At 37.5% G+C, this 72,089-nt stretch overlaps 1 protein-coding gene across 1 annotated transcript; it reads right to left on the minus strand.

Moving 5' to 3' along the window:
* Positions 1 to 3,628: 3,628 nt before the first annotated feature.
* On the minus strand, positions 3,629 to 36,050 carry LOC129283511 (ankyrin-1-like). The gene is made up of 12 exons (XM_064101089.1): positions 35,731 to 36,050; positions 26,761 to 27,641; positions 26,264 to 26,443; positions 23,293 to 23,450; positions 19,546 to 19,580; positions 18,531 to 18,655; positions 17,570 to 17,753; positions 16,088 to 16,317; positions 15,468 to 15,602; positions 8,413 to 8,554; positions 6,246 to 6,261; positions 3,629 to 4,034 (listed from the first exon to the last, which is right to left on the minus strand). Exons 2-12 carry the CDS (start codon positions 27,637 to 27,639, stop codon positions 3,728 to 3,730), a joined length of 2,391 nt encoding a protein of 796 aa, XP_063957159.1. The 5' UTR covers positions 27,640 to 27,641; positions 35,731 to 36,050; the 3' UTR covers positions 3,629 to 3,727.
* Positions 36,051 to 72,089: the final 36,039 nt, after the last annotated feature.

Raw genomic sequence — 72,089 nt, forward strand, 5'->3', positions numbered from 1 at the left:
AATACTCCAATTATGAGGTTTCTACCCAGGTTAGGAATTTCAATAAAGCAACTTTCACATGTATCACAAAAAATATTAAGATCACATCTGTTTACAAAATCAATACTATTTTTTATACCAAAGCCAACACCACCGCCATGTCTTTTATGACGGCCTAATCCGACATATCTATAATCTTTAAAAATATATTCTGGTGCAGTGTTCTCTTTTATCCAGGTTTCAGAAAAAGCAATTCTCGCTACCCCAAATAGCGATTTCGCCGAGATCCGGGAAAATCCCTGTAACGCGCATTGCATTATGGGATAGCTTTTTCGGTATTACAACTTCCTGTTCGGAAGTACAATGCACTGTTTTGCCATTCAGTTCAACAGTGCCGTCATGCACAACAACACAACGTCGCTTTCGCTCGGAAAGTTCGTCATCACAACCCTCTCTTTCACGAAACAGTTTAACGGCCTTTTCTGCTAAAGTCACTAATTCTGCCCGACGCTTTCCATTGCACGGTATTCCTCTGTCAGTTAAGATTTTTTTAAGTTCCGAAACTTATTTTTTTATCCATTTTGTGGTCGACTAAAAATTGAACGGAGTGAATGCTGTATATATTTAGCGTCCAGTCTAGTCCGATTGTGATGTCAGGCCGGTCGCTAAATGCAAAATATTAAGATATTCATTTTTTGTTTACTTTTTTTATAACCAAATAAAAACATGAATAAAAATTATTTTCACGTGAAATATATTTTTTATTTTTATTTATAATTCAAATGGAATCAAAACTGACCAAATTTAATAAAAAGTATTATAATCTGTACATATTACGCTGATTGGCATCGATTTCAGCGTGGTGGAAAACTCAGTATCGCGAACCTCGCGCGAGCATGACTCTGAACCGGAAGTGGTGATGACGACCCGACGGAGTGAAAATTATCTCGTCTCGCGCATTATGAGATTTTTGTTCCTATTTGGGGTAGCGAGAATTACATCAAATTAATAATGTAATGAATACAATAAAGTCTCTATTTCAGAATAATTTCTATTCAAGCTTCTACAGTTAAGGTGCATAATAGAAAATTTATTTTGAGAAAACATAGCAAGCTCAGTCCTGAGCTGCTCAGGGGTTAATTGACACTCACACTCACTTGTCATCATTTCCATTAGAATATTACCTCAGAAGAAGAGAAAAAAAAGGAAGTCAAGAAGGTAAAAATACATGCAAGTAATTAAATCAAAATATGATGGATATATACATATGTACAAACATAAAAATTGCAAAAGCAATGAAAGTTCAAAAGTAGGAGCACTAAATTCCAATAGTCCAGGAACCACAATTACATTAAATTAGACCAGATCATAGTAAAATTCCGCCCAATAGGCTTTGGTTGGTAAGTATGGGAAGAAGTCGTCATCTATGCCTGGGCAAGTTGGAGAGGTCACTGTCACTTGATATGAGTTTTGTCACTTTCTTTCCATTTTGAGCTTTGATCAGAGCAATGACTTTTCCATCTGTTGTCCATGCTTGTTCTACAGCTTCACATCTAAAAGTTGCTTTCAAGAGATCAAGTTTGCTTTTGATGAGGTCCTCCATGATGCTCATTCCTGTGTTTTTCAGTAGTTTTTTATTCTTCATAAGCACTTGTCGCGATCGATAGCTCGTGAACTTCACGAGAATGGGACGTGCATGAGCCTTCTTCCTGTCAGGAGGCTTGTTTGTAGACTTCTGCTGTTGTTGAGTCTCCTCTTGGACTGATGGGGGTTTACCAGTACGATGAGACCGATCTATTTCATTTATGGATAGAGGTATACCCATACGCTTTGCAACATCAAGAACAAGCTGGTCTGTGTTTTCTCCTTTGTTTTCTTTGATGCCAAATATCCTTAGACTGTTTCGGCGACTATATTGATGAAGTTCCTCATATTTCATTTGATTTGCTACAGCTTGATCACTTGTTGACTTGAGTTTTTTCTTGAGACTCACAATTTCTTCATCCTTCTTTTGGAGCTTTGATTCTAACTCCAGAATTTTGCCTTCATTTTCATCTATCCTCTCTTGCAGTTGAACCAGCTTATTAGAGATTGATTCAGAGACGATGTTTTCAATAAAGTTCAGGAATTTTCTGTCACTAATGATGCCATAATTTGTAATTGCTTAAACTTTTAAACAACTTGCTTAAAACGTTTAAACAGTTGTTTAAAAAGCTTAAACAGTTGCTTAAAAACAATAGTCGTTAGACTGAAGGGCTTAAAACAACTTGTATATAGTGTAATACATTAGCGTTGTACATATCCATAAACAATGATCCATTGCTTAATTCGTTTCAAGTTATTTGATGCATGCACGTTCATTGGATATACAGGCGTAAAAAGAACCCAGTAGGATCATGTTGATAGTTTTAGTATAGAAAGCCATTCACCTTTCTTCTATGGAATACCGACTATTTACATTTGAAATCTTCTATCCACCGTAACCGAATATTTCATATATTTTCAATGACTACATTTTCATTGGATATTGTAAATAGCTTTTTGTACGAGATGGTTTATATGAGAAAAGTGCTTACCGACCTGTTGTTCTTGTGTTAATATATAATTCAAATATTGATATATCTACGAATTGAACAGAAATATACGATGCATAAGTAATAGCAACACCTACCATTTTTACGATAGATTTAATACGTAGGTGGTTCTGCACGTGCTTATATAATTTCTAGAATTGATAATTCCGAAACCCAGTATTGCGTGAAATAGGCATTCAGAATTATAAACATGTTTCAAGATATTCACACATTGCAGGCTCAGATCTCGGGCGGTGGGGTGGGGGGGGGGGGAAAGAATCAATGACCTTATAATTAGGTGACAACCTTGTCAATTTCTCAACGGGTTAGCCTTTGGAAATTTGACAAGCAAAAACAAAAAAAAGAAGAAAAAGAAAATCTGGTTATCGTCCCTAATTTTTTAAGGTCATTTTGACAAAAATAAATTTGACAAGCAAGGTCATCTCATCCTAATTACATGCTTTATTTCGATTTTGAAAGATTTGTATTTTTCCATCATAAAATACCAAACATAGTAGGGGACATTTGAAATTATGTCCCCCAACTATTTTGGGTAGGGGGACGCGTCTCCCCCCCCCCCTGTCCCCCTGAGATTTTCGCCCATGAACATGTAAAATGTGCCACCCCTTTTTAAAAATCCTGGATCCTGAAGCACCCCGTAAAATTTCAACTCTGGATCCGCGCCTGCATTGCGTAAAATGTTTACAGTGTTCAACGACACACAAATGAAAACGGGTCCCCGTTATTTACAAAATGAATAATATTCATTTAAAATACACATTGCGGAATGAGTCTGTTTGTGTCAAAGAGAGACAGAGAGGGGGCAGGGGATTTATATTATCTTTCTCTGACTGGAGGAATACAAAAACATATCAAATTGAGAACTAAAACCTAAATACATAGGCCTATAACAGCGCAGTAAATGATCACTTTATATTTCCATTTCCATTTCTGCACTGTTAACTTTTAAAATACGTGTATAGAAAATGTAGACAAACTAAAATGTTACAAAACGAGAAACCAGAAAAAAGACTGGCTTAATCATGTCCATACAATTTACGTACAATTTTGCCAGTGTTTTTTTCCCGTCAATACAATATCATAAAAATATGATACACATTAATAAATTTGCAGTGGTCATTTCTCTGACCATATACTAGTAGTGTATTCAATATTCAGGTGATTTCAAGGGAGAAGAATCTATCCCTTAGATCCAATAATTTGGCATCGGTGAGGGCTCCCTTCAGCCTGTCATGTTGCTCTACAACTGCCGTTTCGGCTCTCCAGTCCATTAGCATTCTGTGGGTTCCTCTGGCGGTAACCTGGCCTTCTAGTCTGTTGAGATCGTGACACCGTTGCTGGGCCCCTGAGGCGACTTTCAGAGCTTGCATCAGCCTATCAAGATGGTCATCGTTTTCGATTTCGTTGGCGAGATCGTAGAGAACCTTGTCATCCAGCCTTTTTGAACAGGTTGATGACGACCTTGTGTGAACATTGAATAGAGCGGGGGGGGAAAATGCAAAAAAAATGTTCCACTTTTTTTATCACGATTATAAAAACACCATACGAGATAGTTTACAATGTGAATGTATGCTTGTGCTAGTGTGTTTGTTATGGTTAGGTGTGTGAGGGTTTGTGTCCGTTTGTAAGATTATATATATATATATATATATATATATATATATATATATATATACATATATATATATATATATATAATCTTACAAATATATATATATATATATATATATATATATATATATTTATATTCATACCTTGGTCAGTTCGGTCTACTACCATCGGTTTCACGCTTTCGGCGATCTTCAGGCAGACTGATGATTTGAGTTGGTTGTGTCTGTGTGCTGCGATGGGTCGTCACACCTGATTGGTTTTCTGGGGGGTCTTTGCCGATGTCTGTGGCGGCACTTTGAGATTATTTATGACCTTTTGTTGAGGCACTATTTGTTGTTGGTGATAATTATATACTTCTCTTCTAGGCAGAGATTGCAGAGCCCACTCTTTTTTAGGTTAGTGTTCGACTTCTTCTCTATCCCCCACGTTAATTCAAATTTGGTGTTTGCTTCCTTTAGTTTCCATATATAATTAGAGAGTTGAGTTTCATTTTTGTATTATTCATGCTTCATTGGTTTGATGTGATTCCTGTATCTGTCCTTGAAAGTACCCCCCCCCCCCCCGCAAGACCATAATAGCATTTTTCCTCGTTTTCGTGTCGGATGTTGGCTTTGTAGACGAGGGCCGTTTCTAAACATCTTCCTTGCAGTGGGCACTGCGTTTTCATACGACAGTTACATTTCCGCCTCGGCTCCTCCTCTTTAGTCTTGGCTTGTGTGATGACTCTCTGGTTGTGTGATTTCATTACTGCATCCTGTTTCTCATGCAGCTGTAGCTTACTTTAAATGTATTTTTATTAAACATTTGGTGCAGTTTGTTACCCTTCGGGAAGTGTTTGTTTATTAACTTCAGGAATTTGCCACCCACGTTTGTCTTGACCTCTGCGTTGTAGGGGGGATTGAACCACGTGATTTTCCTTTTCCTATTTACTCTGCTTCGACTAGGCCCCCTTCTCTTCGTTTGCATTTGTGTTTTTCATACTGAATTTTCGTATCAAAGCCGCTATTTTTCAGGACTTTGTCGTATGGGGGCGCTGCTTCTTTAAAGATGCATTCATTTGACGATAGACTCGATATTCTTTTTTCTACAGCTAATGGTATCTTCTTGAGTATAGGAGGGGTTGGTTTGAGTTCTTGTGTATGTATAGGGGCATGTTGTTTGGTTTCCTGTAGGGCTGGAATGTACTGTTGTTGAGGTCAAGGGTTACGCCCAGGTAGTCGACGGTCTTAAGGTTGGTCTGGACCGTAATGCGTAAGCCCATCTGGTTGAATAAATTAATTAGGTCTTTCCGTGACCTATCGGCTCTACTGCCCGAGGCTCTCCCGAGTACGACGAGGCCGTCATCCCGATAAAGGCCTACACTGTGGGTTTTATTTTTTTTTCATTTTTGTCAGCGCGTAGAGCGCTACGAGTTCGCATACCTCGGCTCCATTGTGCGCCCCCATCATCTATTCATCATCTTCATCTATTTCGAGAACATTCGTGTCTTGCATGGCCGAATGCAGACCTTTTGGGGTTTTTGAAGGGGGGTGGGGCAAGTTTCATAAAATTTTGCCTGGAATAAAAATGGAGCAAAGTGACCAAGCTTGTCATGGATTAAAAAAAATGAAATTGAATATTTATTTAGTACACACGTTAGTGTTTTTTTCTTTTAAATACTTCTTAATATTTCCTTTAACGTAGATACGGCTATATAATCTAGAAAATAGGGCTTACATACTACATACTTTTGCATACGTCATCAAACGAATTACAACTAGAAACATTTAAGCAAAAAAAAGTAAGTGAATATGATTATCGACATGACGTTTATATGATGTTTTTTTACATCATATTCAGTATTAATTCATCAAAGTAAAACCCGAAATACAATTTCATAAAGATAAATTATCGTTAATCTGTGTCAAAATAATTAAGCAACATTGTATTTGTTCTCGAAGTGTTTCACGCACTACTTCTAGGTCCAGGAGATACAATGTACATTATGGATGAGTTGATTTAAGTAGAATGAAAATAGAGGTTATTTTATTAAGTTTCATATTTTACAATATTAATACTTACGCGTCAGTTATGTCACCTGCAACATAAAAAATACAATGAATGAAATGATAATAATAGAAAGCAGTTAAGAGACGCTGATCACTACGACTTTAGTTCCAGTGTAATAATTATATCACATATATATATATATATATATATATATATATATACATATATACATATATATATATAGTATATATATATGTATATGGAGAGCTTGATTCCAAAAGGAATTTTTTTTAACAAACTTATGTATCTTAGACTTGGGAATCATATGAAATATATCGCATTTGAAAAAAATGGAAAGGTTGGTAAAAATTAATTGCAAATTTTGCATATTATCTTGATCTCGTTAAGGAAAACAAAGTTTTTGTCTTCATTAATCGCTTCTGATTCAGCGTATTAAAACAATAATAGGGTAGATGACGAACTCGATGTATTTTTTTGGGGGGAGGGGTTACATGGCTGGGGCTGGGGTGTGGGAATAATGTAGTTGCCATAGTGTGCTGGTGTGTGTATGGCTTTCAATCTTTGATATTAAGTAGATATGATGACTTAAATTCATGATTTGTTGCAGTCAACTATTAAAGTGATCATTCCTCCGCAACGATATTCACAATTTATTTACCTCTTATAATGATGATGATAATAGTGGTCATGATAATAATAAAAAATAATAATTAGAAGGGCTTATTAGAATCACTCGCGTCGTGTTCGAAATCACTCGGGTTTTGGATTTTTTGCATTTTTTTTTTGAGTGCGATCTTTTTTTCTAACGGTATCTGCAATGGGACAATCACGCTGGGAAAATAAAATGAAATTGAAATTCGAGTTTCGTTTTAAGCTGGAAAGTGCCTTATAAAATGTACTCGACTTCTGTTTTAACATAACAAAAAAGCAATAGTCCTCCTTTAGGGCTCCGTCTATGGGATTTTAATGTTTAATTTAAATTTTTGTAATACAGGGAAAGCCGTAAAGGAGGAGAAAATAACAGGGATTAACAAGGCGATTTCGTCGCTAGCCAACTGTCTTTAAAACTGTTTGAGCTTTTAAAATTAATTTAAGATACGATTTTAAAATCGATTTAAAATTATAAGTGTCTAAAAGTGGCAGAGTGGTTTTGAAGAGGAGGGAAAAGAGGAGTTGATTGAATAATTAGGACAGGATAAATACGATTTTGAAATTGATTTTGAAATCGATTTTAAAATCAATTTCAAAGTCGATTTAAGTTCAATATTAGATCAGTTTTAGTATCAGTTTTAAAAATCCCATTCACATTTTTACTGATGCTGATGAGAAATTAGTTTGGTTGTCAGAACTTTATTTGTCCTGCGTCTAAACTGTGTCCGAGGGACTATTTTAATTTCGGAAGGTAGGAGAGGCAAAGAAAAAATAAGACAAATTTTATTAGAAAGTGACAATTTTAAGAGCAACATTTTAAAACGCCGATCGAAAAGATCGTCTTCACAGCTCATTACGTATATGCATTAAATCACGGATGGCTATGCATACCGCTGAAGAAAATACTTTCGGACGGGCTGCGGACTGGCTGGCACTGTAAAACATACGTTGGATCTACCACGGCTCGACTCACGTTAGCTTGCTCCATGCTACCGATGCACGTCGTGTCCGACCGCGGCCGGGTCCCGCCTTGGGGCCATTGCATGCAGGCATGTCCGCATATGGGAATATCGATGTGGCAGATATGGCAAGTTCCGACTCGGAGTCATCGTTTAAGACACAGTAGAAGTCCGGATATATTCTAAGTTAGTTGAGCCACATGGCTGATTTGCTTGTTTGTTATGTTAAAACAGTAGTCGCGTACATTTTATTTAAGGCACTTGCCGGCTTAAAACGAAACTCGAATTGATCAATTTCATTTTATTTACCAGCGTGTTTGTACCATTGAAGACACCGTTAGAAAAAAAAATCGCACCGATTAAAAAAAACACGACAAAAATCCAATACCCGAGTGATTTTGAACGTGACGCGGCGCGAGTGATTATAATAAGCCATTATTAGAAGAGTGATGATGAAAATTATAAAATAATAATAATTTTAAGAGTAATAACTACACTACTGATGACAATACTACAACAACTAAAACTATATGTACTACTACTAATAATAATAATGATAATAATGATGATAAAATGATAGTGACTAGAGTAGAAATCGAGTTGCTTACCGAATTTAGCATTGAAGACATGGCCATCGTCACAATGCGGCCGGAAATGGAAACTAAAATAAACATCAGAGTTACCGGTCGCTTTCACTAAGAAATTGACGACATTTCTATCCAGCCTGTAGATTTCGTCTAGTGACACAGCCTTCGTTCATGTATAGAAGCAGAAAGAAATTCAAGTACAAAGGTGCTATGAGCCTAATTACATCAGCAGGGCTTAACATATTTGTTCGACCCAACCCATTCGATTTTTTTTCAATTTGATATTGGTGATTGACAAAAGTGTATGAATATGATTCAAAATCTCACACTGATTCTAGAAATGGTAACTACTGAACTTCCTTTGCCCAAATTGGGGATATATCAATGATTTGGAACTATTTTTTGACTGGCGGAAGAATTGAGGCTATTTTACTGTTTCAGTTGATGAATTTGATCCCATCATAGTTATCTTCATAAATGGCGATTTATTTTTAAAATGAAGTGGCTACGATACCCTTCTCTGGTCAGATATGGAATGTCAGATATATATCCTATCCAAAGGTAGTAAACATTCGACCCTCTAATTTCACATTTATTTTTTTTAATTAATTTTTCTTAAGTGCCATTTTAACATACAGGTCTATGGGGAATGTTTTACGCGCGTGACACTGATAGTTAATACAGGCGAATTCCCTATAGTGGATGGAATACCTGCCCAAACTCCTTAGTAGCAAATAATTTCTAACTGACATCAATATGTTTAGTCATCAAGTGGAGAAAAATTGATTTAATGGATTAGCAAGGCTATATCACGTAAAGTTAGTAGGTATGTGTATGTAAGCCTAGGAATGCATATAGACTGGTCGAGTCAAGGCCTCTTTATGTTCTGATTTATCATTGATTTGTGCTAGTGTATGATCACCTACTTAATATTAGAAAGACCTTTACAAATTGCTCATGTTAAACCTGTTCTTTGGAATGGGGTAGAGAGGAGATAGAACTTTGTGAACTTTACTGAAGAGAAGAGTGGTGCCTTCAAGAAGGTATTTAGTAAGGTTAGGTATCTAATAGTGCTCAACTAAAGAGGGAGGGGGTGGATGTGTGCTCCAATCTTAGTCTAGCCCCCCCCCCCCCCTCTCTGTAAGCCATGCCATCTATAAAATTATCTTTCTTTCTTTCTTTCTCTCTCTCCCCCCTCTCTCTCTCTCCCTTTCTCTCTCTCTTTCTATCTATTTATGTATCTCTTCCTTCTTACATTTGATAGGCAATAGGCCTAGGAAGATTTTGATATAACAGTTCAATGCAAATGTACTAAAGTAATATGTTCTCATTTTTTTATTGTTTCCTCATGCAATCTCATGTATATCTGGTAATTATGTTTGGGGCAGTTCTGGTATCCTGATATATACATCCATATTGTGAATATAACATGTATGAGTAACACATTAAAATGGGTCATTGCATAGAAAATAGGCATTTTCAATGCATTTCTTTGTGCTAGTGTGAGTGTACAGACATAAAAGAACAGCAGAGTAGCTATTAAAAAAAAATCATAGGTCATATAATATAGGTGCCATGATAGTCCAGGAAAAATAACTGATTTTGGGGGTCAACCGCAAACAAATTGCAATAGAATTCTTTTTACCACAATGCATTTTCCTAAAGTTCCCAAAATGACATACTAAAAGTCCAGAAAAATCCCAGTAGTGGAAAGACGCATAAATCCAAAATGGCCGCCAGATTTTCAGAAAAATTGAATTTTCATAAATAGATTTTGACATGAACATTTAATTGCCATAAAATTAGTGTCATATGAAAGAGAAATAAATTTCCTATGATTTGTTACTATTTATAGGGGATAAATAAATAGTTTGGCTGAGACTTTTTAGTAGAAAAAATGCATTTTTGTCATTTTTTCACCAAAAAATTTGAAATACATGTACATGATTTTACATAAATCTAAGGAAAATGGAGCAATTACCTTTAAAGGCTCCAGAAAATTTTATTGATATACTATTATCATGTGGATGAAATTCTAAATTGATATCATTCTTTTTAAAAAAAATGTATAAGGTATCAAAGTTGACTACTTAAATTTCACAAATGTCGCGTTTTGTATGCATTTTTATAGACGAACATGTATAACGTATTTAGTGTATACAGTACAGTAGTTAAAATTGTATGCGTTTATCTACGTTTTTTTAACCACTTAGTTGAGAATAGGCTTTTCTCTAACAGCTACATAAAAAGGGCTGGCACATTGACGCCTACCCCTCTCAGGGAGCTGTCAAAGTCACGCCCTCTGGCTATATCATGTTGTACAGTGTGTATCAGAATTAACTCAACCACATATCATTTCAAATTTGTGAAATTTATTAGCTTTATAGTCGAGGAAAAATTACGGATTTAGGGGGTCAACCACAAACAAATTACAAAACAATTTTTTTACCGCAATGCATTTCCTTGAAGTCCCCCAAATTTAATAAATATCATTTATTAATCCAAAATGGCGGCCATTGTAAGAATTTTCAGTAAAGATTACTTATAGTAGTACAAACACTTGTCTGATCAAAGCACTTAAAAAAAATTATGATCAAAGCATTTACCTTTCACCAGTGTTATATCTTACCATAGGCTTCGTCTTAAAATCAGGATGCAAGTCAAATTTGGCCTCTGCTGACCTCTAGAGGTCAACGACCTCAAAATATCAGATATTATGGATCCTCACTTTCCCCCTTCACTCTTAATGTGACTAATCAAGGGTGACACCAAGATATATTGCATGGTCGCAGTGCTGGAATGGAATTAAAACCATAGGTTGTTTTGAGTTTCCTCAAAGCATGAGAATTGTGGGGATGAAACAAGCTAACCTTGGTCTTTGGGTTTGAAGACTGGACTCAAGCAAGAACACTACCCTGAGAGAGTTAGTTCTTTTGAATTCTTTACCTGCTGGTCTTCATGTTGAAAATGTTGAAATTTACACCCGTTAGTTAGTTACCGTGTTAAGTCGGAAGTCCTCAGTGAATAGCCTGTATATTATTTCCAAAGTTAAAAACCAGCCTGGCTAGGAATATATGTTGTTCTATAATGGGACCATCTTTTTGTATAGGATGAGATGCTCAAGTAGCTTGTAGAGATATCAGAATAGGGTGATTTGCCTGTAGCTTTTATGCACATTTGGATCTTTCCCAAGTTTGAGGTATTACTTTAGCCTTCTTCAAAATTTATTTGAGATGGGACTGTGTAGCACATTGTTAAACAGGCTGACAAGCCATTCTTAAGTATGGAAGCTTAAGGTGTTCATATAATAATCTCGTCATGTCTACATCTCTCAAGGAAAAAAAGATAAGAAAAAGAAATCTCGGATCTCGTCATGTCTTCATCCTGTGGGATAGATGGTCCAAGATCTTGTCTTGTATACATCCTGTATGAGACGATCAGATGACAAGATATGTGATCTAATCATGTCAACATCTTTTTGAAGAGATGATCAGATCTGTTATCTCGTCATGTCTACATCTTTTAGAAGAGATGATCAGATGGCAAGATCATGGATCTCGTCATGTCCACATCATGTAAGAGAGATGATCAGATGACAAGATCTGGGATCTCGTCATGTCTACATCTCTTAGGGAAAAAGATAAGATGACAATATCTTAGATCTGATCATCTTTCCCACAGCATGTAAAAAATGGTGAGATCCAAGATCTTGCCATCTGATCATCTCCCACACAGGATGTAGACATGACAAGATCTAAGATATTTTCATCTTATCCTTTTCTCTAAGGGATGTAGACATGACGAGATGATTACATCTGGGTGGCAGATCAAAATGTTTCATTTACTCAAAGGGGTGTCAGCGAAGCGTACTGCCTTTCCCTTCTCTGTTCCTTCGATTTCATTATCCAGGTGAAGTCTCCATTGGACTGGTCCAATGGAAGATATCCACTTTGGTGTAGATTGTACTGGGTTGTTCTATTCAGCAGAAGCTGGATAGTAAACTAGTTACATTTAATATTCTAAATACAGTGACCTTTGAAAGTTTCAGGTTTAAAGATCACAACTTTTAATATTCGCAAATTTTCTCATGTATCAAGGGACCTTAAAAGTTAAAATTAACTATTCTCACAATCTAACAATGTTTATAACGAATTATTATTATTAATCCTTAAGGTCATTGCCTCTAGAGTTCAGCACAGGTCAAATCAGAATTGCAACCGATTTTTAAAATGAAACCTATGATAAAATATAACAGTGATAAATGTTTAATGCTTTAATCATATTCTTAGTGTTATGATCAGACCAGTGTTCGTACTACTACGATTAATCATTTTGGATCACGTTTGATGCAAATTAAACGCTTTTCCAGCACTTGGATCTTTCTGGACTTTGGTATGTCATTTTGGAGAGTTCATGGAGATGCAATGTGTTGAAAGAAATAGTATTGCAATTTTCACACCTTGAGGCCTGTATATCATAAAAAAGTGATGCTTAGCGTCAATGTTCCAAAATATTAAGGTCATTGACCATTTCTAGCTCTCCAGTGTTCAAAGGTCAAAGTTTATAATCCACCAAATTCTTTCTAAAATATCAGGATACCTCGGAAGTTAATATTGAATAATTTTGTTTTCATTATTACTATTTGTGTCATGAGCTAATGATGCAAAGCATCAATTTTCTGATATTTTGAGGTCATTGACCTTAAGGTATTTGACCTCTAGAGTCAGCGGAGGTCAAATCGGACTTGCATTATAATATTGAAATGAAGCATATGGTAAGATATAACACTGATAAAGTTCAATGCTTCAATAATAATTTTTTAAAGTGCTATGATCAGACCAGTGCTTGTACTAATAATCATTAAAAGTTTTCATGATGGTCGCCATTTTAGATTTATGCAAATTAGACGTCTTTCCACTACATGGATTTTTCTGGACTTTTAGTATGTCATTTTGGTGACTTCATGAAAATGCATTATGCTGAAATAAAAAGTATTGCAATTTTTCACGAGATGCCTGTTTATCATAAACCACTGAGGCTAAGTATCAATATTGTAATATGTTAAGGTTATTGACCTTTGCCAGTGCTCCAGGGTCAAAAGTCAACATTTATAATACACAAAATTCTTTCTAAAATATCAAGATACCTTGAAAGTCAATATTGAATAATTTTGTTTTCATTATAACCATATTTATTATGTACTAATAATAAAAAAAAAATCACTTTTCTGATGACCTCTAGAGGTCAGCGGAGGTCAAATTTGACTTGCGTCTTGATTTTAAAATGAAGCCTATGGTAAGATATAACACTGGTGGAAGTTTCATGCTTTTATCATAATTTGTGAAAGTGCTATGTTCAGAACAATGTTTGTACTACTATCAATAATCATCAAACATTCTTACGGTAGCCGCCATCTTTGGATTAATGCAAATTAGACATCTTTGCACTAAATGGCTTTTTCTGGACTTTTAGTATGTCATTTTGGGGACTTCGTGGAAATGCAATGCAATTTTGTTTGCGGTCAAACCTTATTTTTCCTGGACTATGAGCCTAATTACATCAGGAGGGCTAAATATATTCGTTCGACCCAACCCGTTCGATTTTTTTTCAATTTGATATTGGTGATTGACAAAAGTGTATGAATATGATTCAAAATCTCACACTGATTCTAGAAATGGTAACTACTGAACTTCCTTTGCCCAAATTGGGAAGATATATCAATGATTTGGAACTATTTTTTGACTGGCGGAAGAATTGAGGCTATTTTACTGTTTCAGTTGATGAGTTTGATCTCATCATAGTTATCTTCATAAATGACGATTTATTTTTAAAATGAACTGGCTACGATACCCTTCTCTGGTCAGATATGGAATGCCAGATATATATCCTATCCACAGGTAGTAACCATTCGACCCTCTAATTTCACATTTATTTTTTTATTAATTTTTCTTAAGTGCCATTTTAACATACAGGTCTATGGGGAATGTTTTACGCGCGTGACACCCAAAAAATACTAATGTCCAACGAACATAGAGGGCAGCAACACACAGCAGTGCTGCTGGTGTGTGTCGCTGCCCTCTCTGTTCGTTGATAATACCCTAGTCACATCAACATCAACGAAACTACATCCGAACTGACCGATTGTGTGTCATCGAAAAAAAACGTAATAGCTTTGATTGTTGCAGTAGTCGGCTCCAACGGTTTGACTTTTGAATTAATTCTATATAATTTTTATATGTTATACGCAGATACATTCTAGTCTGCAGGCACAGACCCTGATTGGAACTTTGATCAACAAGTGTGCCCCCACGCAAAGACTAGCACATACAAAACTTGCTGTTCCAATACCTGAGCGAGAGGGCCTTCAGTACACAATGAGTAGGCTGCAATTCAGAGCCTTTACTCGAGTGAAGGGTTTGCCCAGCAGACTAGATATATTTTTAGCATACAAACTACCCTTCTCCCACAAAGGTGACAAAGCACAATGCAGCAACAACAAAAAAGGAAACAAATTCAAAGCAAAACAAAAGAATACAGTACTGGGTTTGATTCCCAACCATGCATGGCTTGTTTTCCTTCAGCAAGAAATTTACCTGCATTGTGCTGCACTCAACCCAGGTCAAGTAAAAGGGTACCGTCAAGAAGTAATTCATCAAAAAAACTGTGAGGATCGGAATCGGTAGACTGGCTTAGCCGGGGTGATAAAAACGCATTTCGACCTAACAAGGTTGATAGGTGCGCTATACATCCTTTATTATCATTATTATTTTTTTATTTATTACAATATTGTTATGATTGACATTGAACTTTTAGATATTAGACCATGAAGGCCTATCACTACTTTGATGATATTTTGTAAACATAAAAAATGTATAAATCACAAATATTCACTGCGCAAAATACAAGAATGAATATGTGCATTACACTTTGTAGTCATTCACCTATACTTGGTGATTTGAAGTTCTTGTTATTTGGTTTAAAATGAGGAGTATGTTATCAGCCAGTGATGAAATCCTAAGAATGATATGATTTATGACGCAGCAGATTTTTTTTCGTTGATTTTCAATTCCATTTACCTTTTCACTTTCAGTCACGTGACCACTGTTTACATCACATTTGATCTTGAGTTCTCCCTTCTCCCAGAGGACGAATATTTTCTTGGTCGGTGCCATTTTGACGTAACCAAGCTTTTCTTCTTCAGTACCAATTATCTGTTTATCAAAGAAGAAATAGAAGAAGAAGAAAAGAAGGTGATGATGACGAAGAAGAATAATTCACATTGCCCAAAGGTCTAATAAATATTTTTTAGATTATGTTCTTCAAACTTTTCTAGCTTATCTAACTTTTGATTTACATTAACTCAAGATTAAGACAGTTTTGAAAAAAATGACCGTCAACGCAAGTAAAAAAGCAAAAAATCAACTCTTTAATGTTTTCAACTTAATATTTTTTTCTGAAAGATAAATACATAAATGAAAAAGTAATTAAATAAATAAATGAATAAATAAATAAATAAATGAATAAGTAAACAAATAAAGAAGTAAATAGATGAATGAATGAATAAATAAATAAGACAAAATAAAAACTCCAACCATACATTTTGACAATAACATGATAACATTAAAACATAAATTCATAACATTGAGCTAGCACAAATATGATAGTTTTTATAATGATTTTGATGATAATATCTCACGTCTTCAAGGCCTGGGGTGTCATTGTACAAACGTAGGTGGCAGCATTGCGGTTGTAGACGGCTGAGTGATTTGGGAAGGTAGGGCGTCGAAGCGACTTGCTTTCCCAGGAAATAATCCGAAATTACCATGAACAGTTCATAGATTGAGAAGTGGTTGATATACACTTCAATTATGTCTTGCCTGACAACGCACCGGGGCATCCCAGTTGGTGATAGCTCTTCCTTGGTGACTAGAATCATGGAAAATTGATTCATTTGAAATTATCTTGATTTTCATCTTCATCTTGATTTACTGGTTAAGTTATACATGAAAAAATATTGTCTCTATAATAATGGCTGTATGATGATTATGATGATGCCGATTATATGTCAAAACAAATGTTATGCATTAGGGTAACAGTAACATTAACAGTGTTTTGTTAATGCCTTTTAGCCTTTATTCAGATAATATCACATTTTTTTAACATACAAGGGTAATAAATAAAATATACGCAATAAAGTGAAGTACATGTATACAGCAATATAACAAATGAAAATGTATACATTATACATTATGATGATGGGTGACGTCCCCATGTTCAATATAACGCCCTCATCTGGTCGTATTCTTTGAGGTAAGGTCAAAACCCACAATGCAATGAATGTGATCCTTGTGGCTAGCTATAATCACGTGATGGCATTTTTACCAATCACCGATTTAATCTCTACAACCCGTGTACTATCAAGTTTTATTTACCTTTATTATTGAAAAAAAAAAAGATTCATTTGAAATTATTTTATTTTCATCTTCATCACTGGTTAAATCATACATAATAGATATTTGTTGTCTATAATAATAGCTGCATAATGATTATGATGATGGCGATTATATGAATTTAACTATGTGTCAAAACAAATGTTATGAATTAGGTTAACAGTAACATTAACAGTGGATGACGTCTCCATGTTCAATATAACGCCCTCATCTGACCGAAATATTTGAGGTAACGTCAAAACCTACAATGCAATGAATGTGATCCTTGCGGCTAGACACGAGCACGTGATGGCATTTTGACCAATCACTGATCCAATCTCTAGAAGCTGTGTACTATTAAGTTTTATTTACCTTTATTATTGGACAAAAAATTGATTCATTCGATTTTTTTTTCATCTTCATCACCGTTAGGTTTATGCATAATAATTATTGTCTCTTTAATAATGGCTGTATACTGATTATGATGATGGCGATTATGTGAATTAGAAACTATATTTTAAACAAATGTTGTGAATTAGGGTAACAGTAACATCAACAGTTGGTGACGTCTGAATGGCCAATATAACGCCTTCATCTGATCGTATTCTTCGAGGTAACGTCAAAACCTACATTGCAATGAATGTGATCCTTGCGGCTTGATCCTTGCGGCTAACTATGATCACGTGATGGAATTTTGACCAATCACTGATCCAATCTCTAGAAGCTGTGTACTATTAAGTTTTATTCACCTTTATCGCCCTGCGTGACGTGCATGTTGACCATGACCATAGAGGGATCTGTTAATATTGCGCAATGGGGGACCACCAACCTCAATGGGGTATCAAAAATGGTCCCCGATGGCTCGAAGATCACACCCGGTGACACAAGTGCCTCATCCTCTGTGATAAGGGGACTCGATGGCTGTGGTAGAACCTAAAAGAGAGAGAGAGGGGGGATAGAGAATGCTGGCTTTAGGGATCTTAAATAACAGCACCAAATCATTACGGAATCTTTATGCAGACTTTTACCGACAAAAAGAGTCTTGTATTCCTAATATGTAATATTTCCTTATTCGCCCTACAAAATCTTGAATGAACCTGTTATCTCTTACGTAACATGCAATCGGAAAATAATAAATTGATACATCCAGTAGTTATTATACTCAGGTTGATAATCACTCTACAACAAAAAAGGGCTTAAAACGAGGGCTATAGAAATTGGGAAGGGGCAGGGGTCCGGTCATTTGTTTGACAAACGTACAAAAAACGTAAAAATGATAATCTGATTGTGAATTTTCGCATGATCAGCCCCTCCCCTACTTTCCGCCTACGCCCCAAATTTCAAAATTCGTTCCATTGCCCATTGATAAAGTCAGTAAGGAGTGTCGCACTGCGATGAAGAACGCATCGTAGAACACAGGTAATGTATTGTCAAAAGGACAAATGTCAAATGCTCTTCATGACAAAGCACAACCAAAAGTCTTTAGTCGCTTTGAACTTACGAACAGCTTTATGAAACACCCACCAGAGGTCATAGGGGCAGATTTAGAATGGTAACAGAGTTTTTGGTTCAGAATAATGTTAAAGTAATGATTAGGGTTACTTTATTTAGTTTTGGAGGTTAGAATCTATAATTGGCTCAACGTGCCTATTTTCCATCGGATCAATTATCGCAAGAGCAAATGTCATGGAACATAATCACCCAGCCTACCTTCATCGTGATTTTGCATTCCTTTCGTAAAGCAAGGGCTGGGATAAAGAGACTAATACCATGAGCAGGTAGCACAATTGTACCTCCTCGAGATGGATGGATCATTTGACTAGACATGTCTGGATCTGATAATAAAAGGAATAATTAATGGCCTGTTCATGATCAAGGTTTGTTATTCAATTTACCTTTAATTTCAAGGATATTTCTGGAATAAAAACAAAATATTTTCTTTTTTTGACAAAAGACAAAAGTTTTGACACATGTAGGTTGAAATCAATAAGGTATAGCATATTGTACAGTAAAACCCAACACAAAAGCAACAATTATCACATAGCATAAGATGAACGATTACAGAACATTGACCATACGACACGACGTCAGCGACCACAATAAAAGAAAATAGCATTTAAAAATCCGCTAATATATAAACTACAAAGTTTTAGAATCAATAGGATTCATAAGTAGTCAGACACATGAATTATGCAAAAAAACCAATGTTAAATTCAGAATATTGATTTCCAGATCGTTAAAAATTATTAAGAATAGGAATGAATGGAAGGTGAGGCAGAAGGTGGAGTTGATAGGAATATGGGAAAAAGATAAAGGAAATGCATTGAGAGATTCAATATAAAATTACATAAGAGGTAAATAATTATGATAAATGTATAGAAAGAACAACGAGAGCAAGAAGAAGAATACGAACGAAAGGAGAAGAAGTGGAAGGGCAAGAAGAATCAAAAGTGGAAGGGCAAGAAGAATCAAAAGTGGAAGAACAATACCATATTAAACGAGAGGAAACAAGTAATTGAATGAAAAGACAGCTATAATGGGAAAAAAATAAAAAGTAAATATACATATAGTTAGAGTGTAAGAACAACCCTCTTGTTCCTAAAGTTGACAAGTGGAATGTTTTTCCATGACCGGTCAGTCAGTCAATAATTTATATATTAACGTGCAGTCATGTGCGACGACTTCGGCGACGAGTTCGTGTTTCATATTTCTGGAATGCTCTTACCTCTATTAGACTGTACATCATCAAAGGAAGGTAATCTGCAGTAAGCAATTAATACAAAATTATTTAACTTCTAATATCTTGAATTATATTTACCACATCAACTGCATTAAAATCATTTAGAATATTTAAAAGAAAACCTAATTTTTTGATGGACTTCTGATGATAATACATAAGTGAAAAGTATTCACAAATTGTGTGCCATTTTAAATTGCAAACTATGTTTTTTTTAAGCTACTCGAACTAATTAAACCCAGAGAATATTGAAAGGACAATTCCATCACAACAGAAAATTGGTTTGAATGATAACATATACTCCACACTAGCATAACACTGAATATTTAATCAAAATCGGGATTGAAATAAGGTTTTTTCTTTTAAATTTTCGCTCGATTAAAAAATAACATTTGTACAATATGCACATACTGGTCGGTATGCAAAAGAGTGGACAGATGATGTCACCCAATTGCTGTTTCCTTTGTATTTCACTATACAGTGCGTCCCAGAAAAAACGAAACCGAGATTTAGCGATGATTTATCATAACTTAATCATAAATAAAATAGACAAATGACCTACCAATGTAAAGCTTAGAATCTCCTCTTTCATCTGGTATTACTTAGATTATTCCTCATTCACGCATGATTGAGCAAAAACAATTCGAAGAAAGGATGCCAAAAACTCATTTGGCGGGGGTATCTGAATTTCAAAAAGAAAATCACATGACTAAAAAGTTCAATATCTTCTCTTTTCTTTGATACCTAAATCACAAAAAATGGTCAAGTAGTAAAAAAGTTATGATCCCTCGAAACAATGCTTGTAATTCCATAATTTCATTAAAGTTGAATTAAGAAGGGGGAGAGTTTCCATAAATATAGGTTCTACATACAATATATAGTATATATAAGTTGTTCAAACACATAGCATGTCACAATAATCCTCTGCCTTCTCGATATTTTGCTTTGAAAGTCTATGAAATTAGCCACCTGTCAGAGCCCGAGAGACGAGTGTACAGAAAAGTCACTCGGAGTGTGACGTCACCGGGGGGAATTTAGTATAAGAGGTGCCTGAATGTCATACAGAAATGCTATGCAGAGAGAGAAAGATATTTTACAATTTTTTTTCAAAGCAACTCAAATCAAACAAATAGGACTGATATGTACAAATCTTTACTTTCCCTGTATAAAAAACAGTATGAATAACCACCATGAACTCTTCAATCATGATGTAAGATAGCAAACAGTGAGTTATTGAATGATATTTTCACTATTTCTCATTTATTTATTACGATGTTCAATCAAGTGAGTAGCTGGAAAGTAATTCTGGCGGCTAGCTCAGCGCGCGCTGAACGCATAATACTAGTACACACAACACCCAGGCATTGAGTGTACTGTTATGGTCTGGTATGTCGACTTAGTTCATGGCCGTGCAGCGATCCCCTGGCGTTTTTTCTTCTTTTCTTTTGTCTTTGACTCCACTTTTATATCCTCTGGATCATTTCCACTCACAGCTCATTCCACAGAACAATCTTGAACCAAACGTATAGTATTCTTTCTCGGCCTTCTGAGTTGTTTTCTATATTTAATTACGCTAGGGGTCACCGTCACACATACAAACGCAATTCGGAAGTGAGTTGAAGACAGAAAGATATATAGTAATTAGTATACATCTCTATGGTTGAAGACAACAAGAACGGTACGGTAGCTCGACAGCTAGCTGCGCCGGAGCGGGCGGCCGGTCGGCACAAAGCAATTCCGCAACCAACTGTGTTTTTTTGCAAGAGCCGCGTCACACGCGGATAAATATGTCATAATAACACGTCTGCTACGTTATCGACTGGTGAGAAGATCTCGATCAAATTTCATATTATTCACCTTGAAATTATTCCTTTAGGGTCTATGGTATCATTCTGAGGGAATTGACATATTTGGAATAATAGTACGGCCACAAATATTTTAATCATTTCCTCTTTGCAAGTTCTATGGCTCGCAGATACAACTTCAACTGCAGTTATTCCATATGAAGGAGTACGTGCATAGTACACAAAACGGCACTGCCTTGTTTACTACACCGGGACCGAATACCCCCCGGTGACGTCACACTCAAAGAACACCCGTCTCGGTAGGCATTGCAGGAGCGAACTCAGGGAAAATGGGTAGGGATAAATCGTTCAAATTCACTATTTTGAAAAAGAAAATGGGGGGTCGAATCACCTATTAGTGTTTGGGGGGTTGTAAGGTTGCTATTAATGTAAATATCTCAATATTTGGAATCGTCTTCTTAATTCAACTTTAAAGGAGAATGAAACTCTTGGAGCAAGTTAGCTTTTGTGAAAGCAGAAAAATCAAAGAATAAGATCAACAAAAGTTTGAGTAAAATAGGACTAGCAATAGAAGAGTTATGAGCATTTGAATGTCGAGATCACTAATGCTATGGAGATCCTCCCATTGGCAATGCGACCAAGATCTATGATGTCACAGATGAACAACTCTCCCCTTTTGGACACTGAAAATATACCCCAAAATATCTCGTTTTGCTCATTCTAACCATATGACAAACGATTCATCAATTATATAATGTTGTGAAACCTCTGAACTTGTCCTCTCATAAAGAGAACACCTCACCTTGTGATAGACTCTATAAAAGTGAGAATATAAGTGAAATAAGTACTAAAATAATGAGGGAGTTGTACGTGTGTGACATCACAGATCTTGGTCACATTGCCAATGGGAGGATCTACATGGCATTAGTGATCTCAATATTCAAATGCTCATAACTTTCTTATTATTCATTCAATCTTCCTCAAACTTTCAACAATATGTTTCTTTGATTTATCTCTTTGATATGGATTCAGCTGGTTTCAAGGGTTTCATTCTCCTTTAAATAAACGTGTTTTCACCGGTTTCCCGCTGAAGCTATCGCACGGTAACAAAAGACTTAATGCATGGCTGAGCGTCAACAAAACGGAGTGTCGAGTGAGTTTGAACGCTTGCCTGTAAAACCTCTTCATTTTATGAAATTATTGAAATTCAAGCCTTATTTCAAATAACCAGAACTTTGTTATTTCTTGACCATTTTCTGTAATTGAGGTATCAAATTAAAGAACAGATATTGAACTTTTTAAAAATGTGGTTTTCTTTTTAAAACCCAGATACGGCCCGCCAAGTGACTTTTTGGTATCCCCTTTTCAAATTATTTTTGTTCACTCATGCGTGAATGAGAAATAATCTAAGCAATTTCAGATGAAAGAGGATATTCTAAGCTTTAAAATGGTAGGTCATTTGTCTATTGTATTTGCGATTAAGTTATGATAAATCATCGATAAATCTCGGTTTCGTTTTTTGTGGGACGCACTGTATAAAGGTTTCATTCCACACTGAGCATGTGGTATTACCATTGCTTTAACGATTTTATGGTTCAGTCAAGATGGTCCTCTTTATTAAATCTGTACGATTGAAATATCACACATTTCAAACAATAAAAATATAAAAGGAAGCGTTAGGGACATCATCGACTCTTTTAGTTACATGTCACTGATTTGTGCGTGTAACCTTTTTATGAAAAATAAGCGAAACATCAAAACATCATATAATTTTACATTCGATTGTGATGAAATTTCCAATGTTGTGCTTGTTTGATTTTCCTCTATTGACGTTTTCTTTCTGGGGTGGACTTGATCTTTGAATTGAAAATACATGTACATCAGAACCCGTTTGTACCGGAAATTTAGTTTTAAGAAAGTATTTGTTCACCTTGCCAATATCATCTGTCTGATCATTTCATCTTTTGCATAGTGGATTGGTAGGCAACCTGCTTCATCCTTAATATCAATCCTGGCTCCATGTTCTAAGAGATAGAACACCAATGCCTTCTCAGGAGATAACCTGCCACTGTAGTATTCTTCGGATACCTGCAACGGATAACCAGCTAAGTTTATGGATAATTATACATACAACCTTCAAATTCCACGTGGTCGTTTTATTATTTAAAGTAGAACTATATTGAAAATCGTAAAAATGGAGAATCATATATCAAATTAAAGGAGAAAATAAGGAGAACACGATGGTGTAAATCATTTATCATGGAGACCGATGGAACTCAGTTAATTGATAGTTTAAAGTTCTCTCTCTGAATGCTTCAAACACGCAGAATTACGTCCGCGAAATTGGGGATTTTTTATGACGTCACTTTCTGTACGAGAGGCGTGATTGGCTCTCCAACGTGAAGCTCCACTTGCATGCAAAACCTGTTGCGAGGGTACGTTTTCTCCACATTGTCACTGAATACTTCGATCCCGAAATGAAAGAAAACCCAGAATTTTATCTAGATTTGGATTTTCAAATTGATGATTATGAAGATGAAGAGAATGATGATGAAGTTTCTAGCTCTAGAAAAACAAAGTGACGTGGATAGAGGTATACATTAGGGGAATTACGCCGGTGATTATGAGTCGGACAATTCAACTTGCATGCCGATTCGCTACCAACACATGCAGCTGATAGCTGCTCGATCCGCGGGTCAAATCCATGAAAATGAATTCCATCACGACCATATCCAGACAGAGTCTCTTTCTTCTATCAAACAACATAATGAGAATGAAAATAATGATATAACTGTACTTACAAACAAGTGAATATATCCGAACCTAGGCTGAAGGTAAATCAACTCAAGAAATAACAGCAGACGATATGCACCGACGATGAATTTCACGTGGCTGGGAGATTGTCACTCGTTCTGTTAGATAAAATTTCTATCTCATTATTTTGACTAAATTACGAAACTCGGAGAATTAGTATTCTACATAAAAATTAAGTAACACCTGGTACTATTTTTTGAATTACGATAAAACCTTTTTGAAGCAAAGAAAATGAGGTAAATTAAAATTAGATATAAAAGATCATCCGCCTAGCTCGCATTCGATTGTAAACAATCAGCAAGGCGAGCACATAGAGTTGGATAAAGCTACGCTCCAACTCTATGGGCGAGCAAGCCACTGAACTGAAAATACGTATTTTCAGTTCAGTGGAGCAAGCTGGCCATGTGCTTTTGATTGTTTGTTTACAATCGCATGCGGCTAAGTGGATGATCCTTTATATCTTATTTTAATTTACCTCAATTTCTTTGCTTCAAAAATATTTTATCGTAATTCAAAAAATAGTACCAGGTGTTACTTAATTTTTATGTAGAATACTAATTCTCCGAGTTTCGTAATTTAGTCAAAATAATGAGATAGAAATTTTATCTAACAGAACGAGTGACAATCTATTCCAGCCACGTGAAATTCATCGTCGGTGCATATCGTCTGCTGCTATTCCTTGAGTTGATTTACCTTCAGCCTAGGTTCGGATATATTCACTTATTTGTAAGTACAGTTATTTTATTATTTTCCTTCTCATTATGTTGTTGATAGAGGAAAGAGACTCTGTCTGGATGTGGTCATGCTGCATGGAATTCATTTTCATGGATTTGACCCGCGGTGCAGCTAGCATGCAGCTGCATGCGTTGGTAGCGAATCGGCTTGCAAGTTGAATTGTCTTACTCATCATCACCGGCGTAATTCCCTTAATTTACCACCATCCACGTCACTTTGTTTTTCTAGAGTTAGAAACTTTATCATCATTCTCTTCGTCTTCATAATCATCAATTTGAAAATCCAAATCTAGATAAATTTCTGGGTTTTCTTTCATTTCATGATCGAAGTATTCAGTGTCAGTGTGGAGAAAACGTACCCTCGCAACAGGTTTTGCATGCAAGTGGAGCTTGACGTGGGAGAGCCAATCACGCCTCTCGTACAGACAGTGACGTCATCAAATTCGAGTCAATTCAGAGACCGATGCGAGGCATATTTCGGAGAGGCATTTTAGCGCTTTTTAATTGGCGATTTCCACCTTATGTATTATTTTCATTATTTTTGAATGACCTAATGGTAATCCTCACATCATTACCTTTCCACTGATATATAATAAGGCCATATTCATAATCAATATATTTCTCCTTTAAAAAGAAGCATGATAGTATTTAAACCTTATTATTTCTTAAAGTGTTTGGTGTCATGAATGTTTTTGAAAGGCTCAACGACAAATCATGGTATGAATGAAATATTAACTTTCTCACAAATTTAATAAAGTTGAAATAGTCTTATATACTTTTTTGTTATATCTTATTTGAATGTAACTTTGCATCGTATTGTAATTAAGAGTGGATGCAGGGAATGCAATGATGATCGTACTCAGTAGACTTCATGCAATATTCTAAAGTCCTAGCGTACCACTGGAGTAAATGTGGTCTGAGCATAGGGGAGATCAAAGCAACCTGAAAATAAAAATTTGGGGACACCCCACACCTAAGGCGATGTATACGGGGTACATAACCGTGTACATAACCCTTTTATCTTTCAGTTAAAGGCCTCTAAGGATATTTTTTCGATGGCTATAATAATGAATTTGTTGTGTCATAAAGTACTGAATTACAGATGACATCCAAATGCGACCGCGCGAGAAATATTGATTTTTTTTTAATGCAGAACTAAGCCAATTCAAGCACTTTGACTGCATTTAAAGATAAATCCAGACATTAACAGTAGTATTACCCATTTGATGATATAAGAAAATATCTTGAAAAGTCCGAAAAAGTGGCGGGGGATGTATCCCCCACCCCCCCTGGGATTTGAGCCCATGTAGTGTACACTGAAAACTGAAGCAAATGCGTCTTTCCAAGACTAACCTTTCTGAGTGTTTCGGTGTATTCAACATTCTGTTTCTTGTGGTAGCATGATCTGATAGCTTTATGAAGACATGTTTGACCGTCACTAGACTGTACATTGAGATCAAATCCTCTAGCAATCAACTTCTCAATAATGGATGTATATCCGTGTTTCAAAACAAGATGGAAGACTGTCGAATTCTAGATTGACGGAATATGTAACATAGTAGGACAATCATTATTTTATAAAATGGTATCAAAAGCAGCATCAGTGAAATCTTCATTGTATATCAAACTGAAACAATTAACTTTTGAATGGTAATCAAAGTACTCTTTTGTCTGTTCTACTGTTTTCCGATTTTTGCGGAACAAACATGTTCGCATATATACATCAATATCTGTACAGATTAAAAAAAGTTCCTTCATTGTCAATTAGATGCAAACTGATCAAACGGCACCTTTTCAGCTATTTATAACTCCGTCAAAGAACATTAATATAGGATGTATGTATCGCCTACCTTAGCATCCGTGCTGTCAACTAAAAGATCAGCAATATCTCTGTCCCCGAGGGTTATGGATTGATGTAAGGGTGTCTGGCCGTGAATGTCTTCTGTATCACATTGTGCTCCGCCCGCAAGTAGGACTTTAACAACATCAATGTAACCATTCTGAACGGCAAAATGTAAGGCAGTTGTCCCTTCCTTGTCGCCCTCATTGACATCACCTCCTTTACTGATCAGATATTTGATAGCTTCAAAATGTCCTAACCTAGCAGCAATGTGTAATTCAGTCTGACCATCATTATTCCCCTTATTGACCTCAGCTCCTGTACTGATCAGATATTTGATGACGTCAAGATGCCCATTGGAAGCAGCACTGTGTATTGCAGTCAGACCATCATTATCCTCCTTATTGACCTCAGCTCCCTCACTGATCAGATATTTGATGACGTCAAGATGCCCATTGGAAGCAACACTGTGTAATGCAGTCCGACCATCATTATCCTCCTTATTGACCTCAGCTCCCTTACTGATCAAATATTTTATGACGTCAATATGACCATTTTGAGCAGCAATTTCTAATGCAGCCCGACCAACTTTATCTTCCTTATTGACCTCAGCTCCCTTACTGATCAGAGTTTCAATGACGTCAATTTGAGAATGGAAAGCAGCCCTGTGTAACGCAGTCCAACCATTATTATCCTCCTTATTGATATCGGCTCCCTCCCTGATCAGATATTCGATGACGTCAGTAAGACCTTTGTTAGCAGCAATATGTAGTGCAGTCTGACCTTCATTATTATCGTTATTGACTTTAGCTCCCTCACAGATCAGATTTTTGATGACGTCAATATTACCATGTGAAGCAGCCTTGCCTAATGGAGTCCAATTGGCCATTCCTGTAGCTCCGGGAAAAAGAAATGTTTCATCGTTTGATTGTCATAGCTAGCTGTGTGAAACTTTCACTAATTGGTTTTCTGCGTGGTGCTAAAATTAAACCAGCCTTAAAATGCATAAAATTACAATTTTTGTAAATTATTTGTTTTTGGTTGGATGGATGAATTACTTTTTAGAAAAGAAATACCTCAGATTATATGAACATCGCAATCATAGGTTATTTTCAAAGGAACTATTAGCACAGTATTACATAACTAGATAAAGGTGCTATGTCAGGTACGATGTCAGATGTTACCCCGAGTCATCATGTTTTGGTAGATGGGATGTTTAACGATGTTAGGAGGTAATGTTTACTTCATTTTTCAGAGTAAGAATACAACTCCTATTTTAGAAACCAAACTTTTTACCCCCCATGTATTCATTCTGTGATTCCATTATGTTTGCCCACAATAATGGATGATTATATTTCTTTTTTTTTTACTTCACTGATTGCGCTTCTGATGTACCTCACTTCTATCGCATACATAATAAATAATAGATGATACCTTTACACAGCTTTAGAACTCGAAATGCTTTCCATGTTTTCCCAAACTTATTTGGCGCAGCTTTGTATCCGGGGGCACTTCTATTGACGACTGGATACCATGCGCGACCATGGGGTCTCAAAAAGCACCATAAACGCGTATTTTCCATATTAGTGAAAATGCACCCCTTAACAAGTATTGGCGTGTGAAAACCTACCCTTAACAAGTATTGGAAACAAAACGATACTCTTGGCAAGTATTCCCTGAATTGACCCCTAAACAAGTACAACGATAGTTTTATTGTTATGTCACTGTCGTCGGTTTGACCATTACCTGATTTGGGTTGAGTACAGCCCCACCTCCCACATCTCGCGCAAAATCATACTCTAAACACGTAGTGTTGAGACTTGGAGCAAAAAGTACATTCTTTAGAAAACATTTTAGTCTTAATTTTTACACCCTCGCAAATTCGACCCTAAACACGTTGCTTTCCTAGCGAAAATAGATACAATTTTTTCATTATTTTTCTTGACACCCCTATTACGTTACGTAGGTAACGTGCCCTATCTTGAAAAATGCATCCTTTTTTACGTGTTTTTTTTTTGGTCGCGCATGGAATCAACTCGTCAATGTAAGTGACCCCCCCGGGTTTGTATCTCTATCTCCATTCCGTTCATGTGATTATGAAAAATTAGGTTACATAAGAACTAAACAAAGAAATTGCAAGAACCTAGCAAAGGCTGCAGGTCTCCATCCATTTCAGCACATGGCAATCGTCTGTCGGAAGTGTAAAAAACAAAAAAAAAAAAAAAAGCCTCTAATTATTGATGCTTTGTAGCTTATAAACATTATACATGTAGAGTGCCCATGTGTCAATTAGCCCAATCTAGGTCTGTTACAACACAGTAAAAGGAGATGATGGACTATATTTGACATTAAAAAAACATTTTCATCCACATTTTGTCTCATCGGCAGAAATTTAGTTCGTTCATTCGTTTTAAAGGGGGGGGGGTGATAGTCATAGTCCTATCCTTAGGCTAAATTTTAAGTGTATCTTATTTTTATGTTTACAACAGGATAGGGTATCTCATAAGACCTTAGCGGTGTGCGAGCGCAAAGTGCGAGGTCAAATTTTTAATATTTCACGTAACCAGTTAGTCCTGAATATTGATTATTGAGCAGTGTTTTGTTGTGATCATCAACAAGATCTTACAGAACAATTAATGGAGGGAAGCGCTATTAGAAATATCTTTCATTTTATTTAGTTTATTTCATTTTAAACAATATATAAACCAATTAAATTGATAAAATCATAACGAATCAATATCAAACAATATTATTATTGTCATGGATATTTGTCTGTTTAAGGGGGGGTCACTGTACTGGGTGAAATGAGTCCAACGCCATGTCTTGCTCCTAAAATTTTTAAACTCATTACGCCACCGACCCCCCCCCCCCCCAACTAAAAAAAAGTCAGTTCCCGTCCCCACCCAACCATGAACAATTATATCAAGATAATCAAATATGGCACTTGAACAATTTATTGACTGTAGATGGCGCTCTTAGAGAGTCGACATTGATTTTGATGGGTGCGGTGCGAAACGAAATGACAGAGTAATAAGTGTGTTGCAATTTGCTTTAAAAACAGAACCACAGAGCTGAATCCCACTTTACCCCCTTTTAAAATGACTGAAACAGACAAGCTACTTATCCATAACTGTGTACCTTGATTCTCTAGCTGTCACAGTCTTTCACCACCACACTCACCCCGAAACACATGTATGAGAACCCCACCACTTCTACTTCATCACACAGTGTTTCTTCCGTTCAACCATATCGATCCCTCCAACTTTAGGTATCTTTTACAAACAGAATCCCTCGCTGAGCTTCGGGTCATTCTCGTAATCTTTATGCATCTCCCATGGATCTATTTGCCACATTTCTCACACCACACTGAGTTTGCTTTAACCCTCTTTCCACATATGCCGCATGGCCGGGTCTACCTTACAAACACTTCACCCTCCGTCGAACTCACTGTGACATTTGTCTTCCAAAGATTTACCCTCAGACCCTAACTCTCAATTGCTTTCTTTCATTTCCAAGGCTTCTCCCTTTTAGTCCCTTCATAACGATTGTCTTACTCATAAAAAACCAAGTCATCAGCATACACCTTCCTCATAGAACCTTCTCTAGCTCTCTCTCAAACCACGTCAATCACAATTACAAATATAAACGGCGACAATCTACAGTGCGTGTCAAAAAAAGTTTACTCTTAGAAATAATGCTAGAAAATCATATATTTGTAATATCCTGAATTTTTTTCCTCATTTAAACATTGGTACAAATCTCTTCAAGCAAACTGATATGTCGAAAAATATTTCCGCTTGAGTGAGCAACACTTACTTTTGAAAAGTTCGTGATAAATGATTTGCCCTGAGCTTGGAATATTTATGTCAATTAAAATAGACGTTGATCATGAAGAACACATAATAATAATATGCAACATTTATATAGCGCTTAATACAAATGTTTCTAAGCGCTGCATACTATTACCCGTGCTTTAGCACGGCTACCCTGATCGGGCACATCGAGCATTCGAGGAATTCCTTCCTATCGGGTACCCATTTACTACACCTGGGTCGAGAGTGGCAAATAAAGATAAACGCCTTGCCAAAGGACGCTAGTGCTGCGGTGGGTTTGAACCCCAGACCTTGTGGTTCACAGTCCGGAGACTTATCCACTGAGCCACAACACCTCTACATCACACAGCGTTTCCTCCGTTCCACCATGGACTTTGCGGCTATGGAGATTGATTTGAAGATACCTTTTATACCTTTTTGGTTTGTTTCCTTTCCCAAAACACTTCACAAAGCGCCATTGCGCCCCCCCCCCCCTCCTCTCCCCACACACAGAGGTAGTGGTGATGATTCACATTTTAGGTTGTTTATGCTTGAGAAAAGTGTGAAGAAACAAATATTTAATGAAATATGACAATGTGTTCCTACTTTAAATGATAAAAACTTAGTGAAATAATGCTGGGATGTCTGAAATAAACATTTGTTTACATTCAGTTGTGTTCCCAGATCCAGCTGGCGCCAAAAAGTAAAGGATCGTGTTTACCTAGGGTTAACATGTTAATTTGGGTGACAAAGTTGTTACAAAATATTTAAATGTATCTGTTTTATTTCGATTCGCAAAAATGCTAAAGAAATGCATAAGAAATTTACCACACGATCAATTTGTTTTCTCCCTTTTCCTTGACACAGTGTGAAAATGAGCATTTCTGCGAGCTTTAGAAAATGTACAGTGCTCACTCAAGTGTAACATTCTGTCTAAATTTCTACTTTCATTTGATAGATGAGACCCAAACCCAAGAATATATGTGAAAAAAATATCCCCATTTATATACATTTTTCATTTCTCAGGACTTTTTAAAAGTGTATTTTTTTTATTTATACGCTCTGTAAAACATTGACGCACACACACCTTCACCTCAAACTCCTCAGATAACTCAAAACCCACTATGATTCTTTGTTTTCGCTCCTTCACACAAACTCATAACCGATAACCGTTACCTCTGGTATACCACTGCTCTTCATTGCCCCGCCCACTCCATCACCATCTTTCGAACTCTATCAAGATTAGTGTTTTAGCCAAAGCCATACTGTTTCTTCCATTCAGCTCCATATTCATCTTGCAACCTTCTCAAATGAATACTGTATCTAACGTACTTTTCCCTGGCATAACACCAAAGCATATCTCATCCACTTCCACCAATATCCGATTTGTTTTGGACCATTTTCACAATTATTAATTGCATGTTCGAATAACTTCACATTCCTATACCACTACACTACTACTACTACTACTACTACTACTAATAATAATAATAATAATAATAATAATAATAATAATAATAATAATGATAATAATAATAATAATAATAATTATAATAATAATAATAATAATAATTATAATAATAATAATAATTATAATAATAATAATAATAATAATAATAATAATAATAATAATGTAGTTATATTTATCCAGGTAAGCCACTTCAGTTCTGAAAACTGTTCTCCCAGCGGCCCCCGCTATTATTATTACCCTGGATTTAGCTGGGTTGGCTAGGCGCTCAAGCATTCCATGGAACTTGGTTTCTTTTTCTTTTTTTTTTGGCGTTTCAAATTTAGGACAACCATCATTCAGCACCCCGGAACAGTAAAAGAAACAATTGTTCCCTGCTGGGCCCTGCTAATAAACATACTCCTGTCCTGTTTTTGGTACAGTTAATATTGGGAGATTCGAACCCTTACGGCCTTAACGTCGCAGTTGGTGAAAATTACAACTATATTCGCGTTGTAGGCCATTGTGATTTAGGGGGCTTCTGTCTCACTTTGGGAATTTTTGACACTGTATGCGCGTTCCGCTCCTACCCGCGAAAAACACCCCCTTTCCCGCGTTTTCTTTGTCGCGGATGCTGCCCAGTGGCATTCCCCCCCCCCCCCCCCTCATCCTCCCCCGTGTGGGAGTAGAAATTTTAAAAAGTCAAGAAGTAAACTCCTCCGAACATACAAACGGATTTGTTTTGTAGACGCCCATGGTCGCGCATGGTATCCACTCGTCAATGGAAGTGGCCCCCTGGACAGAGGCTTATACAAAACAGGCACAATAAATGTAAAGGTTTATCTCTATTATCAATGTCATATCGCTTTCCTTTCATCGCGAGGCATGACGTATTACACACATAACGACTGATGCTCAATTGAACAATAAGATTTTGAACGAACTGATCACTCGACCATCAATGGAACATACCCACCCTCTCTCTCTCTCTTAACCGTTTCATGTTATAAAACTGCACGCCAATTTAATGCGTGTTTGGTGCAATGAAATCAATATTTTGCAAACTACTTTTTAAAATTTTCCCAACATAACCGAGGTAAAACAATGTAACGAAGTAATGAACAAAAAAGGCCTACAAATGATGATATGAGTATTGAACACAATGGTCAATTTTTTACAGAAAAACAAGATATTGTTAATATTTTTAAATGATTATTTTGTAAGTATTGGGAAAAAGATTCAAGACAGCATAGACGGTGGACGTTCAGATCCTAAACTAGACAAAAGTCACTGGTTAAAGGGAAATTACTTTCGTCTATTTTCTTTTGTCCAGTTAAAACTTGTGATGTTATTAAAATTATTAAAGGACATATTTTTATGACTTTCGGAGTATTGCAAATGACTTAATCAGTAATTATTTATCAAACGGGAAACAGTTTGTTAGCATTGGAAATTTTACTTCTTCTGGCAATGCAATTTCCACAGGCTTGGGGAAAGGTTCAAACTTGGCCCTCTTCTCTTTCGGTTATATGTGAATGATTTACCGAATTCTAGCGATATATTATCTTTTATTTTATTCGCAGACGACACAAGCCTTTTTGTTTCTGATGATAATCTAGTAAGAGCATCCAATTGCATTAATATTGAGTTACAAAAAGTTCATTCTTGGTTTGTACTAAATTTTGATAAAACAAATTTAATAATTTTCAAAACAAAAAATGAATGCCTGGATTTAGGTCAAATTAAAATATATATTGATGATAATGAAATACAAATGACAGGATCTGTAAAATTTCTTGGTGTGAAATTGGACAATAAATTAATTTGGAAAGATCATGTAGATGAAATTTCTCGTAAGATATCCTGTGTTATAGGAATATTGAGTAGAATTAAACATATTTTACCAATGTCAGTTTTCCTGAAATTATATAATGCTATGATCTTGCCACAGTTGAGTTATTGTAACATCATATGGGGAAATTGTCCAAAATACTTATTACAGAGGTTACACTTGTTGCAGAAACGTGCTATTAGAATAATTACAAAGTCATCATACCTTGCCCATACAAACATAATTTTTTTAAATCTCAATATTTTAACAATATTTGACCTGAATGTTTACTGCGTTGCCGTATTTATTTATCAGTATTTTAAAAGTGTTTTGCCTGAATGTTTTAGTGATTCATTTATTTTTCTAAGTGCTGTCAGGAAATATGCATTAACAAGACACTATAATGATCTATACTCGCCAAAGAACCGAACTGATTTTTCTCTTTCCATTATTAATTACAGAGGACTTATGATTTTGAATAATTTGAAATCAGAACAGAAATCTTACCAGTCAATATCTCTTTTTAAAAGACAATACAAATCATCTCTTATTAATTCATAGTTCATTCAATAGACTTTCAGTTGCCTGTTTTTGCCTTTTTTTTTCTTTTTGTATTGGTGTATATTTTATTTATTTGTATGTTGTGTTCGGGGACTAGCCTTGATAGGCCTCTGGCCTTTGCTGGTCCCCTGCTTCCGGTACATGTATGTTGTGCTTTCAATTGTTGTAATTGTTATCTCTAAAATTGTATTTTGCTTTTTTTATCTCTTGCCTCTTTAGAATATTTTTTAATATTGTTTTATTATGTTAAATGTATGATTTTATCTTGGATGCAAATAAAAGGCCATATCGGCCAATCAATCAATCAATGTTTTAAACATTATTTATATCATTATGTGGAATAGAATGTTGAGATCCACACCTTTCATTCAGTATAATTATTGACCTATGAGTCAACAGTTATATCATTTTCAAATGAATAAATAAATAATGTTTTTTGCTCAATGTGTAAAAGTTCATGAATTACCATGAATATAATAACAAGAACATTTTTTATGTGCACAATATCAAGGAAATGTTTTTACGCCTATATAAAGCCTCGATTAGACTGGATTTGTAGTCCCCACATGGTCATCATCCAGCCAACCTAAAGAAAAGACAGAATATGGATCCGAAATGAACACTGATGAATGCAGAGGCTTAGAGTGGTAGTTCAACTGAGGAACAGTTTGTTGTTAAAATAGCAGAAAAGATTATAAAACATTGGTGAATGTTTGAGGAAAATACATAAATTATCGAAATGTATTCAATGAGTAGAAAAGTTAATATAATTTTAAGTTTGGGATTTGTGACGTCTTAAACGGGCAGCTGCCCCATATGTTATGTAATGTAAGATGCATAGATTTCATTTTAATGGTTTGTGATGACTTATTTTTTTTCTATTTTCTTTTAGAATGGGGTGCGAAATGTTTTGTTTATTGATAAACTCAAGGTAGATTAAAAAAGCATTTTCTATTTTCTGATAAAATGACATTGCATAGACTTTTTTATTCTTTGGACTTTTCTAAAACCAGCAATATTTTTATTATTTTTTCTGCTATATTTAAAATAAAAGTTTTGTCAGGATAAACTTCCCCCTTATGCCTGCGTTCAGAAGCAGCTTCAGTAAGTATCTGTAAGTCTGCTACAATAAAATACAAATAGATCTATTAAAGTATGGCTTTACTAAAATAAAGTTATAGGCTACTGGTTCAGTCTCATTCACATTTACTGCATGGGCATGGCAAAATATATACCTTTAAGAGTCGATACTTCTATTAAATCTAGTAGAAAGAGGGTATTAAAGGACAACGCAAAAATTCATATACAATTAATCAGTTAATGACATACCTGTAATCTTGGCAATAGTAAGTCAACATCGATGCAGTCGATAAGTTAGGTTCACATAGTTACAGCTAACGACAGAGTTCTGGCTTCTGGGGGTAGGCTAACTGGTTGGAGTACTACCCCACCATCATGTAACATGGCATGGTAATTCATTAACAGTCATCATGAAAACAATACATTGAATCAAGATCGAGTAACGATGATTAAGATGTAAGAAATCTCTAGCCTCTTATCGTGGTTTGAGGAAAATCCTTGACACAGGTTCTTTCTGCTCTGGAATTCGCGTTTCATGTGCTTCTGCGTATGATTATGGATGTGTACATACGGGTTATTTCTCCGTTGCTATGGCAAAAAGCGCATGCGTGAGTCGCAGACAGCACGGTAGTCGGATCGCAAGGTGTGCGGTGTCGAGGCTTATGACCACCTTGCGATTCATCTCTGCTCACTCAGTCGCAAGCCAGTCGTAGACCAGTCGGGTCGTAAGGTGTGAGGTGGCCTTCAAATGCAGCTGCCGTGCTTGAATTCTACCGATCTCTAAGTTCTTGGCGTTCTAAAGTCGTCTCGCGTGACTACTTGCTCTTTATAAAATCATTAAAATGAAGTTGTTATTGATTGTGGTGGGTGGCGTCAGAATTGGCTGCTTTGGGGGCTCAACTACGCGGGTGTAATTCTACGAAAGTAAAAATATACTCTAAAGCTTGTATAGATTAGAACTGCACCAAACTAGCCCTGAGTCTGACGCTATTCGGGCCGCGTGCAGTAAGTACCACCCGAAACAGCATGAAACTTTTTATTTGTCCCTAGTTTAAATAACACACATTAATAGAACGATATCATCAATGGCCGATCAGCGACGAATGTACCACCATAGACACTAACTGTGTATCCTCATACTCATGATTCATTAACATCCATGTACTAGGCTACATGTAAATTTGTGTATATTAGTGCATGACTCCACTTTGAGTGCAAAGAGCGGGCAAATGTTGAAAAATTACGTCCAACTTGAATGCTGATCGTCTGACTCTGGGAAATGAATGGCATTAGAAAAATGCCGGGAAAATGCATTTGTTGTTGATCAGCGTGCGTATTACAGATAATACAAAGTTCTGTGACCTGAAGTTGTATTCACTCTGAGAATAACAATGCAAAGGGAATTTCCAAATTTTACACAAATCGTTGCAATTTTTGTACAAAAAAACATTAAAAACAACCATGCAATGTCACTTTTTTAAAGAATTTCTTTCGTTTCCTTCCATATAATACACATCTTTGAATGGTTTTATAACGATATGTAAAAAAAAAATGTGCGAATTTTTATAAAGATCGCATATAAGGGTGTCGGCTGGTTTGAGAATGGGGAGGTGCACATCTTAAGGAGGGGAATCTATATAGAAATGGTATTTGGGTGCACATCTTAAGGAGGTGGAATTAAGATTTGGAATATCAGATGTTTCTGTTTCTGTTTATGGTAACTCCCGCAGGAACTCGGCAGGACAACGTATTTGCTGGTAAACGCCAAGCTGGTATATAACCAATTACCTAGGGAACATTTAACGTCTAGGTTAATCAGTGAAAGGGACTGGCCTTATCGACGACAGATATTGCTCTCGGGCAGAGTGTGGGTTCGAACTCACAACCTTGCGATTGTGATTACCACTGGACCACACGACCCCTACCACCGGACCACACGAGTGAAATACTCACTAAGAAATGATTTTTGACAAAATGTTTATTTTCTCGATATTCAAAATGGCCGCCATAATGAGTTTAGACAATAATTTGCACTTACTTTACTCTTAAACTTAGGTAATTTTAAGAGTCAAAGTGAATTAAAGCTTTGATGTATTTGCGATGTGTTGATATGACTGCAAAGAGATACATACACTGCAAAACTCCGGTGTTGATTTAACACCCGCCTGGAATCTACATATGTCCACACAAGAGAAGTGTTAAACAACACCAGTTTGGTTTTGGTCTAACACCAAATATGTGTTTATAGTTATACACCACCAATTAGTATTAAAAAAGTCTCGGTTTGATTCCAAACTGGAGTTATTTCAATACTTCTCTGGTGTGGACAGATATAGATTCCAGGCAGGTGTTAAATCAACACCGGAGTTTTTGCAGTGTACCTACGCACGAAATATGACACCAGAGATTGCGGATATCATATAATATTGCATGGTCATTTTATTGAACATCATTACTACACATAGCACATGGATATTTCTGCACTGAAGGACCTGGGCTCCGTAACACAAAGGTTTGCGATGGAGAACTGCAAGATGACCCAGCGATGTTGACCGGAAGGTCAGCACGCTTTGTTGGAAGACCCTCGGTCTATGGTACATGGTACATAGACCGAACATACAATAGAAGCATGGTTGGACCGTCAATGCTTGAAACTGTAGATGATCTTAAAGTTGACTCATTGTCATATCTTATTGTATAATTCAGAAAATAAAAAACAAGAAATAGTGAGCGAGTGACATCATCAACTCTCTCATTTGCATGTCACTGAGTTACGCATATAACTGTTTTTTTGAAAAATAAGCGAAACTGAAAATTGTCAAAACTTTCTTATTTCACATCCGATTTGGATGAAATTTTCAGAAGTGTTCTTGTTTGATTTTTCTCTATTAAATCAAATCAAAATTTTTCTGGGGTGGACATGACCTTTAAAAAATAGCAAGTCTCAAACTTAATTTGGATTGGCACTGACTCGAAATATTTCAGAGTTCAGTAAAATTGTAAAAAGAATTACTTGAGCACAATTTTTTTATTTCCACCACATGCGCAGTCGGATAAAGCACATCCGCATTGCATTGTATGATTATATATCTTCTTCTCGATCTTATGTTTCGATTTACGGGTAACAGTATACTGTTAGCCCGTGTCAAAAATGTCTAGTTACGTTATTAATTCAAAGTTAGAGTATAACAATACGAAGCTCCCTATTTATATATAAGATTATTAAATATTTTTAAAAAAAGTTAAAAACATTAACCCAAATTTGTAAAGATTTTTGACCAGATAAAACGGTATAATGCGTATACTAATGCATTAAATACTTTTTGGTGTAATATTTACTTTCCGTGTTATTATAATGAATGTTAACGCAACTTTTTTTAATTTTCAACAATTGAGTTGAAATGTAGATATATATAATATGTTTAATGCCTTTAATTGTACACGTGTAATCGATACACCAGATTTTATAAGAAGCGCAAAACAACTTGCTTGTCGCATTGCCAATGGGGGATCTCCATAGAATTAGTGATTGCAATATTCAAATGCTCATAACTTTCTCATTATTTTGTCCAATTTTTGTCAAACTTTCTTTGTTCTTATTCTTTGATTTTTCTGTTGCGACACAAGCATTCTTACTCCAAAAGTTTCATTTCCCTTCAACGACGAATTTACATTACAAATATTAAATATGGCTCTCAAACGGAGACTACAGACCGGATATGCCCCCCTCCCTCGGATCCGCCACTGGTTTGTTGATTCAAAAAAAGAAAAAAAATCACATGAGGAGCTTGAAAAAAAAAAAATTTTCGGCGGGGGTGTTTCTTGTCTTCTCTCTCAGTATAAGAATTCGGTTTTTGTTTTCTTCGAAAATGCCCATTTGTACCTTTATACGATACATATGCTTTGCAAGAAAATCTTTACAATATAAACCGACCCCAAACTTTATTTTGATCTGCCACCGGTTCTATTGTAAAATCTATAAAATCATTTAAAGAAAACCGTTATGCTTTAACATTTTTTTTTCATTTCATTGGTTCGTAAATCATACACATTTGTCAGTCAGTCCGCAAGCCCCTGTGTTAATGAGCAAATGAGCAAGATTTATCCAAGTCCTCTCGTGGCTGAATTCATGTCCCTGCAAAATCTCGTGAATTGTGAGACTTTCTTTCTCAAAGAATTTAACTTTTTTCTCCTTGAGTAATATTGATTATTTTTGTACCATGGGCAAGAGTAAATGTTACTCTTTTATATTGGTCATTTCTTTTGAATGAAATATTTTGATAAATAAGTGAATTTTTTACCTGAAAAGATGCATCAAATAGAATTTTCTTCCTCTGTTTTCACTTGCAAATTGTGCAACATTTTGTGTTTTAGGCACCAACATTATTTATATCATCAGAAAGCTCAAACTCTATACTTTCTTACAATGTCACTCTTGATATGTGGCATCTTTTAGATGGGTCAGCAGCCAGCTTTTTCCATCAAGATGCAAGACGAGATTTCTGAAATTTCTGAGTAACATAAAATCCAGAGTTCTGATTGGCTGAATACTGTTTTCAAAACAAACAGGCGCGGGTAATTTGAAGAGATTACCACATGGTGAGTGTGACCTTGCAGAGGCCCAGTGTGGGGAACGTTGGAATTTGCGTGGGTGTGTGGTCTCTATGACCAATCAGAGCGCAGTATTCTTGTTTTTGAGCTGCAAAATGTACTTGGCCTATGAAAAGCTGGCTGCTGACCCATCTAAAATACATCTTCTTATAAAAATTATATCATATTAAAGCTTAAATCTTCAGCTTTATCATGAGCTAAAAATCATTTGTGCCCAAACAGAAATTAAGTGTGAAAACAACAGCTTTTGTTGCATGGAAAAAAAATATTTCGTTTCATGTTTTAGATCAGAAGTTTTTCCTATATTAAAACAAACAGATGATCTGAAAGAATTATTCTTCTTCTTTACAAAGATACCAAAAACATGAAATTTTGTCAATATTTAGAGCAGCAATGGCCGAATAAAAAGAGGTGTTTTGGTTCGCACCAAGCTCATTAACTATGCAAAAACCCTCTAGTCATGAATATCACTTGGATAAAAGAAGCTACTTTTTGAGGGCTTGCGGACTGACTGGTGTATACCATTTACCATAAGAAAGGATCACCAGTCATTCTTTAAGTCGCTCCTAACTTACGAACAGCTTTAGGAAGCACCCACCAGGTTACCCTTGAGGGTGGCCACTGATATATGGGTTTTCTAATTCTCAGGAAGAGAGTTCCACTTGCAACTCGAAAACCTTACTTATTTTACGGATCAGCGTATCTTCGCGATCCGTTTAAAAAACTTTAGTATTACTTAAATATTTGACATACATATTTGTAGCTATCGCCATTATATATAAATGTATTTAATACAATAAGAGATAGTTTGTATAAATATACCTAAATGTTAAAAGATTTATTCCTCAAAGTGATGCGATCTAAAATTATTACTCATACATATTACATTAAAAAATCAAAACATTTTTAATTCGTCAAAATGAACATACACAAACTTTTAACAATTTTCAACTCTGAATTTTAAATGAAATGGAGAGCATTTTTGTTTTAATCGAATTTTTTTAGAGTTGTAATCGATAGATCATATTATATAATAGGTAGAATCTAAATTTTTTGGTGGGGTTGTTAATTCTACATAAAAACAATAAATTAACAAATATTCAAATTTCTGTTGTAGAATTTTGTAAAAAACTAACATTAAAGTTACAATAAAAAATCCCAAAAATAGATAAATCAACAGATGATTAGCTGTCAACTGCTAACCATGCCATACGCTCCCTTTCTTTTCTGATATTGATTTCTGTAACGCTTTCTGTATTACGTCACATTAATCGTCCCCAGCACCTTAACAGTTGTGCTACTCGTCTTTTATATTCCGCCGTGACACACCTCCTGAACCCTGTTCTATAAATTGCACTGGCTCTCTATTAGACATTGGATTATTTTGAAATTGCTTCGTTTTGTATACAAATCACTATATAAACTGTCCCCCAAAATACATGTCTGATTGTTTAGAAATTTACATCCCAGGTAGAAGAAATAGATCCTCTGAAGACCCACTTAAATCAACACATCCAACTAAAACAAAACAGACCAGAAATAGAACATTATCTAATATGTCATTCTGTTCTATCTTTTTTTTTTATAAATAAGTTAAACTGAAATTGCGCGCCGTTTTCTGCCATGTGGGGAAAAGCTCGATATAAATATCTTATTATTATTGTTATTTTTATTATTGTTATCATTATTTTTTATTATTATTTTCATTATTATTTGTATTATTATTTTTTTTCTTTTTTTTAGCATTCCATTGGCGAATCATTTATAGTGGACGTTCCACCAAGCGTGATATCTTGTCCTTCATATCTTATATACGACTTTTTTCAAAAAATACTTTTGTGGATCTAGCCCTATTTGCCAACAAACTGAAATGGATCTAACCTATTTTGAAAATAACGATATTTTTTCTTTGCCTTTTTTGTTTTGTTTACTTTTTAATGGGAATATCAACTTTGTTTTGATATTATCTTATCGGGGCTTCCAAGTATTTTTATAGTGTTAAATAAATCATATGTAACAATATATTGATCTAGGTTTTTTTTCTAAAACGGACCAGCATAATTCCTCAATCCGTGAAAAAAATTAATTGAATAAAATTTGACGTGTCTAATTCGTACATTTAAATTTTAAAAGGGTGTATATATAATATAATATAATTAAAAAAAAGTTTATTAAAATCTACCCACATTCCAAAATATCATACATTTGAATTCAGAGGATTTAAAAATATTACTCATGTTTAATACATTTTTGGAATAATTCAATTCATTTATATGAACATAAACATTTTTTTCGATTTTTTTTTTACACTGAATTTAAAATGAAATATAATACCGATTTTTCTTTTAATCGTAGTTCGGAATTATATTTTAGACTTGTAATCGATAGATCAAATTCAATAAGAGGAAGAACATTAATATTCTGCATCAAAATCATCAATTAACAAATGTTAAAATATCTGTTGTAGGTCAATGTTAAGACTGACATAAAATTTACAATAAAGAATCTTAAGAATAAATGAATTAATAGATGATTATTCATTGCATTCTGTTGGCGAAACATTTACAGTGGACGTTCATCCAAGCGTCATGAAGCTTTGCTTTAATAAAGGTAGAAAAATACTGGCGAAGGTCTGGTGAAACTCCATAAAAAAGATGGTTAAGCTTTGTTTTAAGTTTTTTATTAAAGAAGTCATGTGCGAGCAGCATTCCCGAATATTAGTGAATTCTATTTGTTTTGATATTATTTATGACGAATACAAATATTGTTCTTATAGAAAGTTGCGGTATGAACTGTTGTGTCTGATGACGAATTCGTGTTTTTCCAGAGGGGGGCACATTTTTTCTAGGAAAATAAATTTACAAATATAATTGAATATCAATTGAAGTTCCATGGTAAGACTGACATGAAAGTGCAATAAAAAAATATACAAAGTATATAGACTAATAAATTATCTATTCCATCCTCTTGGCGACTTAATTATTGTGGACGTTCGAATAGGTGTCGTGAAGTTCGCTTTAATAAGAGGGGGAAAATAGAAAAATATTGGTGAAGGTTTTGTGAAGAAATCTTTCCAAGAAAGAGAGTTGAAATGAATTTATAAAGCTTTTAATTTGTGACGTCATGCACCATCCCCATATAATATGAGCAAACTGTATTAATATGCTTAAAATTCATCGTTATATATCAGCAATTTTCACATTTTTCAACCTGGTGTCGAAACGAACGAAGAACTTCAATTTGCTTTGTGGTAATATTCAAGTACTACTGGGTAGATATGCAAAAAATTGATAACCAAGAAAATTACATTTGTTTTAACATTGACAAAAATAATATTTCAGTGCTAAAGCAGTCGGCTATGAGGCGCCGAATGTACCAATATTATATAGAACAATTATTTGTTATATAATCATTATTTATTAAATAATAACTATTATTTATATATAATTTACATTTTATTTGTAAATAACTACTATTATATAAAACATAATTTCTAATTATTTATATATAATTCCAAGTAATACTTCATTACTTGTAAATAATAATAGTTCGACATTCCATTATTTATAAATAATGACTATTTGTTTTTCAATATTTATAAATAATGATTATTTGTTTTTCATTATTTACAAATAATGATTATTTGTTTTTCATTATTTATAAATAATGATCATTTGTTTTTCATTATTTATAAATAATGATTATTTGTTTTTCATTATTTATAAATAGTGATTATTTGTTTTTCATTATTTATAAATAATGATTATTTGTTTTTCATTATTTATAAATAATGATTATTTGTTTTTATATTATTTATAAATAATGACACTACATACTTCATTATTTATAAATAATGACACTACATACTTCATTATTTATAAATAATTGCAATTCGTTTTTCCGTTATTTATAAATAAGTTTTCTATTATTTATAAATAATAAGATTATTCGAATAAGCGAAGAAGATAGTTTGCGAGAGAAGACAGGTCTTCTCAAAAAACCAATTATTGGCAAGCCATACACGGCCCGCGAAAACAAAGCGCGCCCCTGCGATTCCGCGGGAATTCTCCAAGGACACGCCCCCAGCAACATGTCTGTGATTGGCTGGGCATGTCATGGATGGCGCCGTTACACAGCGCCCTTGGTGACAGCCAGGCAACGGCAACGGGGGCACAGCCTCTACGCTAAAAAGAACCAATGAAATGCATTGAAAGAATTCAGGGACGTGCGCAATACGCGACAGATTTGGAAGCACATGTTCATTCTCAACTAAGCTCTGGGGGATGCAAGACGTTAATTTGTAGTTCGCTATGAAACCGTTCTTGGATCATCATAGTTTAGGCCTCACTTTAGCAGGCTAATACAAACAATTCAAGTACTAGTATTGCTCATCCCAGGTCACAGGGATGTCAGGATAAAATGGATCCCGAGAAAATTAATTCTCAGCGTTTTTATCAACATTATGAATGGCTAGCCGTCCAGATCTCGCTGACGACACGCTGGTGGAGCTGCAGAGTGCAGTGAAGGGATGGACGGATACAACGCTGAATTACCGAACCCCTACAGGGACTATCTCAGTTAGGCCGGGATCACCGTTCTCGTTAGAGGTCTAACGTTAGATCGACCGCTATTTTGCCACGGTCTATCGGTGAGACTGCAGAGTTGGAATATACATCAGCTTCCACAGGAATAATAAGTACTTTCAGTCAAACGGAAGCTCTGACCAATGCCGTGAATGAGGATATTTGCCGGAGTTGTTCTCCTATGAGTACAACTAGGCCGATTGTCTTTTGAGGCTGTGCCTGTGATAAAACTGCCGGCGATGCTTCGAGTTCGATGGAGCTGGATCTAGGTGATTGTTGATGCGAATGGAGTGGAGTTAGGGCCCGGACCACAGTGTATATATCTTGACCCGGTGAGTGTTTGGATCCATGTTTGTACTTGTAGTTGCACATCTTGACCTAGACCTTAAATGAATTTGGCCTGAACCGGCCGCTATAGTATAGCTATTACTTAACTTGGGGCCCGGAACTCTAACGTTATAACTTGTGATACTAGATCCAGGCCTATATCTATTGACCAAATTCAAAGTTCCAACTCAGACTAAATGTCCTCTGGGCCTGGATCTATCCCTATAACCCCTTTGGCTTTGGTTCTAGGGCCAACTATGATATACGATATCGATCTAATAGGACCGAACATTTTTCAATATATTTCTAATGTGGTTGCGGGAATGCAGGATAAATGGAAACTGAAGGACCTAGGCTAGCTTCGACTCGGCTTGGTTTGCGACTGGAGTTGAGTTGCTCCATGAGTTAAGTTGATTCAATATGACTTTATGAGAGCGTTGGTAAGGGTCGAATCAGAGGGCTTGGCGTCGCGCCCCACTCGGAAAGGCAGCGTTGAACAGTGGACTGAGTTGAATTATCAAATATTAGGTCAAAACCTATCACAATATGAGTTTTTTGTATTGGATCTAATTAAAGGATCAACATTCTGTTTCGCCAGCTGAGTCCCGGCTCATGCTACAAAATAAACAAAAAAGAAATAATCGATGCTCCATACACCAAGCTGGATCCCACGATAATTTGAGCCCATTGATCAGCTGGCATTTTGTAACCAAATTCCCCAAAATGAACAGGATAGGGGCTATAAATGAAACTGGGGTGGCTGCCTTCGGTGTGAACAGGGATACGATAAATATGATGAAATAAACTGCATTCGCCTACCGGTACTAAAACGATATTATTTATTGAGATAGATGGTAGAGGTATAGGTCGATGTACCGTAATCCGTATTTTGCTGTCCATTGGGCGTGTGTAATAATAGTTATTTGCTTGGTCAACTTCATCCTGTTCTGGACCTACATGAATTAACTGGCAGCTTAGTTGCTTGATGAGGTTGGGGAATGCTAAGATACGTCATTTTTTATAGACCTCTATTACCAAATTTCAGTTCGGAAATGTAGTCAATGTATGCCCAGCGTCCGTACCACTTATCCCTTCTCGCCGGCCTCGAGTTTATAAGATGGCGTAAAGATAAAACATAACCACAATAAAATATACGTTGATTGTATCATTCCGGGTGAGGAGGGGAAGTTGAGGGCGTTTGTGCCCCCCCCCCCCGAAATGCTCAAAAGAGCCCTGGAAAACCCCATTTATTGCCATGTTAAAGCTTATCCAACGCTGTAGGTTCGGCCCCTAGTTGTGAAAAGTGAAGGGAACGAGTGCGGGATTCACAAATTCATTGGCATACTTTTTAAAAGGGCGCCTTGGAAAATCCCCTTTTATTGCAATTCTGGAGCGTTGCAAGTTAAGGCGATTAGTTGTGGAAAGTATAAGGGAACAGGTATGGAATTCCTTGCACACATTCTTGTCACGTTGTGTTGAACAATACTCTGCCGGAAGATTTGTTTGTTTTTTACCTCTCCAGGGACGTGGAGTCTGAAGTTAATTGGCCAGGGCACAAATGATCAAGCCTAGACCCAGACTGATGTACGAGGAGACTTAGCTAAGCTTGACCTGGACTGGTGTCCGAAGGGACAGGGCTTAGACTTGGCTTACTATGGTTCACATTGGATGACAGTGGTTGCAAAGGTTTTCACACTGCAAGATGAGAAATCCGGATTTATTTGAAGATGCCGGATTTATGGTTTAACGTAATGCTCTAAATAGACGAGAGGTTGAGAAATGCAGTGATCAAGATCCTTAAGTCCAGACTTGAAGAGGAAACATGAATAATCTCGAAGTTGTTGAGAAGTATAACCCTTTCGGAGAAAACTAAAAAACCTTGGAAAAAAGGGGCATTATGGGAACACCTTCAGTTCGTATCTATTTGTAATTCTGGGCAGCCAGCAAAGTCGGTTGAAGCATCGATAACCAAGAATATAAACAAAAACTGTGAGGCATGTCCCTCTGGTGCATTTATGTGCTTATATATGTCTCTTCCTTTAAGACATAACCTCACCTGTTGTAAGAGGCGATCTCATATATGAAGCCAACTTGAATGTGGGAATGCACGCCTTGATTTTTATGCCCCCATTTAACTTCATTAATCGATGTGGAATGGATATTATTTGTTTCGATTCACACTGGTGACCAAAAACGGAAAAAAAAAAAGAAAAAAAAAAAAGAGAGAAAAAAAAAAAAAAAAACTTGCGAACAACATTCACTCGCAGGGGGAATGAAATAAGCAAGGATGCGATGTTGTCAAGCTTGTTAATGGTTTAGAGTGAGAATGGTTGGCCAATGTCCAATTGATGTAGAAATATTTATAACAACTTGGAGGTGTAGACGAAGAGTATGGTATATGATGCGTCCATTCGTTGATCGCATGAGATTGCTTTGTATGGAATAATTTTTTGATTGTTGACTATCCATTCCGATGGCTGGCATGGTTTATTGATCATTAACTTAGTTGTTGTCCTTGATTATTGAATTGGCTGGGTTGTCGAGCGTGAAAACTCACTTTTGAACTTATGGCTTGGTTGGGCTTGGTTACAGAATTACCGACTGATTATTATCGGTAGCTTTGACATCAGCTTTCCAGGGGAGGCAATGGTTTGATAATTTAAAGTCGACGGCACCGATGCACGGCCCTCTATTCTACCATTTAGGGTCGCCGCCGAGGAGGCAGAATATGGGACAAAAGAAGATGACGCTCATATTATATATTTTGGTCCTAGTGCAGAGGACAAGGGAGAGAGAGCATAATTTATGGGTTTCCGAAACCATGAGTTGCAACCAGGAAACCAGACGCGATGGTTTGGGAGGGATGGCCTTGACATGAAGGGACTCCCAAAATCCAATAGTGTTTGCCAAGTGTCACGGCCAAAAAAAAAAAAAAAAAAAAAAAATGATTATTTGGGGCTTTCGCTTTTTTGTGGGTATTTTTTTTATATCGGTCAAATTTCAACACCAGGGGGAGGCACTGTATACTAATTATGTCAAGAAAATCGGGACAGGGGAACCCAACTTTCCAAAGTCTCCTGGTTTGGAAGTCCGGCTGGATGTCTTCCGGCAGGTTCCCCTTCCAAGAATTCACGTTCTGGTCTTGAAGCCTCTCCCCCAATTTTATTTCACACATGAGATAATCTTGTATTGAATAGATGATAAATGTAAAGAGGGGAATCCGCACCCCAGGAAATACCTGTCCTGGGATCCCGTTGGATCTCTTCCTTCTGGGAGGTCACGTGACCCGGTTTCCCCCTTAAAATCTGGTTGATTGTGGCTTGATGAATATTGTTTAGAAACTGTGTACTTGTTAAAATATTGTAAATGTCGTTTTAATGATTCTGGTAAAATCCCCCAGAGGCAATAAAGTTGAGAAACGGCAATTTCATGTTCGATCTGTATTTATTCTCGCAATAAGATTATTCGAATAAGCGAAGAAGATAGCTTGCGAGAGAAGACAGGTCTTCTCAAAAAACCAATTATTGGCAAGCCATACACGGCCCGCGAAAACAAAGCGCGCCCCTGCGATTCCGCGGGAATTCTCCAAGGACACGCCCCCAGCAACATGTCTGTGATTGGCTGGGCATGTCATGGATGGCGCCGTTACACAGCGCCCTTGGTGACAGCCAGGCAACGGCAACGGGGGCACAGCCTCTACGCTAAAAAGAACCAATGAAATGCATTGAAAGAATTCAGGGACGTGCGCAATACGCGACAGATTTGGAAGCACATGTTCATTCTCAACTAAGCTCTGGGGGATGCAAGACGTTAATTTGCCCTCCCTCCCGCCCATTTAATAATGGTTGTGAGTGGTTGGTTATAATATTGTCAGGGTCGGAGGGTATTGTTTCTGCCTCCAAAAATGTGGTACACATGTTATGAAAAAAGATGGATGATATAATACATGGTTGTTAATAATTCTGTCGTGATTTTTGTTTATACTCAAATCTGTCAAAGGCGATTGTGCTAATTAATCTAAATGTGGTAATAGCGAATTTTAAAGACGGGGCTCGAGATTGCTCAATGAGCCTGTTTAAGTGCAAATTGTGCCGGTTACAGTTGATTGAAATAACCTTATATTTTGGTTGGTTATACTGTTGATAGATAACATGGATTTATTTTGGTTGGTTGGCTGGGCATGTGTTTGGATAGAATTGCATTGGTTGCATAGGCTTGTATTAGTTGACTGGATGGGCTTGATTGGCTTGTTGGTCGGATAGACTTGCATTGGTTGGTTGGGCGATATGTTTGGTTGTTTATTATCATAAGGATCCACGCTCTACAAGCAAGGCTTTTAGTGGATCCCCTCATTTCCAAACAAGTTCTTGTTAATACAATTGCCCAAATTTTCATAATTTGTCTATAGTTGATTTGTAATTACAATTGTTGTGTATTTGTGTTTATGCATTTAGTGCATATTTGATTTGTACCGTGATTTTTTTATGATGTACATGACGGAAGTTCAAAATGAACTCGTTTTTATTCGGTTGGATGTGCTTGCGCTGGTTGGGTGGATGGGCTTGCTATGATTGGTTGGTTGGTTATAATGATCATAGATTCACGCTCTCCAAGTAGTTATTTTAGTGGATCCCCTCATTTCCAACCAAGCTATTAATACTTTTGTACAAATTTTAAAATTTTGTCTGTAGTGGACCGGCAATTACAATTTATATGTATTTGCAAATTGTTTATGCGCACTATGATGCATATTTAATTCGTGTTTGTATTTGGTAATGATGTACAAGATGAACTGAAATTTGTTTGGTGGCTTTATATGGTTGGTTGGCTGGGCTTGTTCTGGTTGACTACAATTGCACAAATTTTCATAATTTGCAGTTGATTTGGAATTATAATTGATGTGTATTTGTGTTAATGCATTTGATGCATATTGATTGGTACCGTAATTTTTTTTGTGATGTACATGACGGAAGTTCAAAAGGAACTTGTTTTGTTTGGTTGGATGGGCTAACATTGGTTGGATCATGGACCTACTGGTTGGATGTTTGGGCTTGTTATGATTAGTTGATTGGTTATGATCATATCGATCCACGCTCTATCAGCAGATCCTTTAAAAAGATCCCCTCAGTTTCAACCAAGCTGATAATACTATTGTACAAATATTGAAATTGTGTCCGTAGTTGACTTGTAATTACAATTGATATGTATTGTCATTGTTTATGCATCATATCATTTATAATTGATTTATGTTTGTATGTGGTAATGATGTACAAGGTGAACTTAAACTCGTTTGGCTAGTTAGGTTGGCTTTACATGGTTGGATGGTTGGATGGGCTTGTTATGGTTGGTTGGTCGGGCTTGTTATGGTTGGTTGGTCGGGCTTGATATGGTTGGTTGGATGGGCTTGTTTTGGCTGGTAGGATGGGCTTGTTTTGGTGTTTGGCCTGATTACTGAGTATTTTTTCTTAGATCGGTCAAATTTCAACACCAGGGGGAGGCACTGTATACTAATTATGTCAAGAAAATCGGGACAGGGGAACCCAACTTTCCAAAGTCTCCTGGTTTGGAAGTCCGGCTGGATGTCTTCCGGCAGGTTCCCCTTCCAAGAATTCACGTTCTGGTCTTGAAGCCTCTCCCCCAATTTTATTTCACACATGAGATAATCTTGTATTGAATAGATGATAAATGTAAAGAGGGGAATCCGCACCCCAGGAAATACCTGTCCTGGGATCCCGTTGGATCTCTTCCTTCTGGGAGGTCACGTGACCCGGTTTCCCCCTTAAAATCTGGTTGATTGTGGCTTGATGAATATTGTTTAGAAACTGTGTACTTGTTAAAATATTGTAAATGTCGTTTTAATGATTCTGGTAAAATCCCCCAGAGGCAATAAAGTTGAGAAACGGCAATTTCATGTTCGATCTGTATTTATTCTCGCAATAATTATTTATTATCAATGCCAGTGCACATTTCTTTATTTATAAATAATTTGTTGAGTTTTCCATTATTTATAAATAAAGATTATTTGTTAAATTATGAAATATCTACTTCATTATTTATAAATAATAATTTAGTTTCAATATCCCATTATTTATAAATAATCATTATTTATAAACAATTTTTACAGTTTGCCATTATATACAAATAATCATTATTTATATACAAATAACCATTATTTATTAAATAATGCCATTATTTATTAAATAATGCCATTATTTATTAAATAATGGAAAACTCGCTATAACATGCAAATGTGGGACCGCCCATGATATGAATATTCATGATGCGATTTCCTTTTTCGTGATTTTTCTTCACAAATTTTTGTCCATTTCCTCTTCATAATGACATTTCTTGAAGCAATTTTCTAGGGATATGGTCTGATTGTAATATTCTTCATTTTCTATATAACTTCGTCTTCGTAGAAATATCAAAAAGTGTAATTTTATACGGTTTTTCCTACAGTTCACAATCCCCATAGGCGCGCGTGTATCGTGGGGACAACCGGTGAATCGACGGAGTGCTCTTCATCGAAATACTACGTTGGTTGGTCCCCGGAAGTGGCTGGCGGAATTTAGCCCGAATCCTCGATGGAAGTCGATCAAGTGCATATGAGCTGAGAGAGTGAAATATCAGTGTACTTGTACAGGCCCTTCTACTTTTTATAAATATTTCTTGTTGCTTTTTTTGTTAAGTTAATTTTTCCTGGTGTAGAGATAAGTTTCAGTTCTAATAATGCACTTCAAATACATTTTGGAGTGTCTGTTTGGGGCGATTTCACCCTGGCCCCAAAATGCTCGCAACGACAATACGGGGGCATGATGACCCCTAATTTTTTTCTATTGAAAATTATCACAAAATTCACCAAAAGTGTGCACGAAAGCCTTCGTATTTCACTTTTAAAACTCCAAAAAGTGCCAAAATGACAAGCTTGGTCGCTTCGGTGTGTCGCTTTCAACTTGAGAAAGTTTACGCGTCTGCTTCCCCCCCCCCCTCCTCCGAAAGAAATTCTGTATACGGCCATGCTCTAAAGAGCCTGGCACATTGATTTATGTATACTTCATTTTCATTATTTTTATCTCATTATCATCATGGCCTTACGCAGAATCGGATCAAAAATCAGATCGAAAATCGGATCGGCAGTTAAGCTTCTAAAATCGAAATCGAATCGAAAATCGAATCGGCGATGTTTAAAAACAAAGGAATACATCAAAATGTTGTTCGCGGTCGCGCGCATCTTCCTGACAAAGTCACAAAGACGAATGCATTGGAATGGAAGTCGCCAACATGCGCGATCGTTTGGAACATGTTTTAAAGCCAGGGGTTTTGAGGTGTTATTGCTTTAAAATAAACCGAGTGATTTTTATTAGAAAGATAAACGAAAGACGCATCTTCCGAGCAAAGGCGCAAAGGAAAATAAAATGAAAATATTTCTCATAGATCACAGGTTAATGAACGATCGGCGGGACATCTTTTAGAAGTATTTCTAGGTGCTAGCGATTTAGAATTATTGGAATGATCTCTTACGACGCATCATCTTAAAGTCGCAAGTGCAATTAAAATGAAGTAGACGACGCAAGCACACACGATGATTTGAAATATGTTATTAAAATGTTTTGGGTAGCTAGCGTTTTCAAATCAATTTGAAGTTCACGGCGGGGTCCGCTATCACCACGAGGTTGAAGAGAAGATGTCTATCATCATAAAGGGGGTAAGAGAGTAGCGCAGTGAGCTCCGTCAGTAGCACGATCTTTAAAAGTTCACGGCGGGGTCCGCTATCACCACGAGGTTGAAAATAAAATGTAAATCATCACAAACGATGTAAGAGAGTAACGCAATGAGCTCCGTCAATAGTACGACCTTTCAAAGTTCACGGCGGCATCCGCTATCACCACGAGGTTGAAAATAAAATGTATATCATCATAAACGATGTAAGAGAGTAACGCAATAAGCTCCGTCAATAGTACAGTCTTTAAAAGTTTCTGGCGGGGTCCGCTATCACCACGAGGTTGAAGAGAAGATTTATATCATTATAAACGATGTAAGAGATTAGCGCAGTGAGCTCCGTCGGTAATACGACCTTTCAAAGTTCACGGCGGCTTCCGCTATCACCACGAGGTTGAAAATAAAATGAATATCATCATAAACGATGTAAGAGAGTAACGCAATAAGCTCCGTCAGTAGCACGATCTTTAAAAGTTCACGGCGGGGTCCGCTATCACCACGAGGTTGAAAATAAAATGTAAATCATCATAAACGATGTAAGAGAGTAACGCAATGAGCTCCGTCAATAGTACGACCTTTCAAAGTTCACGGCGGCATCCGCTATCACCACGAGGTTGAAAATAAAATGTATATCATCATAAACGATGTAAGAGAGTAACGCAATAAGCTCCGTCAGTAGCACGATCTTTAAAAGTTCACGGCGGCATCCGCTATCACCACGAGGTTGAAAATAAAATGTATATCATCATAAACGATGTAAGAGAGTAACGCAATAAGCTCCGTCAATAGTACAGTCTTTAAAAGTTTCTGGCGGGGTCCGCTATCACCACGAGGTTGAAGAGAAGATTTATATCATTATAAACGATGTAAGAGAGTAGCGCAGTGAGCTCCGTCGGTAATACGACCTTTCAAAGTTCACGGCGGCTTCCGCTATCACCACGAGGTTGAAAATAAAATGAATATCATCATAAACGATGTAAGAGAGTAACGCAATAAGCTCCGTCAGTAGCACGATCTTTAAAAGTTCACGGCGGGGTCCGCTATCACCACGAGGTTGAAAATAAAATGTAAATCATCATAAACGATGTAAGAGAGTAACGCAATGAGCTCCGTCAATAGTACGACCTTTCAAACTTCATGGCGGCATCCGCTATCACCACGAGGTTGAAAATAAAATGTATATCATCATAAACGATGTAAGAGAGTAACGCAATAAGCTCCGTCAGTAGCACGATCTTTAAAAGTTCACGGCGGGGTCCGCTATCACCACGAGGTTGAAAATAAAATGTAAATCATCATAAACGATGAAAGAGAGTAACGCAATGAGCTCCGTCAATAGTACAGTCTTTAAAAGTTTCTGGCGGGGTCCGCTATCACCACGAGGTTGAAGAGAAGATTTATATCATTATAAACGATGTAAGAGAGTAGCGCAGTGAGCTCCGTCGGTAATACGACCTTTCAAAGTTCACGGCGGCTTCCGCTATCACCACGAGGTTGAAAATAAAATGAATATCATCATAAACGATGTAAGAGAGTAACGCAATAAGCTCCGTCAGTAGCACGATCTTTAAAAGTTCACGGCGGGGTCCGCTATCACCACGAGGTTGAAAGAAAAATGTAAATCATCATAAACGATGTAAGAGAGTAACGCAATGAGCTCCGTCAAAAGTACGACCTTTCAAAGTTCACGGCGGCATCCGCTATCACCACGAGGTTGAAAATAAAATGTATATCATTATAAACGATGTAAGAGAGTAACGCAATAAGCTCCGTCAGTAGCACGATCTTTAAAAGTTCACGGCGGGGTCCGCTATCACCACGAGGTTGAAAGTAAAATGAAAAATCATCATAAACGATGTAAGAGAGTAACGCAATAAGCTCCGTCAATAGTACGATCTTTAAAAGTTCACGGCGGGGTCCGCTATCACCACGAGGTTGAAAATAAAATGTAAATCATCATAAACGATGTAAGAGAGTAACGCAATGAGCTCCGTCAATAGTACGACCTTTCAAAGTTCACGGCGGCATCCGCTATCACCACGAGGTTGAAAATGAAATGTATATCATTATAAACGATGTAAGAGAGTAACGCAATAAGCTCCGTCAGTAGCACGATCTTTAAAAGTTCACGGCGGGGTCCGCTATCACCACGAGGTTGAAAATAAAATGAAAAATCATCATAAACGATGTAAGAGAGTAACGCAATGAGCTCCGTCAATAGTACGACCTTTCAAAGTTCACGGCGGCATCCGCTATCACCACGAGGTTGAAAATAAAATGTATATCATCATAAACGATGTAAGAGAGTAACGCAATAAGCTCCGTCAATAGTACAGTCTTTAAAAGTTCACGGCGGGGTCCGCTATCACCACGAGGTTGAAGAGAAGATTTATATCATTATAAACGATGTAAGAGAGTAGCGCAGTGGGCTCCGTCGGTAATACGACCTTTCAAAGTTCACGGCGGCTTCCGCTATCACCACGAGGTTGAAAATAAAATGTAAATCATCATAAACGATGTAAGAGAGTAACGCAATGAGCTCCGTCAATAGTACGACCTTTCAAAGTTCACGGCGGCATCCGCTATCACCACGAGGTTGAAAATAAAATGTATATCATCATAAACGATGTAAGAGAGTAACGCAATAAGCTCCGTCAGTAGCACGATCTTTAAAAGTTCACGGCGGCATCCGCTATCACCACGAGGTTGAAAATAAAATGTATATCATCATAAACGATGTAAGAGAGTAACGCAATAAGCTCCGTCAATAGTACAGTCTTTAAAAGTTTCTGGCGGGGTCCGCTATCACCACGAGGTTGAAGAGAAGATTTATATCATTATAAACGATGTAAGAGAGTAGCGCAGTGAGCTCCGTCGGTAATACGACCTTTCAAAGTTCACGGCGGCTTCCGCTATCACCACGAGGTTGAAAATAAAATGAATATCATCATAAACGATGTAAGAGAGTAACGCAATAAGCTCCGTCAGTAGCACGATCTTTAAAAGTTCACGGCGGGGTCCGCTATCACCACGAGGTTGAAAATAAAATGTAAATCATCATAAACGATGTAAGAGAGTAACGCAATGAGCTCCGTCAATAGTACGACCTTTCAAAGTTCACGGCGGCATCCGCTATCACCACGAGGTTGAAAATAAAATGTATATCATCATAAACGATGTAAGAGAGTAACGCAATAAGCTCCGTCAGTAGCACGATCTTTAAAAGTTCACGGCGGGGTCCGCTATCACCACGAGGTTGAAAATAAAATGTAAATCATCATAAACGATGAAAGAGAGTAACGCAATGAGCTCCGTCAATAGTACAGTCTTTAAAAGTTTCTGGCGGGGTCCGCTATCACCACGAGGTTGAAGAGAAGATTTATATCATTATAAACGATGTAAGAGAGTAGCGCAGTGAGCTCCGTCGGTAATACGACCTTTCAAAGTTCACGGCGGCTTCCGCTATCACCACGAGGTTGAAAATAAAATGAATATCATCATAAACGATGTAAGAGAGTAACGCAATAAGCTCCGTCAGTAGCACGATCTTTAAAAGTTCACGGCGGGGTCCGCTATCACCACGAGGTTGAAAATAAAATGTAAATCATCATAAACGATGTAAGAGAGTAACGCAATGAGCTCCGTCAATAGTACGACCTTTCAAAGTTCACGGCGGCATCCGCTATCACCACGAGGTTGAAAATAAAATGTATATAATTATAAACGATGTAAGAGAGTAACGCAATAAGCTCCGTCAGTAGCACGATCTTTAAAAGTTCACGGCGGGGTCCGCTATCACCACGAGGTTGAAAATAAAATGAAAAATCATCATAAACGATGTAAGAGAGTAACGCAATAAGCTCCGTCAATAGTACGATCTTTAAAAGTTCACGGCGGGGTCCGCTATCACCACGAGGTTGAAAATAAAATGAAAAATCATCATAAACGATGTAAGAGAGTAACGCAATGAGCTCCGTCAATAGTACGACCTTTCAAAGTTCACGGCGGCATCCGCTATCACCACGAGGTTGAAAATAAAATGTATATCATTATAAACGATGTAAGAGAGTAACGCAATAAGCTCCGTCAGTAGCACGATCTTTAAAAGTTCACGGCGGGGTCCGCTATCACCACGAGGTTGAAAATAAAATGAAAAATCATCATAAACGATGTAAGAGAGTAACGCAATGAGCTCCGTCAATAGTACGACCTTTCAAAGTTCACGGCGGCATCCGCTATCACCACGAGGTTGAAAATAAAATGTATATCATCATAAACGATGTAAGAGAGTAACGCAATAAGCTCCGTCAATAGTACAGTCTTTAAAAGTTCACGGCGGGGTCCGCTATCACCACGAGGTTGAAGAGAAGATTTATATCATTATAAACGATGTAAGAGAGTAGCGCAGTGAGCTCCGTCGGTAATACGACCTTTCAAAGTTCACGGCGGCTTCCGCTATCACCACGAGGTTGAAAATAAAATGAATGTCATCATAAATGATGTAAGAGAGTAACGCAATAAGCTCCGTCAATAGTACAGTTTTTAAAATTTTCTGGCGGGGTCCGCTATCACCACGAGGTTGAAGAAAAGATTTATATCATTATAAACGATGTAAGAGAGTAGCGCAGTGAGCTCCGTCGGTAATACGACCTTTCAAAGTTCACGGCGGCTTCCGCTATCACCACGATGTTGAAAATAAAATGAATATCATCATAAACGATGTAAGAGAGTAACGCAATAAGCTCCGTCAATAGTACAGTCTTTAAAAGTTTCTGGCGGGGTCCACTATCACCACGAGGTTGAAAATAAAATGTATATCATCATAAACGATGTAAGAGAGTAACGCAATAAGCTCCGTCAGTAGCACGATCTTTAAAAGTTCACGGCGGGGTCCGCTATCACCACGAGGTTGAAAATAAAATGTAAATCATCATAAACGATGAAAGAGAGTAACGCAATGAGCTCCGTCAATAGTACAGTCTTTAAAAGTTTCTGGCGGGGTCCGCTATCACCACGAGGTTGAAGAGAAGATTTATATCATTATAAACGATGTAAGAGAGTAGCGCAGTGAGCTCCGTCGGTAATACGACCTTTCAAAGTTCACGGCGGCTTCCGCTATCACCACGAGGTTGAAAATAAAATGAATATCATCATAAACGATGTAAGAGAGTAACGCAATAAGCTCCGTCAGTAGCACGATCTTTAAAAGTTCACGGCGGGGTCCGCTATCACCACGAGGTTGAAAATAAAATGTAAATCATCATAAACGATGTAAGAGAGTAACGCAATGAGCTCCGTCAATAGTACGACCTTTCAAAGTTCACGGCGGCATCCGCTATCACCACGAGGTTGAAAATAAAATGTATATCATTATAAACGATGTAAGAGAGTAACGCAATAAGCTCCGTCAGTAGCACGATCTTTAAAAGTTCACGGCGGGGTCCGCTATCACCACGAGGTTGAAAATAAAATGAAAAATCATCATAAACAATGTAAGAGAGTAACGCAATAAGCTCCGTCAATAGTACGATCTTTAAAAGTTCACGGCGGGGTCCGCTATCACCACGAGGTTGAAAATAAAATGTAAATCATCATAAACGATGTAAGAGAGTAACGCAATGAGCTCCGTCAATAGTACGACCTTTCAAAGTTCACGGCGGCATCCGCTATCACCACGAGGTTGAAAATAAAATGTATATCATTATAAACGATGTAAGAGAGTAACGCAATAAGCTCCGTCAGTAGCACGATCTTTAAAAGTTCACGGCGGGGTCCGCTATCACCACGAGGTTGAAAATAAAATGAAAAATCATCATAAACGATGTAAGAGAGTAACGCAATGAGCTCCGTCAATAGTACGACCTTTCAAAGTTCACGGCGGCATCCGCTATCACCACGAGGTTGAAAATAAAATGTATATCATCATAAACGATGTAAGAGAGTAACGCAATAAGCTCCGTCAATAGTACAGTCTTTAAAAGTTCACGGCGGGGTCCGCTATCACCACGAGGTTGAAGAGAAGATTTATATCATTATAAACGATGTAAGAGAGTAGCGCAGTGAGCTCCGTCGGTAATACGACCTTTCAAAGTTCACGGCGGCTTCCGCTATCACCACGAGGTTGAAAATAAAATGAATGTCATCATAAATGATGTAAGAGAGTAACGCAATAAGCTCCGTCAATAGTACAGTTTTTAAAATTTTCTGGCGGGGTCCGCTATCACCACGAGGTTAAAGAGAAGATTTATATCATTATAAACGATGTAAGAGAGTAGCGCAGTGAGCTCCGTCGGTAATACGACCTTTCAAAGTTCACGGCGGCTTCCGCTATCACCACGAGGTTGAAAATAAAATGAATATCATCATAAACGATGTAAGAGAGTAACGCAATAAGCTCCGTCAGTAGCACGATCTTTAAAAGTTCACGGCGGGGTCCGCTATCACCACGAGGTTGAAAATAAAATGAAAAATCATCATAAACGATGTAAGAGAGTAACGCAATGAGCTCCGTCAATAGTACGACCTTTCAAAGTTCACGGCGGCATCCGCTATCACCACGAGGTTGAAAATAAAATGTATATCATCATAAACGATGTAAGAGAGTAACGCAATAAGCTCCGTCAATAGTACAGTCTTTAAAAGTTCACGGCGGGGTCCGCTATCACCACGAGGTTGAAGAGAAGATTTATATCATTATAAACGATGTAAGAGAGTAGCGCAGTGAGCTCCGTCGGTAATACGACCTTTCAAAGTTCACGGCGGCTTCCGCTATCACCACGAGGTTGAAAATAAAATGAATGTCATCATAAATGATGTAAGAGAGTAACGCAATAAGCTCCGTCAATAGTACAGTTTTTAAAATTTTCTGGCGGGGTCCGCTATCACCACGAGGTTAAAGAGAAGATTTATATCATTATAAACGATGTAAGAGAGTAGCGCAGTGAGCTCCGTCGGTAATACGACCTTTCAAAGTTCACGGCGGCTTCCGCTATCACCACGAGGTTGAAAATAAAATGAATATCATCATAAACGATGTAAGAGAGTAACGCAATAAGCTCCGTCAATAGTACAGTCTTTAAAAGTTTCTGGCGGGGTCCGCTATCACCACGAGGTTGAAAATAAAATGTATATCATCATAAACGATGTAAGAGAGTAACGCAATAAGCTCCGTCAGTAGCACGATCTTTAAAAGTTCACGGCGGGGTCCGCTATCACCACGAGGTTGAAAATAAAATGAAAAATCATCATAAACGATGTAAGAGAGTAACGCAATGAGCTCCGTCAATAGTACGACCTTTCAAAGTTCACGGCGGCATCCGCTATCACCACGAGGTTGAAAATAAAATGTATATCATCATAAACGATGTAAGAGAGTAACGCAATAAGCTCCGTCAATAGTACAGTCTTTAAAAGTTCACGGCGGGGTCCGCTATCACCACGAGGTTGAAGAGAAGATTTATATCATTATAAACGATGTAAGAGAGTAGCGCAGTGAGCTCCGTCGGTAATACGACCTTTCAAAGTTCACGGCGGCTTCCGCTATCACCACGAGGTTGAAAATAAAATGAATGTCATCATAAATGATGTAAGAGAGTAACGCAATAAGCTCCGTCAATAGTACAGTTTTTAAAATTTTCTGGCGGGGTCCGCTATCACCACGAGGTTAAAGAGAAGATTTATATCATTATAAACGATGTAAGAGAGTAGCGCAGTGAGCTCCGTCGGTAATACGACCTTTCAAAGTTCACGGCGGCTTCCGCTATCACCACGAGGTTGAAAATAAAATGAATATCATCATAAACGATGTAAGAGAGTAACGCAATAAGCTCCGTCAGTAGCACGATCTTTAAAAGTTCACGGCGGGGTCCGCTATCACCACGAGGTTGAAAATAAAATGAAAAATCATCATAAACGATGTAAGAGAGTAACGCAATGAGCTCCGTCAATAGTACGACCTTTCAAAGTTCACGGCGGCATCCGCTATCACCACGAGGTTGAAAATAAAATGTAAATCATCATAAACGATGAAAGAGAGTAACGCAATGAGCTCCGTCAATAGTACAGTCTTTAAAAGTTTCTGGCGGGGTCCGCTATCACCACGAGGTTGAAGAGAAGATTTATATCATTATAAACGATGTAAGAGAGTAGCGCAGTGAGCTCCGTCGGTAATACGACCTTTCAAAGTTCACGGCGGCTTCCGCTATCACCACGAGGTTGAAAATAAAATGAATATCATCATAAACGATGTAAGAGAGTAACGCAATAAGCTCCGTCAGTAGCACGATCTTTAAAAGTTCACGGCGGGGTCCGCTATCACCACGAGGTTGAAAATAAAATGTAAATCATCATAAACGATGTAAGAGAGTAACGCAATGAGCTCCGTCAATAGTACGACCTTTCAAAGTTCACGGCGGCATCCGCTATCACCACGAGGTTGAAAATAAAATGTATATAATTATAAACGATGTAAGAGAGTAACGCAATAAGCTCCGTCAGTAGCACGATCTTTAAAAGTTCACGGCGGGGTCCGCTATCACCACGAGGTTGAAAATAAAATGAAAAATCATCATAAACGATGTAAGAGAGTAACGCAATAAGCTCCGTCAATAGTACGATCTTTAAAAGTTCACGGCGGGGTCCGCTATCACCACGAGGTTGAAAATAAAATGAAAAATCATCATAAACGATGTAAGAGAGTAACGCAATGAGCTCCGTCAATAGTACGACCTTTCAAAGTTCACGGCGGCATCCGCTATCACCACGAGGTTGAAAATAAAATGTATATCATTATAAACGATGTAAGAGAGTAACGCAATAAGCTCCGTCAGTAGCACGATCTTTAAAAGTTCACGGCGGGGTCCGCTATCACCACGAGGTTGAAAATAAAATGAAAAATCATCATAAACGATGTAAGAGAGTAACGCAATGAGCTCCGTCAATAGTACGACCTTTCAAAGTTCACGGCGGCATCCGCTATCACCACGAGGTTGAAAATAAAATGTATATCATCATAAACGATGTAAGAGAGTAACGCAATAAGCTCCGTCAATAGTACAGTCTTTAAAAGTTCACGGCGGGGTCCGCTATCACCACGAGGTTGAAGAGAAGATTTATATCATTATAAACGATGTAAGAGAGTAGCGCAGTGAGCTCCGTCGGTAATACGACCTTTCAAAGTTCACGGCGGCTTCCGCTATCACCACGAGGTTGAAAATAAAATGAATGTCATCATAAATGATGTAAGAGAGTAACGCAATAAGCTCCGTCAATAGTACAGTTTTTAAAATTTTCTGGCGGGGTCCGCTATCACCACGAGGTTGAAGAAAAGATTTATATCATTATAAACGATGTAAGAGAGTAGCGCAGTGAGCTCCGTCGGTAATACGACCTTTCAAAGTTCACGGCGGCTTCCGCTATCACCACGATGTTGAAAATAAAATGAATATCATCATAAACGATGTAAGAGAGTAACGCAATAAGCTCCGTCAATAGTACAGTCTTTAAAAGTTTCTGGCGGGGTCCACTATCACCACGAGGTTGAAAATAAAATGTATATCATCATAAACGATGTAAGAGAGTAACGCAATAAGCTCCGTCAGTAGCACGATCTTTAAAAGTTCACGGCGGGGTCCGCTATCACCACGAGGTTGAAAATAAAATGTAAATCATCATAAACGATGAAAGAGAGTAACGCAATGAGCTCCGTCAATAGTACAGTCTTTAAAAGTTTCTGGCGGGGTCCGCTATCACCACGAGGTTGAAGAGAAGATTTATATCATTATAAACGATGTAAGAGAGTAGCGCAGTGAGCTCCGTCGGTAATACGACCTTTCAAAGTTCACGGCGGCTTCCGCTATCACCACGAGGTTGAAAATAAAATGAATATCATCATAAACGATGTAAGAGAGTAACGCAATAAGCTCCGTCAGTAGCACGATCTTTAAAAGTTCACGGCGGGGTCCGCTATCACCACGAGGTTGAAAATAAAATGTAAATCATCATAAACGATGTAAGAGAGTAACGCAATGAGCTCCGTCAATAGTACGACCTTTCAAAGTTCACGGCGGCATCCGCTATCACCACGAGGTTGAAAATAAAATGTATATCATTATAAACGATGTAAGAGAGTAACGCAATAAGCTCCGTCAGTAGCACGATCTTTAAAAGTTCACGGCGGGGTCCGCTATCACCACGAGGTTGAAAATAAAATGAAAAATCATCATAAACAATGTAAGAGAGTAACGCAATAAGCTCCGTCAATAGTACGATCTTTAAAAGTTCACGGCGGGGTCCGCTATCACCACGAGGTTGAAAATAAAATGTAAATCATCATAAACGATGTAAGAGAGTAACGCAATGAGCTCCGTCAATAGTACGACCTTTCAAAGTTCACGGCGGCATCCGCTATCACCACGAGGTTGAAAATAAAATGTATATCATTATAAACGATGTAAGAGAGTAACGCAATAAGCTCCGTCAGTAGCACGATCTTTAAAAGTTCACGGCGGGGTCCGCTATCACCACGAGGTTGAAAATAAAATGAAAAATCATCATAAACGATGTAAGAGAGTAACGCAATGAGCTCCGTCAATAGTACGACCTTTCAAAGTTCACGGCGGCATCCGCTATCACCACGAGGTTGAAAATAAAATGTATATCATCATAAACGATGTAAGAGAGTAACGCAATAAGCTCCGTCAATAGTACAGTCTTTAAAAGTTCACGGCGGGGTCCGCTATCACCACGAGGTTGAAGAGAAGATTTATATCATTATAAACGATGTAAGAGAGTAGCGCAGTGAGCTCCGTCGGTAATACGACCTTTCAAAGTTCACGGCGGCTTCCGCTATCACCACGAGGTTGAAAATAAAATGAATGTCATCATAAATGATGTAAGAGAGTAACGCAATAAGCTCCGTCAATAGTACAGTTTTTAAAATTTTCTGGCGGGGTCCGCTATCACCACGAGGTTAAAGAGAAGATTTATATCATTATAAACGATGTAAGAGAGTAGCGCAGTGAGCTCCGTCGGTAATACGACCTTTCAAAGTTCACGGCGGCTTCCGCTATCACCACGAGGTTGAAAATAAAATGAATATCATCATAAACGATGTAAGAGAGTAACGCAATAAGCTCCGTCAGTAGCACGATCTTTAAAAGTTCACGGCGGGGTCCGCTATCACCACGAGGTTGAAAATAAAATGAAAAATCATCATAAACGATGTAAGAGAGTAACGCAATGAGCTCCGTCAATAGTACGACCTTTCAAAGTTCACGGCGGCATCCGCTATCACCACGAGGTTGAAAATAAAATGTATATCATCATAAACGATGTAAGAGAGTAACGCAATAAGCTCCGTCAATAGTACAGTCTTTAAAAGTTCACGGCGGGGTCCGCTATCACCACGAGGTTGAAGAGAAGATTTATATCATTATAAACGATGTAAGAGAGTAGCGCAGTGAGCTCCGTCGGTAATACGACCTTTCAAAGTTCACGGCGGCTTCCGCTATCACCACGAGGTTGAAAATAAAATGAATGTCATCATAAATGATGTAAGAGAGTAACGCAATAAGCTCCGTCAATAGTACAGTTTTTAAAATTTTCTGGCGGGGTCCGCTATCACCACGAGGTTAAAGAGAAGATTTATATCATTATAAACGATGTAAGAGAGTAGCGCAGTGAGCTCCGTCGGTAATACGACCTTTCAAAGTTCACGGCGGCTTCCGCTATCACCACGAGGTTGAAAATAAAATGAATATCATCATAAACGATGTAAGAGAGTAACGCAATAAGCTCCGTCAATAGTACAGTCTTTAAAAGTTTCTGGCGGGGTCCGCTATCACCACGAGGTTGAAAATAAAATGTATATCATCATAAACGATGTAAGAGAGTAACGCAATAAGCTCCGTCAGTAGCACGATCTTTAAAAGTTCACGGCGGGGTCCGCTATCACCACGAGGTTGAAAATAAAATGAAAAATCATCATAAACGATGTAAGAGAGTAACGCAATGAGCTCCGTCAATAGTACGACCTTTCAAAGTTCACGGCGGCATCCGCTATCACCACGAGGTTGAAAATAAAATGTATATCATCATAAACGATGTAAGAGAGTAACGCAATAAGCTCCGTCAATAGTACAGTCTTTAAAAGTTCACGGCGGGGTCCGCTATCACCACGAGGTTGAAGAGAAGATTTATATCATTATAAACGATGTAAGAGAGTAGCGCAGTGAGCTCCGTCGGTAATACGACCTTTCAAAGTTCACGGCGGCTTCCGCTATCACCACGAGGTTGAAAATAAAATGAATGTCATCATAAATGATGTAAGAGAGTAACGCAATAAGCTCCGTCAATAGTACAGTTTTTAAAATTTTCTGGCGGGGTCCGCTATCACCACGAGGTTAAAGAGAAGATTTATATCATTATAAACGATGTAAGAGAGTAGCGCAGTGAGCTCCGTCGGTAATACGACCTTTCAAAGTTCACGGCGGCTTCCGCTATCACCACGAGGTTGAAAATAAAATGAATATCATCATAAACGATGTAAGAGAGTAACGCAATAAGCTCCGTCAGTAGCACGATCTTTAAAAGTTCACGGCGGGGTCCGCTATCACCACGAGGTTGAAAATAAAATGAAAAATCATCATAAACGATGTAAGAGAGTAACGCAATGAGCTCCGTCAATAGTACGACCTTTCAAAGTTCACGGCGGCATCCGCTATCACCACGAGGTTGAAAATAAAATGTATATCATCATAAACGATGTAAGAGAGTAACGCAATAAGCTCCGTCAATAGTACAGTCTTTAAAAGTTCACGGCGGGGTCCGCTATCACCACGAGGTTGAAGAGAAGATTTATATCATTATAAACGATGTAAGAGAGTAGCGCAGTGAGCTCCGTCGGTAATACGACCTTTCAAAGTTCACGGCGGCTTCCGCTATCACCACGAGGTTGAAAATAAAATGAATGTCATCATAAATGATGTAAGAGAGTAACGCAATAAGCTCCGTCAATAGTACAGTTTTTAAAATTTTCTGGCGGGGTCCGCTATCACCACGAGGTTAAAGAGAAGATTTATATCATTATAAACGATGTAAGAGAGTAGCGCAGTGAGCTCCGTCGGTAATACGACCTTTCAAAGTTCACGGCGGCTTCCGCTATCACCACGAGGTTGAAAATAAAATGAATATCATCATAAACGATGTAAGAGAGTAACGCAATAAGCTCCGTCAATAGTACAGTCTTTAAAAGTTTCTGGCGGGGTCCGCTATCACCACGAGGTTGAAAATAAAATGTATATCATCATAAACGATGTAAGAGAGTAACGCAATAAGCTCCGTCAGTAGCACGATCTTTAAAAGTTCACGGCGGCATCCGCTATCACCACGAGGTTGAAAATAAAATGTATATCATCATAAACGATGTAAGAGAGTAACGCAATAAGCTCCGTCAATAGTACAGTCTTTAAAAGTTTCTGGCGGGGTCCGCTATCACCACGAGGTTGAAGAGAAGATTTATATCATTATAAACGATGTAAGAGAGTAGCGCAGTGAGCTCCGTCGGTAATACGACCTTTCAAAGTTCACGGCGGCTTCCGCTATCACCACGAGGTTGAAAATAAAATGAATATCATCATAAACGATGTAAGAGAGTAACGCAATAAGCTCCGTCAGTAGCACGATCTTTAAAAGTTCACGGCGGGGTCCGCTATCACCACGAGGTTGAAAATAAAATGAAAAATCATCATAAACAATGTAAGAGAGTAACGCAATAAGCTCCGTCAATAGTACGATCTTTAAAAGTTCACGGCGGGGTCCGCTATCACCACGAGGTTGAAAATAAAATGTAAATCATCATAAACGATGTAAGAGAGTAACGCAATGAGCTCCGTCAATAGTACGACCTTTCAAAGTTCACGGCGGCATCCGCTATCACCACGAGGTTGAAAATAAAATGTATATCATTATAAACGATGTAAGAGAGTAACGCAATAAGCTCCGTCAGTAGCACGATCTTTAAAAGTTCACGGCGGGGTCCGCTATCACCACGAGGTTGAAAATAAAATGAAAAATCATCATAAACGATGTAAGAGAGTAACGCAATGAGCTCCGTCAATAGTACGACCTTTCAAAGTTCACGGCGGCATCCGCTATCACCACGAGGTTGAAAATAAAATGTATATCATCATAAACGATGTAAGAGAGTAACGCAATAAGCTCCGTCAATAGTACAGTCTTTAAAAGTTCACGGCGGGGTCCGCTATCACCACGAGGTTGAAGAGAAGATTTATATCATTATAAACGATGTAAGAGAGTAGCGCAGTGAGCTCCGTCGGTAATACGACCTTTCAAAGTTCACGGCGGCTTCCGCTATCACCACGAGGTTGAAAATAAAATGAATATCATCATAAACGATGTAAGAGAGTAACGCAATAAGCTCCGTCAGTAGCACGATCTTTAAAAGTTCACGGCGGGGTCCGCTATCACCACGAGGTTGAAAATAAAATGAAAAATCATCATAAACAATGTAAGAGAGTAACGCAATAAGCTCCGTCAATAGTACAGTCTTTAAAAGTTTCTGGCGGGGTCCGCTATCACCACGAGGTTGAAGAGAAGATTTATATCATTATAAACGATGTAAGAGAGTAGCGCAGTGAGCTCCGTCGGTAATACGACCTTTCAAAGTTCACGGCGGCTTCCGCTATCACCACGAGGTTGAAAATAAAATGAATATCATCATAAACGATGTAAGAGAGTAACGCAATAAGCTCCGTCAGTAGCACGATCTTTAAAAGTTCACGGCGGGGTCCGCTATCACCACGAGGTTGAAAATAAAATGAAAAATCATCATAAACAATGTAAGAGAGTAACGCAATAAGCTCCGTCAATAGTACGATCTTTAAAAGTTCACGGCGGGGTCCGCTATCACCACGAGGTTGAAAATAAAATGTAAATCATCATAAACGATGTAAGAGAGTAACGCAATGAGCTCCGTCAATAGTACGACCTTTCAAAGTTCACGGCGGCATCCGCTATCACCACGAGGTTGAAAATAAAATGTATATCATTATAAACGATGTAAGAGAGTAACGCAATAAGCTCCGTCAGTAGCACGATCTTTAAAAGTTCACGGCGGGGTCCGCTATCACCACGAGGTTGAAAATAAAATGAAAAATCATCATAAACGATGTAAGAGAGTAACGCAATGAGCTCCGTCAATAGTACGACCTTTCAAAGTTCACGGCGGCATCCGCTATCACCACGAGGTTGAAAATAAAATGTATATCATCATAAACGATGTAAGAGAGTAACGCAATAAGCTCCGTCAATAGTACAGTCTTTAAAAGTTCACGGCGGGGTCCGCTATCACCACGAGGTTGAAGAGAAGATTTATATCATTATAAACGATGTAAGAGAGTAGCGCAGTGAGCTCCGTCGGTAATACGACCTTTCAAAGTTCACGGCGGCTTCCGCTATCACCACGAGGTTGAAAATAAAATGAATGTCATCATAAATGATGTAAGAGAGTAACGCAATAAGCTCCGTCAATAGTACAGTTTTTAAAATTTTCTGGCGGGGTCCGCTATCACCACGAGGTTAAAGAGAAGATTTATATCATTATAAACGATGTAAGAGAGTAGCGCAGTGAGCTCCGTCGGTAATACGACCTTTCAAAGTTCACGGCGGCTTCCGCTATCACCACGAGGTTGAAAATAAAATGAATATCATCATAAACGATGTAAGAGAGTAACGCAATAAGCTCCGTCAGTAGCACGATCTTTAAAAGTTCACGGCGGGGTCCGCTATCACCACGAGGTTGAAAATAAAATGAAAAATCATCATAAACGATGTAAGAGAGTAACGCAATGAGCTCCGTCAATAGTACGACCTTTCAAAGTTCACGGCGGCATCCGCTATCACCACGAGGTTGAAAATAAAATGTATATCATCATAAACGATGTAAGAGAGTAACGCAATAAGCTCCGTCAATAGTACAGTCTTTAAAAGTTCACGGCGGGGTCCGCTATCACCACGAGGTTGAAGAGAAGATTTATATCATTATAAACGATGTAAGAGAGTAGCGCAGTGAGCTCCGTCGGTAATACGACCTTTCAAAGTTCACGGCGGCTTCCGCTATCACCACGAGGTTGAAAATAAAATGAATGTCATCATAAATGATGTAAGAGAGTAACGCAATAAGCTCCGTCAATAGTACAGTTTTTAAAATTTTCTGGCGGGGTCCGCTATCACCACGAGGTTAAAGAGAAGATTTATATCATTATAAACGATGTAAGAGAGTAGCGCAGTGAGCTCCGTCGGTAATACGACCTTTCAAAGTTCACGGCGGCTTCCGCTATCACCACGAGGTTGAAAATAAAATGAATATCATCATAAACGATGTAAGAGAGTAACGCAATAAGCTCCGTCAATAGTACAGTCTTTAAAAGTTTCTGGCGGGGTCCGCTATCACCACGAGGTTGAAAATAAAATGTATATCATCATAAACGATGTAAGAGAGTAACGCAATAAGCTCCGTCAGTAGCACGATCTTTAAAAGTTCACGGCGGCATCCGCTATCACCACGAGGTTGAAAATAAAATGTATATCATCATAAACGATGTAAGAGAGTAACGCAATAAGCTCCGTCAATAGTACAGTCTTTAAAAGTTTCTGGCGGGGTCCGCTATCACCACGAGGTTGAAGAGAAGATTTATATCATTATAAACGATGTAAGAGAGTAGCGCAGTGAGCTCCGTCGGTAATACGACCTTTCAAAGTTCACGGCGGCTTCCGCTATCACCACGAGGTTGAAAATAAAATGAATATCATCATAAACGATGTAAGAGAGTAACGCAATAAGCTCCGTCAGTAGCACGATCTTTAAAAGTTCACGGCGGGGTCCGCTATCACCACGAGGTTGAAAATAAAATGTAAATCATCATAAACGATGTAAGAGAGTAACGCAATGAGCTCCGTCAATAGTACGACCTTTCAAAGTTCACGGCGGCATCCGCTATCACCACGAGGTTGAAAATAAAATGTATATCATTATAAACGATGTAAGAGAGTAACGCAATAAGCTCCGTCAGTAGCACGATCTTTAAAAGTTCACGGCGGGGTCCGCTATCACCACGAGGTTGAAAATAAAATGAAAAATCATCATAAACAATGTAAGAGAGTAACGCAATAAGCTCCGTCAATAGTACGATCTTTAAAAGTTCACGGCGGGGTCCGCTATCACCACGAGGTTGAAAATAAAATGTAAATCATCATAAACGATGTAAGAGAGTAACGCAATGAGCTCCGTCAATAGTACGACCTTTCAAAGTTCACGGCGGCATCCGCTATCACCACGAGGTTGAAAATAAAATGTATATCATTATAAACGATGTAAGAGAGTAACGCAATAAGCTCCGTCAGTAGCACGATCTTTAAAAGTTCACGGCGGGGTCCGCTATCACCACGAGGTTGAAAATAAAATGAAAAATCATCATAAACGATGTAAGAGAGTAACGCAATGAGCTCCGTCAATAGTACGACCTTTCAAAGTTCACGGCGGCATCCGCTATCACCACGAGGTTGAAAATAAAATGTATATCATCATAAACGATGTAAGAGAGTAACGCAATAAGCTCCGTCAATAGTACAGTCTTTAAAAGTTCACGGCGGGGTCCGCTATCACCACGAGGTTGAAGAGAAGATTTATATCATTATAAACGATGTAAGAGAGTAGCGCAGTGAGCTCCGTCGGTAATACGACCTTTCAAAGTTCACGGCGGCTTCCGCTATCACCACGAGGTTGAAAATAAAATGAATGTCATCATAAATGATGTAAGAGAGTAACGCAATAAGCTCCGTCAATAGTACAGTTTTTAAAATTTTCTGGCGGGGTCCGCTATCACCACGAGGTTAAAGAGAAGATTTATATCATTATAAACGATGTAAGAGAGTAGCGCAGTGAGCTCCGTCGGTAATACGACCTTTCAAAGTTCACGGCGGCTTCCGCTATCACCACGAGGTTGAAAATAAAATGAATATCATCATAAACGATGTAAGAGAGTAACGCAATAAGCTCCGTCAGTAGCACGATCTTTAAAAGTTCACGGCGGGGTCCGCTATCACCACGAGGTTGAAAATAAAATGAAAAATCATCATAAACGATGTAAGAGAGTAACGCAATGAGCTCCGTCAATAGTACGACCTTTCAAAGTTCACGGCGGCATCCGCTATCACCACGAGGTTGAAAATAAAATGTATATCATCATAAACGATGTAAGAGAGTAACGCAATAAGCTCCGTCAATAGTACAGTCTTTAAAAGTTTCTGGCGGGGTCCGCTATCACCACGAGGTTGAAGAGAAGATTTATATCATTATAAACGATGTAAGAGAGTAGCGCAGTAAGCTCCGTCGGTAATACGACCTTTCAAAGTTCACGGCGGCTTCCGCTATCACCACGAGGTTGAAAATAAAATGAATGTCATCATAAATGATGTAAGAGAGTAACGCAATAAGCTCCGTCAATAGTACAGTTTTTAAAATTTTCTGGCGGGGTCCGCTATCACCACGAGGTTAAAGAGAAGATTTATATCATTATAAACGATGTAAGAGAGTAGCGCAGTGAGCTCCGTCGGTAATACGACCTTTCAAAGTTCACGGCGGCTTCCGCTATCACCACGAGGTTGAAAATAAAATGAATATCATCATAAACGATGTAAGAGAGTAACGCAATAAGCTCCGTCAATAGTACAGTCTTTAAAAGTTTCTGGCGGGGTCCGCTATCACCACGAGGTTGAAAATAAAATGTATATCATCATAAACGATGTAAGAGAGTAACGCAATAAGCTCCGTCAGTAGCACGATCTTTAAAAGTTCACGGCGGCATCCGCTATCACCACGAGGTTGAAAATAAAATGTATATCATCATAAACGATGTAAGAGAGTAACGCAATAAGCTCCGTCAATAGTACAGTCTTTAAAAGTTTCTGGCGGGGTCCGCTATCACCACGAGGTTGAAGAGAAGATTTATATCATTATAAACGATGTAAGAGAGTAGCGCAGTGAGCTCCGTCGGTAATACGACCTTTCAAAGTTCACGGCGGCTTCCGCTATCACCACGAGGTTGAAAATAAAATGAATATCATCATAAACGATGTAAGAGAGTAACGCAATAAGCTCCGTCAGTAGCACGATCTTTAAAAGTTCACGGCGGGGTCCGCTATCACCACGAGGTTGAAAATAAAATGTAAATCATCATAAACGATGTAAGAGAGTAACGCAATGAGCTCCGTCAATAGTACGACCTTTCAAAGTTCATGGCGGCATCCGCTATCACCACGAGGTTGAAAATAAAATGTATATCATCATAA

Source organism: Lytechinus pictus, chromosome 6 (genome assembly GCF_037042905.1).
Source record: "Lytechinus pictus isolate F3 Inbred chromosome 6, Lp3.0, whole genome shotgun sequence".
Taxonomy (NCBI): Eukaryota; Metazoa; Echinodermata; class Echinoidea; order Temnopleuroida; family Toxopneustidae; genus Lytechinus; species Lytechinus pictus.

What these genes read in the sequence shown, in the direction of transcription:
- LOC129283511 (XM_064101089.1), bottom strand. Translation starts at nt 27,639, where the DNA reads ATGGCCAATTGGACTCCATTAGGCAAGGCTGCTTCACATGGTAATATT. An exon ending in CGTCACGCAGGGCGATAAAG is followed by an intron (nt 16,318 to 17,569) that starts GTGAATAAAACT and finishes CCATGATTCTAG; the next exon opens with TCACCAAGGAAGAGCTATCA. An exon ending in ACACCCCAGGCCTTGAAGAC is followed by an intron (nt 15,603 to 16,087) that starts GTGAGATATTAT and finishes TTTGATAAACAG; the next exon opens with ATAATTGGTACTGAAGAAGA.